This window comes from Orcinus orca, chromosome 21 (assembly GCF_937001465.1).
Source record: "Orcinus orca chromosome 21, mOrcOrc1.1, whole genome shotgun sequence".
NCBI lineage: Eukaryota > Metazoa > Chordata > Mammalia > Artiodactyla > Delphinidae > Orcinus > Orcinus orca.
This window is the reverse complement of record NC_064579.1, coordinates 2078344-2150145: the sequence shown is the minus strand read 5'-3', so window position 1 is coordinate 2150145 and position 71802 is coordinate 2078344. Positions and strand designations below refer to the sequence as shown.

The 71802-nt window shown below is 44.2% G+C and overlaps 2 protein-coding genes across 2 annotated transcripts; one reads left to right on the top strand and one right to left on the bottom strand.

The window, feature by feature from the left end:
- Positions 1-17621: 17621 nt before the first annotated feature.
- On the top strand, positions 17622-43271 carry CHRNB3 (cholinergic receptor nicotinic beta 3 subunit). The gene is made up of 6 exons (XM_004285071.2): positions 17622-17810; positions 27307-27458; positions 29547-29591; positions 38857-38966; positions 39518-40400; positions 42826-43271. Exons 1-6 carry the CDS (start codon positions 17702-17704, stop codon positions 42958-42960), a joined length of 1434 nt encoding a protein of 477 aa, XP_004285119.2. The 5' UTR covers positions 17622-17701; the 3' UTR covers positions 42961-43271.
- Positions 43272-54808: 11537 nt separating this feature from the next.
- Positions 54809-70842, bottom strand: CHRNA6 (cholinergic receptor nicotinic alpha 6 subunit). The gene is made up of 6 exons (XM_004285072.3): positions 70562-70842; positions 68763-68902; positions 60081-60125; positions 59250-59359; positions 58170-59148; positions 54809-55825 (listed from the first exon to the last, which is right to left on the bottom strand). Exons 1-6 carry the CDS (start codon positions 70638-70640, stop codon positions 55694-55696), a joined length of 1485 nt encoding a protein of 494 aa, XP_004285120.1. The 5' UTR covers positions 70641-70842; the 3' UTR covers positions 54809-55693.
- Positions 70843-71802: the final 960 nt, after the last annotated feature.

The following is a 71802-nucleotide window of genomic DNA, read 5'->3' as shown; positions in this document are numbered from 1 at the left end:
ATGCAGCTCAATATCAAAAAAAACCCAACCCAATCAAAAAAACGGGTGGAAGACCTAAATAGACATTTGTCCAAAGAAGACATACAGATGGCCAAGAGGCACATGTAAAGATCCTCAACATCAGTAATTATTAGAGAAATGCAAATGAAAACTACAATGAGGTATCACCTCACACTGGTCAGAATGGCCACTAGCAAAAAATCTACAAACAGTAAATGCTGGAGAGGGTGTGGAGAAAAGGGAACCCTCTTGCACTGTTGGTGGGAATGTAAATTGATACAGCCACTATGGAGATTCCTTAGAAAACTAAAAATATAACTACCATATGACACAGCAATCCCACTACTGGACATATACCCTGAGAAAACCATAATTCAAAAAGACACCCGTACCCCAGTATTCACTGCAGCACTACTTACAATAGCCAGGTCATGGAAGCAACCTAAATGCCCATTGACAGATGAATGGATAAAGAAGATGTGGTACATATACACAATGGAATACTACTCAGCCACAAAAAGGAATCAAGCTGGGTCACTTGTAGAGATGTGGATGGACCTAAAGTCTGTCATATAGAGTGAAGTAAGCCAGAAAGAGAAAAACAAATATTGTATATTAATGCATGTATGTGGAATCTAGAAAAATGGTACAGATGAACTTATTTCCAGGGCAGGAATAGAGTCACAGACGTAGAGAATGGATGTGTGGACACAGTGGGGGATGGGGAGGGTGGGATGAATTGGGAGATTAGGTTTGACATAAATACAGTACCATGTGTAAAATAGATAGCTAGTGGAATCCGATGACCTAGATGGGTGGGATGGGGGGGTGGGAGGGAGGTCCAAGAGGGAGGGGATATATGTATACATATAGCTGTTTCATTTTGTTGTACAGCAGAAACTAACACAACATTGTAAAGCAATTATACTCCAATTAAAAAAAAAAAAAAGGAAACAACCGTGCAGTGATAAAGCAGGGTCCTTGTTCCTCCTCAAGGGCTATAACAATATCTTTGAGTTCTTCTGCAGGAACTAAAGTCCCCACCCAGGTGGAGGATGGTAACTTCAGACTGAGCACAGGAGTCCTGGAGCACCGCCCTGTTACCTCACCACCAATCAATCAGAAGAAAGTTTGCACACAGTGCAAGATAACAAAGATTCTGACCCTCTCCTCAAATGTTACTGTGATTAAGTTTCCCTTTCTCCCTTTAAAAACTTTCGTGGTAGAGCACAGTCTTCGGAGTTGGTTCTTGGACATGAGTTCAACTTCTTCCTAGGGTGCTGGCCTCCTAAATAAAGCAAACTTTCCTTTCCAACCAACTCCTGTCTCTTGAGTATTGGCTTTTGAACAGCAAGCAGCTGAACCTGAGTTCGGTAACAGTTTGCTTCATCTCACAATTCATTGACAACAATCTCAAAATAATAATACCAACACCATTATCAATAATATGATTACTGGACTTCCCTGGTGGCACAGTGGTTAAGAATCTGCCTGCCAATGCAGGGGACATGAGTTTGATCCCCGGTCTGGGAAGATCCCACATGTCACGGAGCAACTAAGCCTGTGGGCCACAACTACTGAAGCCCACGTACCTAGAGCCCATGCACCGCAATGAAGAGTAGCTACCACTCAACCTGACTAGAGAAAGCCCGTGTGCAGCAACGAAGACCCAACACATCCAAAAATAAATAAATAAATTTATTAAAAAAAGAAATATGATTACTCAATTCAGGTTTTGGGTGTGGATTTTTTTGGGGGGGGGTACTTTGTCATCAGGATCTATCTGACTACAGATGTACAGTCAAATTACTGTGAATTAAAGTTCCTTGAAATATCTCACCTCTGTGCATTATGCCACCAACTCACTATACAGTCGGATTCATTTCTTTCCACTTTTAGAATATTTCTCTTTTCCTTTTTAAATTTAATTTTGTTTTATAATTATACAAAATACTTACTTGGTTTCAAAATCAAATCTACCAGACGAGGTATAGTCAGAGAAGTCTAGCTTCCACACCTGTTCTTTCAACCCCATTCTCTTTTCTCCCTATCAGTAACCTTTTTTTCCGTCTCTTTATGGTTTATCTTTCCATTTTTAAAAACACAAGTTTAGATATATTTATAGAAAGAATATGTGTGTGTATATTCACATCCCTCCCCTTTATCATATAAATGATATATTAATGTTTCTCCACTTATTGATATAATCCAGAAATAACTATGCAGTAGTAGTATATAGAAACATTTCTTTTTTCTTTTTTTCGTTTGAATACCTCTTCATTTTGTAAATGTAAGTAATTCAACCAGATCCCTGTTGACAGACATTTGCTTTGTTACCAAACTTTTGTTAATCTGTGCTGCATGAATAGCCCAGTGAATGCATCTTTTCATAGTCATGCTACACTGTCTTTGGGACAAATACCTAAAAGCAGGAAAGCCAGTTCAGTGAATAAAAGCATATGTAGGGCTTCCCTGGTGGCGCAGTGGTTGAGAGTCTGCTTGCCGATGCAGGGAACACGGGTTCGTGCCCCGGTCTGGAAGGATCCCACATGTCGTGGAGTGGCTGGGCCTGTGAGCCGTGGCCGCTGAGCCTGCACATCCGGAGCCAGTGCTCCGCAACGGGAGAGGCCGCAACAGTGAGAGGCCCGCGTACAGCAAAAAAAAAAAAAAAAAAAGCATATGTAATTTTCATAGATATTTCCAAGTTTCCCTCCATAGGAATTATACATTGCTGGTGGGAATTTTGCATTCCCACCAGCAATGTATCAGAATGCTTGTTTCCCCACAGCTTGGCCAACAGAATATGTGGTCAAACATTTTGCCTTTTGTCAACCTGCTAGGTGAGAAATAGTATCTCAATGAGTTTTCATTTGCATTTTTCTTATTGTAGGCAATGTTGAGAATCTTTTCATATGGGTAAGGCCCATTTCTGTGACTTCTCCATTTCTCTAGTCCATGTTTCTATAGATTTTTTGACCTTTTTCTTTTTTAATTTAGAAGCTATTTTTATATCAGGGATAATAACTTTGTCTATAGTATTTTTTCCTGGTTTGTTATAATTTGCTTATGGTATTTTTTGCCGTGCAAACTTTTTTTTATGTAATCAGATTTACTAATCTTTTCTTTCATTGTTTCTGGATTTTAAGCTTTAGGAAAGTTTTCTCATTTTTCAAGTTACAGAGGAATTCACCCATGTTTTCTTCAAGTAGCTGTAGGGCTTAGTTTTTCACATTTAAATCTCTGATTCATTTGGAACTTATGTCAGTATACCATGTGAAGAAGGGATCTAATTTCATCTTTTTCCACATGGCCATCCAGGTATCCTTAAACCACCTATTGACACTTCTATTTCTCCCCCATTGACTTGAAAGGCCTCCTTCATTAGAAACTGTCACAGACAAATGGATCTTTTTCTAGATGTTCTAGTCTGTTCCTTGGTCTGTGTGTCTATTTCTGTGCTGATACCACACTGATCCAGTTACAGGGTTTTATAATATTTTCCTGTTTCCCCCATTGTTCTTTTTCAGGGGCTTCCTGGCTATTTTTGCTTTTATGTTTTAGTGAATAAACAAACTATTCATTCTTTTTATAGTTTATATGGTCATAAACTTTATAATCAGTTTAACCTTCATGAGATTATCAAGAGTCCTGGCAATGCAGCCAGTTCCAACACCCTGTACCTACATGCCTCTCAGAGGAAAGGCAGCTGGGGGTGGGGAACTGAGCATTTGCCCCAGACAGCGAATCATCCAAAGACACTAAGACTCCACCTGGCAAGCTGGAAGTCCAGGTGTCCTTTCCAGAACTTTCCAGAAGGTGAGGTCTCACGATTGGTTATGGAGAAATAAAGAGGATACATTTTGTTTATGCTTCAGCACAGGAGGGCAAGTAAATGTTGGTGCTGCGCCTCTTCCTCTTGATTTTCTTGCTTCTCTTTTTTTTTGTCGTTTGTTTTTTTTGCGGTACGCGGGCGTCTCACTGCTGTGGCCTCTCCCGTTGCGGAGCACAGGCTCTGGACGCGCAGGTTCTGCGGCCATGACTCACGGGTCCAGCCGCTCCGCGGCACGTGGGATCCTCTTGGACCGGGGCATGAACCCGCGTCCCCTGCATTGGCAGGCGGACTCTCAACCACTGTGCCACCAGGGAAGCCCCCTAGTGTGTTTTATCTAGGAACATTTTTAGAATCTAAAAATACTCTCAGACTCTATTCTTATGTATGTGTCAAGAGTAGTGTGCACCAAAACCCATGTGCGTGCCTTGTTGGTCATAGTACCTCAAACTGCAAACAGCCTAAATGCCCATCAGTGAGAGGATGGATGAATAAATCAGAGTACGTTCCTTCAGTGGAATTCTGTGGGACAGTAAAGAGATCGGACTAGCGATAAACGCATCAATTTGGACAATGGCAGACATGGACATGGACCAAAGAAGCAGCCTCCCCCCTCCCCAGAAAAAAGAGTATGCATAGTTCCCTTTTTGTGAAGTTCAAGACAGGTAAAACCATGTATGATGATAAAATCAGAATAATCCTTGTGGGAGGGGGTGTAGTCTGGGAAGTGGCAGTAGGGAACCTCCGGTAGTTGGAGATGCTCTGCATCTTCCCCTGGGTTGTGGTCACCTGAGTGTGTAGCTGTGCAAAGATTCACTGAGTTGTGTATTTAGTATTTGTATACCTTCCTTGATGTATGTTACCCTTTCACTTATAAAATCTCAGAGAACCTTCCCTCCCGAATCCTCCAAGACAGCAAACTTCTCTAAAACTCCCTGATCCCCAAATACCTGGCGCAGGGAAAGCCGTGTTCTTACTCTGCCGTGAGCCCCCCACCTAGGTGTGTTCGGTATGATGGCGCCCCCTGGAGCACAAAACAGATCCAGTTGAAAGGGAATTTCTCAGCCTCTTATTTCCCATGTGAGTGAGGGAAATCTAGCTCGGTTTATGGATCATCAGTTGGAACGCGACAGAGTGAGATCAGAACTCCCATCAGGAAAACAGAAGTTCTCACGTCAAAGCACACAGCCGGCTTCACAGGCAGCTCTAAATTTCTTGAGGGTGGGAGTTACCATCTAATGCTTGTTTTATCCTTTGTGCCTTCAGCACTGGCTTCCCTGAACAGAGTAGAAAATCAGAATGAATGAATGCATGAATGACGCGTAGTGGACGGAGGGGTGGATGAAACCTTACATCCTCAGTAAAACAGCTTGATGATCCTTCCTAAATGTGTGTTTTCTTGGTGGTGGGTCCTCCTCGTGGTAGGTCCTTCTCGGGGCTTCACGATTAGAGCAAGCCTCTCTCATCCCCTCCCCTCCAATTTGTGTCTTTGATGAAATATAATTATATCTAAGTGGTATTTTTCTCAGTGTTCCTCCTTGTTGGAATTCGTCCTGTTCTCATGATTTGTGTCCCATGGTGAAATTTTCCAGTGATAAGGGCTGGCTTATAATCTCACATTTTCTTCTCATGGGAATTGGCAACATTGAGTCAAGTTAGTTTGAAATACACATACAAAAAAATATGGATACCTGGGTTTTCAGCAAAGGCTTAATATAAAAATCAAACTGTCAAGTTTTTCCACCTGAGAAGAGTGAAGTTCTCTTTGAGAGCCAGCCCGTGCCAGCCTGGGACCTGGGCAAGTCAAGGGCCCACCACCCAGGGGAGGCTGCGGGATGACTGGGAGTATCTTCCAGGCTGGTGAAAGCTCAGCCTGGGACAGTGGAAGGGAACTGTTTGGTGCAAGGCTGCTGCTGTGTCCCTAGAGTTTGTTAGAACAGGAGTTGTTGTTTTAAAATTGTATTTTATTGAAGAATAGCTGATTTACAATGTTGTGTGAATTTATGCTGTACAGCAAAGTGATTCAGTTATACATAAATATATATATATACATTTTTAATATTCTTTTCCATTATGGTTTATCACAGGATATTGAATATAGTTCTCTGTTTATCCATTCTATATATAATAGTTTGCATCTGCTAATCCCAAACTCCCAATCCATTCCTCCCCTACCTTCCTCCCCCTTGGCAACCACAAGTCAGAACAGGAGTGTTTTTGAAGATACGCTTGTCCACTTAAGTACTGCTGATGTCCTTAGGCCACAGGCTGAGGAAGGAAGACCCGTGGGTACCTACTCTTTGCCACTTCCTAGAACATCTAGAATGTTCTTTCACTTTATCTGACACCTATCCTTAACCCTCCAGAGAACTGGACTCCTACTGCATGTTGGATCAGAACCAGAACTTGCCCTCAGCACATTGACTGTTGGGGCAGGACCCCCATTGTTGTGGGGTTTTCCTGCACACTGTAGGGTGTTTTGTAGCATCCCTGGCTTCTACCCATTGGAGGTCCCAGTACGACAACCGAGATGGCCCCCAGTTGAGAAGCATTGGATTAAACTGACCAGATATGAGGGCCTATACTCAAAACCCAGGAACAGGCTCCCACTTGTCTCTGCCCCAAACTTCCAACACCTACTACTGCTAAGCCCCTGGGAAGGGGGCAGTAAAGCATGAACCCCATGACTCCATGATAGCCGTTGGGTGGGGTAGGGGTAGAGACTGTCAGATATGAGAAGGTAACAAAATGCAAATTTTATGACAATATTTGGTGTCCAGGAACTCTTCTGCCTGGAGCCAGGCCACAGAGGACTCACACAGGATTGCAGAGCTGGTGAGATCAAGGAGTGTATTTAACCAAACTTTCTGAATCAAATCTAAGAGCTATAGCATCTCCTTTGTGGTCACTCTAATGTAGAAGGAATCAAACATGAAATCTCCCTAATTAAATGCTTTCTGTGATTCAGTTCCTGGATTCAGAGATGACCCTGCATGTCTGCAATGCCTGGGTAGCCCGAGAGCCACAGTGGGTGTGGCAGCATGGGCTGGGAGATGGCCCTCACCTGTGCCGCTGCCCCTTCCACGGCCACGATGGCAGCTCTCACTGCTGCTCCGTGCCCCCATCTCATCTTGCCACAGTGACTGTGGGGACTTGACTCTGTCTGACCCCAAATCCTTTCTCCTTTTTAGAAAGGACCCTGCTAGTTCCTTAGCTACAGAGGGGGCAAAGGACCAGGCCGGATGCATCATAATACCTCACCCCTGGCCACAGTGACCCTCGGCCAAAATCCTTTTTTGACATCTTCAAAGTTGGGAGAGAAGCCTCCTCTCCCCTCTGGTCAGGGACTGTTGAAAGGCACACGTGAGGCTGAGTGTCCCATGTGCTATATTTTTCATCACGCGGAGAAACCCGTCTCCATCGGGAGGACCAAAGCATCACCTGGGGAGAGGACGTCCTGCTGACTTTGAGCCCTGGTCCTGGCTTCCACGCTGCCCAGTCCTGACCCCAGGCTTCCTGCATATGCAGAGCCTCATCTGAGTCCTTATTTTCCCCAGGGTCACTCCAGCAAGTGCCCCCCGCTTTTATTCTAAGCAGGTGTGAGCTGGAGTCTCATCCATTGTAACCAGGAAAGTGCTGGTGATTCTAGACTGGAAATGCCATCAAGGACAGGACCCTGTCTCACCATTTTTGTTATCACTCACAGTTTCTATCATGGATGGATCTCAGAACTGGTTTTCAAGGGACACTTGTTGATTAATTCTGAATGTTCTAGTCTGAACAGTGGCAATTTGTAAACAACAGTCTTCACGTGGTTGAATAAGCCAGACATTTACCTGCTTTACTATCCCCAAACCAACATGGCTTCGCCTTGCCTGAGAGGAACTGTGCTCGCAGTTAAGGACAGCCTGTCTGTGGCAGGTCACCCTGCTCATCTCCGAGGTGACTTGACTGACATCCTGGACATGGTGACCTTCCTCCCTTCATGAGGGTCATTCTGAGGCTGGTTAGTCTAAGAGGACAATCTTTAAAGCATGGAAGGACTGTTGTATCATGGGTATATCTGCCTATATTCCATGGATAATATTACTTTTTAACACCTATATTAGTATTTAATTAGCAGTTAATACGTACATTATATATACATATAATTCTGTCTAGTTAGATGGCACATGGAAATCGAGAACTCATTCCACGACCCTCAAGTTCCAATTATTTGAATGTTTCTCATATCACTCATGGGGCCCAAAAAGCTTGTGTTGGTGGGTGGTCTCTGTGGTCCAGCTTCTTCATCTGTTGAGACCATTTCTCCACTGTTGGGGTTTTTGCCGCCAGCCCTTTAGGGACAGAAGACTCGACATTTCCAGTCTCATCCTTCAGCGGTCGGTTGAGTCCTCTGACCACTCCAGAATCCACAACTCACAAAAAAGTAAAAAAAAAAAAAAAAAAAAAACAACCATGAAGAAGAAGGCCAATCTCTGTTTTCTTTTCTATGAGTTGCCATCTTTGTTTTTCCGATATTTATGTCTTAACTTCTTATTTAATGCAAGGGAGAAGCAATTCTAAGATCTGTGCCTCTGAACTGCAAGAAATTATAAATTGTTGTCAGAAGTTGCAAAGAAAAAAAGTACTACCTTAGACTCTCATATTATCATGCCTTATTCATCCTTTTATAAACCAAAGTACAGTTGCTTTGTCATTTTGGAAAAAGATGGGTGTGGTTTAAGAAGCTCCCAAGGACTCACCCAAACTTCAGGTTTAAAACCTGATTAATTGAGTTCGTTCTGGCTCTTGGGTCAAAAAAGATTTGAGTAGTTTTGAGAGGGACACGCTGCCTTGTGGGTAAGATGATTATCCTATAAGATGGAGGGTTGGATAGAAGCTGTTGAATACTAAGGAATGCACAGATATGGGAACAGAATAGAAGAAGAAAAGTAAGTAGGGAGAGTAAAGGCAAAGGGAGTAGATGAAAGAAGTCTCATCACAACATAGGTCAGAATGCTTCTATTTCAAAGTATATTTATACTTTCTCCTGCATTAAGTTCCCATTAAGGATTTTTTTAAATGGCAATTTCTCAAATTTCCTTAATCATTTAGCTTAAGCTCCACAGTCCAGCATGGCTACTATCAAAAAAAAAAAAACAAAACAAAACAGAAAATAACAAGGGTTGGTGAGGATGTGGAAAAAGAAATTGGAACGCTTGCGCACTGCAGATGGGAGTGTAAAATGGTGCAGCCACTGTGAAACACAGTATAAAGGGTTCTCAAAAAACTAAAAATAGAAATACCATATGATCCAGCAATTCCACCTCTGGGTATATACTCAAAAGAACTGAAAGCAGAGACTCAGAGAAATATTTGCACACCTATGTTCATAGCAGCATTTTTCACAAAAGGCAGAAACAACCCAAGTGTCCATCAATGGATGAATGGATAAGGAAAACATTGTCTATACAGTCGATGGAATATTATTCAGCCTTAGAAAGGAAAGAAATTCTGACACATGCTGCAACATGGATGGACCTCGAGAGCGCTGTGTTGAGTGAAATAAGCTAGTCACAAAAAGACAAATGCAAACGTGAGCTCTATCATTCTGCCTGCATGAGGGACCTAGAATAACCAGATTCAGAGACAGAAAGCAGAAGGGTGGTTGGCAAGGCTGGGATGGGGGGAATGCGAAGGTACAGTTTAATGGGTACAGAGTTCCAGTTTTGCAAGACGAAAAAAGTTCTCGAGATGGAGGTGGGTGGTGGTGATGATTGCACAGCACTGTGAATGTACTTAACACGACCAAACTGTACACTTAAGAATGGTTATGACAGTAAATGTTATGTTGTGTGTATCTCACCACAATTTTTTTTAAAGCCCACAGCTCACGTCCCCCTTCTGGAGTCCAGGGTCACAACTGCCAGATCTCCACGCATCACCCTGAAATGCAACAGGTAACACCTGGGACCTTGTTGGAAACGCAAATAATCGGTCCCACCCCAGACCTCCTGAATCAGGAACTCGAGCCCTGGCATTATAGTTGTAACAAGCTTGCAGGGTGACTCTGATGTCCCTCAAGTCTGGGAACCGCTGCCCAAGGGTGATAGATGTGGGGCAGTCAGAAGGGCTATGTGTGAGATTCAGAATATGTCTTGAAGGTGGAGAAAATACAACTGGGTGGTAGGTTGGACGCAGAGTAGAGAAGAGGGAACAACAGGCAGAGGTTGAATAGATTTGAGTGAATGAATGCCTTTTAAAACTGTTCTGCTGAGGGGGAAGGGTAAGCTGTGACAAAGTGAGAGAGAGACATGGACATATATACACTACCAAACATAAAATAGATAGCTAGTGGGAAGCAGCCGCATAGCACAGGGAGATCAGCTCGGTGCTCTGTGACCACCTAGAGGGGTGGGATAGGGAGGGTGGGAGGGAGACGCAAGAGGGAGGAGATATGGGAACATATGTATATGTATAGCTGATTCACTTTGTTATAAAGCAGAAACTAACACACCATTGTAAAGCAATTATACTCCAATAAAGATGTAAAAAAAAAAACCAACAACTGTTCTGCTCTTAATTTTTCTTCGTTTTACTAGAGTCAGAAAGAAAAAGTAAAAGCCTGCTTTCTCAAAGCATCAGGTTGGAGAACAGAAAACAAGCTAGGATGGCTGGTGTATAATCTTTAGAAATCCACGCGAGGTAGGCCTTATCCAAATGTGTACTTAACTGCACACACGGCAATTATGTAGCGGGTAAGTGGTCGAGTCATACGTTTGCTTATGATAGGCTTGGTGACGTCACACACAAAACCCACACTCACAACACACCCCCGAGAGCTCTGAGCATGCCTCTCTTCTTTCTTTTTATACTGATGTCAGAGGGGGAGTGATGTAGACCATGGCCCGAGACCGAGGGGTTTCTGGGACCAGGGACTTTCAGTTTGAAAACTGGGACAGTCCCGGGCAAATCGGGATGGTTGGTCACCCTACTTATAACCCAGACGCATAGAATTTCAAACCCAAAAGGAGAGTTCTTCTGGTCTGTGGTTCAACGCGCTGGCTAGAGATGAGAAACACCTGGAGAGCTTCAACAATATAGGATTCCTGGGCCTCACAGTAGACCAGTAAAAATCAGTATCCCTGGGCATAATACCAGGCAGCAGTATTTGTGAAAAGCTCCCCAAGGGAGCATTGAGAACAACTAATCTAATCCAGCATCTTGACCCAATAGAGGAGGAATCTGACGCCACAAAAAGTTATTTGTCCACCATCACACGATTAATTAGGGGCAAACTCAGGGTTCCTGACGGTAGGGCCAGTGTTCTGCACCCACACACAGCACTTCTGTAGATAATAACTGATGAGTTACCTGCAATTAGCCCCCGCCCAGGGCAATTAACTAGACAACTCATCCCCACACCCTCTGTCTGGGCCTCAGTAAAGCTGACCCCCTGAGCGGCCAGCTGTGTGCTCACGCCTGAGATCCAACACTCTCTTCTCTTGCTTCCTTCCAACTTTCCTCCCTCCCAGCTGCTCCTGAAGGATTCAGACCCAGCCCCTACTCCTGGCCCAGGGATGCCCTCTGCCCCTGGTTACAGATTTGGCCTCCGCAGTTCTGACCCCGGCATTCTCTCCCTTCAGCCTCCGGAGGCCCCTCAGCGCATTTGCTTTGGGCACCTGGGACCAGTCACCTGGGTCCAGGGACCACCTGGCGGCACCTCCACCGGCAGCGGCGAAGATGAAGCTCCTTCAACTACAGAGCTGACTTTGTAGAACAAGCAAAAGCCACAGCAGCCTGTTTCTCATGCCTGGGGGAGCCTGGCTGGCTGACCACTTGCTCCACAGCCTGAAACAAGCCCCACTGCTGAGGACGCAGAGCCTAGAAGGAAATAACATCTCTGACCGGTGAGGGCCCTAGCAAACCGGGCCAGGAAGGGCTCAGCTGTTACCCTGACCAGGAAAAGGCCGCGGAAAATGACAGCATTGAAGGAAGTTCATGTCACTCAAAGAGGATGACGTAAACCCTCAGAAAAGAAACAAGCAAACAAAAAAAAGAACAAGTAAAGGATGAAATTGGCAGTGTTGAAGGAGATTTCTAGGTCCAAGATGGGGCCTCTCCTGCCTGGCGTGCCATGGCACATATAACTTTCGTGTCCCTGTAAAGGCCCACGTGACCTGGATTTTCAGGGTAGATGCAGTCAGCTGTCCCCACCCACCACGCCAACTCTGGGCTTCTCATCCCAAACCAGGTTGACCCTGGGGCCCCCGACAACCCGATGTTTTCCATTTTTCTCTTCCTTGTTTTTTATTCTTTATCCTATAAAAGCTTCCTGCCTTCTGCCCAGATTTCCAAAAGGAGACCGTCCACTTCATGAAGTGTCAAGTGTTTGTATCACCTCAACTGTCTTCTAGAGTCATTTTCTTAGCAGAAGAACAATGAGAAGCCCACCCTCAGCCCGGGGGTTCCTCCCCCCTCCCCGTGTCACAGCCGGCTTCCTGAGGACACGGTGCTTCTAGGGCCGCCGGGGCTTTGGGCCCTCACTGCCCCGCCTCCTCGTTTGCGGTGGTTTAATGTGGTTTGTTCCCCTGTCATCAAGTGTTTTCTGCTGGTCCTTGTGGTGCCTTAACTTGGAAGAGGATGCCGGTCGGTGGTCTGTGGTCTGTAAACCACGCGGGCCCCATTCCAGACCCACCGAACCAGAACTGCCAGGGAAAGCATCCCGGAATTCATGTTTCTCAAAAGCTCCCGGAATGACTGGGATGCACAGGTATGTTTGGGAAACGCTGGCGTGATAGATACGTTGAGAGATGGTTTCTTTCTGTTTAACCCACCCCCCACCCCTTCCTGGACAAACGCCAGGGTTCCAACGGTGGGCGCTTCCCGCTCCAGGGCTTGGCTTACTCCACGGGCGCTCGGGGTACCAACTCATCCCCTGAGAGAGTTCTCCGGGCTGAGTCCGGAGCGCCCTTCTTTTGAGAGCTGTGCGTGGGTGGGTGGAGCTGTCGCGCCAACACCCCACTGCCTTCGAGTGCTTAGTTTTGGATTCAGGCAGCCTTTAAAATTTTTTATTTTATTTTTAAAGTTAAATTTTAAGGAACAACGTCTAAAGCGTACTTCCTTTAAAAAGGGGCCTGTCGGCCTTAGCTTGCAGTCTGATCGACGGTCCAACAGGGGGCGCCGAAGCCCCGCACCGCACCGTGCGCGCCGCTGGCTCACCGCTGGTCCTGGTCTCTGTGCTGCGCCACCTGGGGGACCGCAAAGCTTCCCAGGAGCCCTTGGCTCTCATCCTTCGATCTCAGGAAAAAAACTGACACGTAAAAACCATGATTTTCAAATCGCTACGGATAATGAGGAATGTTACTACTGGGAGTATGTCATACAGGTGCAGAGGAAGAAAAAGGGTTGAGGCTTTGCCCCTCCCAGGGTCTTGGATTTAGTAAGTTTTAAACCAAATTAAAGAATTAATTTATGTTAAGTTATTAAAGTTAACGTAAATTAGCTTCTTTATAAGTTTTAAGTCAAATTAGGAATTCTCTTTAGAGTGGAATTTTAGCTATCAAAGGAGAGGTTATTTTGGAGGGCATGAGATTTTCAAGTTCAGGCACTGAGATTTCAGCCCTTCTGACTCCGGAGTCAGTCACCCATCCCTCCCACACAACATCCCCACTGCTGGTGGGTGCACATTGGAAACTCGAGCGGAGCGGCACTGGCTAGACGTGGCAGACAGGCTGCAGGAATGACCGAGGGTGCAGGGAGGGCCCACAGAAGAGGGCTGGGACCTCTTTGATGGGTGACGGGGCAGGAATGGCACGGATGGGCCTTCAGAAGGCAGGTTGCGTGTCCTCTCCTCTCCCGTTTCTCCATGAGCTGGTACAGTCTGCCTGGGGGCATCATACATGATTCTGGCCTGATTCTGCCCGTGCGACCTGAGACAATGACTCCACCTCCCTGGGCCTCAGTTTTCTCGCCTGTAAAATGGTGTTGGTGCAGAGGGGTTAGCCATCGAGTGTAAATGTTTCATAGCAGAAAGCTTCCTAAGACATTTTTTTCTGATCTAAGCTCCTTGCCCTTTAATTTTTCTCATAAAACCTCCTTTCTGGACCCTGGGTCTCCCAGCTCCCCCTGGATGAACATATTTAACTGTCTTAAAACACATTGCCCTAAACAAAGACAGTGTCCCAGATGCCATTCTTACAGGGACTCTCAGACTCAGTGCTGTGTAATTGTATTCTTTGTGATAAAGGCAACTCATTAATTGAACACCTCAGTATAATTTAGTGTTTCTAACTCTGTAAGATTTTTTGGTAGAATAAAATCTTAAATAAGAAAGACATGTAACAGAGAAGAACAAACCTGAAATATACATGATGGCCCATTCTCAAGACTCTGACCTTCAAAGGGTCAGAGACCCTCTGAAGACTTTTTATTCACATAGAAGTAAGAAGTTGCAGGACAGAGAATAACATTTGTCTTGTTAGAGGTTTACAGGAACATCGTGACCTGACTTACAGGGACAGCAGCAAGAACAAAGGATTCCAGCACCAAGAAGTTCACAACAACTAACCACGCCCCCTCCCCTTTTAGTATAAAAGAAGCCTGAATTTTAGTTCGGGTAAGATGGTTCTTTGGGACACTAGTCCACCATCTCCTCTGTCTGCTGGCTTTCAGAGTAAAGTTGCTAGTCCTTGACCCAACATCTCATCTCTCAATTTACTGGCTTGTCATGTGGTGAGCAGTATGAGCTTGAACTCAGTAACAGACATATTTTGTCCCAATTTACAGAGATGTGGTCACTTTCAGCTATTCTACCTTGTCCGTATGGGCCCAACATCCCAGGCTTTATAGCTTTTTCTGGCTCTTGATTCTGTCCCTCACAGTGGATGACGAGCTGGTACAGTTTAGTATTGGAAGAGACCTTGGAAATCAAGCTGATCCCCTTATTTTTGTGTTATTTGCAAAACTGATAAGCATATCTTCCATGCCTTTAAGAAGATACTTGAGAGATTTAAATGTGTCAGAGCCATGCTGCCATAGGGGAGACCACTGCTGGAGACCTCCTTCCAGGCTGACATCAGTTATTAACCAACACTCTTGTTTGTGGTTGCTCAACTAGCCTTGAGTTTACTTATTTGTACTATGGAAGTGTCTACAATTCTTTTTGTCTACATAAAGATCAGGAAATACTTTCTCAAAGTTCTGTTCTCAAAGTCGATATCAGAACATTCTCCTTTTTAATGGTGTCAAATTTTATATTATAGTCAGTAACAGTTCAGCTGAAGGCTAAACTTGTATACAAACTAGAGAGCAACTATGCGATTGTGTGTGCATATGTGTGTGTGTGTGTGTGCGCACACGCATACCCACAGGGGCATGTGCACTGGAGGGAAAGAGACCAACACCTTGATGGTGGTTAAATTAGGAAGATGGATTATAAATCTTCTTAAAATTTACTGTTAAGATTATACGACTTTTACCATTTAAAGAATACTAATCATAGCTTTTTAAACCATCAAGTGAAAGTACATCTGTTTCCCGGCACCTTCAGTTTTGTTTTGTGGCTCTCATGATGTCTGTCCTGGAAGTGGTCTGGGCAGTGTTCCCGAGTCCTCAGAAGGAGCAAGCTCACTCCCCACGGGGAGCGTGTTTGGGCAGTGATGGCTGAGCAGCGGTTTTGCTTGGGCTCCCGGGATGCAAACGTGTCCCCTGTTGACGATGGAGACCTTCTGATGATTCTGCGTTGGTGGACCCACTCCGGCACCCCAGGCAGTCACCTAGCTGATGTTTATCATTGGTTATAGAGCAGGTGAGGGAAAGAGCACACACTGGCTCAGAACAGGATGATTTGGGGGATATGAATTTGTTTTGTTCTCTGGAATTTGCTTTCCCCTACATTTCCCAAGAAAGGAGCTAGGACTCCTTATGTTTGTAGAGACCAAAGGCAGAAGCCCCTTAAAGACAACCTCTCTTCCTATTTGTTTGACGTCCGCTTTCACCAAGAGTCTAAACTCACTGAAGAGATTATTTGAGGTTTCTAGAGCTGGATGGAGATGAGGTGAGTGTCTTTTCAGGGGGAAAGGGGGCTGTAAAGGGAGATAGGCCAGAAATTCCCAGAGACTGGCTGGTCCCTCCAGCAGCGGGGACCAGCCACTGGGGAATCCTGTCACCCAGACTTCCTGACCAGGAAAGGGTAGCAGAATGTGGCCGGCCACTGACCCTCTGCTCTGGTCAAGACAGACTGGAGGCTACAGGCCTGCTTGTGTTTGCGGGGGCCACAAAAGCCTTCCCAATTCTTTTGCTACCCTAGGCAAGGGACTGGAATTCCTGTAATGACAGAGTCAGAATTTCCTGCCAGCTCAGTGGAATGGCAAGCTCCATTTCATTTGATTTATTGAAAATAAAGAAAGGTGCTACTTCCTGCACCCTTGGGTTAGTGGCTAATTAATTCCTGAGACAGTTGTGAATTCACTGCGGGCCTGGAACGCAATTCAGATGGATAGGAAATCAATGTCTAATTGTTTCCTTCCTCTTCATTCTGAAGCATTCACAAGTGATAGGCGCTGGGGATGCCACGGAGAGAGGATAAGAGGACACAGCCCATCCTCAGGAGCCTGTGGTGTGGGGAGGGGACAGCCACATGGTGTGAGGGGGTCTCTGAGGGAGGAGCGGAGAAGGGGTCGGAGGAGGGGATGCAGTCCTGCCTCCCCCTCCCTGGCCAGGGCTGTTTTGATTCTGTGCTGGTACCTTGCTGAGCATCACCTTGGAAGTTGCTAATGCACACAGTGGGGACTTGAATGAGATACAGGGAAATTTTAAATTGGATTAAATCAGTGTAGCTCAGGTCGGTTGTCAGTGCCCGGAGTGTGTTGCTCCAGAACTGGGGCCCCATCAGGTGACTCTGCTCCCACCTGGCCCGCTTCTCTTTCCAGCCCTAACTTTCTCTTGCCAAATTTGCATTTCTTGAGGGCCTCTGTGTGTGGACAGCATTGAGCTAGGTGAGAATCGGACCAGCTGTGAACAAGATGAATCCAAGGGTGGTGAACAAGATGACACTCCGACTGTCCTTTCTCCTGTGGAGGGTCCGCTGGACCTGCCGCCTCCAGGAAACCACAGAGGGTGCTCTGACCTTAAAGCACATGAGAACTGCTAGATGAGGGCCCTAAAGGACATAGTCATTATTCCTTTCTAAAACTAGGTGCAATTGACATATGACATTATGTTGGTTTCAGGAGCACAATGTAAGGATTTGATATTTGTATACATTGTGAAATGACCACCACAGTAAGTCTAGTTAACATCCATCACCACACATGGTTACAAAATTTTTTTTCTGTGATGAGAACTTTTAAGATCTACTCTTTAAGCAGCTTTCAAATATGCAATACAGTATTGTTAACTCTCGTCACCATGCTGCACATTATATCCCCAGGGCTTGTTTTTATAACTGGGAGTCTGTACCTTTTGACCCCCTCGTGTTCACTATTCTGAAGCTCCAAGTCCAAAATGAAGGGTGATGGAGGAACACTGTTTAGGAGAAACTTTCACCAGCTTCCATGTTGCATGTTTTCATGTGTGGTTTTTCCCTTTCACACAGCTCTCCAACCATGAGAAAACTAGCTCAGAACATTCAGAAGTTGTCTGGGTTCATCTTCTCTCCATTGCCCTGCAACTCTTTGCGAGAGAGTGAATTAATAAGTCAGGAGTTAGGACCCAGAGATATTTCTCAGACTTAAACGATCTGACAGCCGACTAGAAATCAACGAGGTGTGCTTTCAGAGACGTCGCGCTGACGGGAGCTGGTTCGACCCCATTTTACCCTCTCCAGGTGTCCACTTTCCCCGGGTTCTGCTCTGAACTTTGAAGCACTGCATTTTCTTGTCCTTTCCGATGGAAATACCCTGTTGTTACAAAGGAAGGAATTATCGTTCTCAAGCTGACATCATGATGCTGGCAGACTTTATCCTGCTGCTCAGCGCCCTCCGTGTCACCAGCTCAGGTAAGCTCAAGCTAAAATAAGTGAAAACTTGATCACTGTTAGTGCTGATAATGTTAGAATTACAAAATGTAATGTGTAGGTATCTTTAGGATAACCTCTAGAATGTGGCTCCGATGAGTAAGTCTTTGAAATCCGTATATTGCTAAAGAAATCATATCTATGAATTCCATAATGTTTATGCTTTTGTCATTTATTGCGTTATTCCTTTTGAATCGTTATCAGCTTGGTACAGAGATATAAAAGCAGGGAAAATCTTACCAAATGCACTGAATGGTACTCAGAGAACTATTAAAATATTTAGCATAGGAATTGACTATATCAACATTTTAATATCCTATCTATTAACAATCACTATATCTGTGTGCAGATAATTATCCAAAATATCATGTAGACATAGAAATATTTTCATAAATTTGTGTATGTAGGTACATTTAGTATGTATGTACAACAGAATTAAATGAAATATATATCAAACGTCTATGAACCTGTGTGAGTCTTCTGTGACTATTATCCACCAGAAAATAGAGGGTTCTTAATAAAGAATGGGGGCAAATAAAAGGAGAGAGAGAGAGTGAAAAGGAAAGAGGGAGAAAATAACTGAAAAGTTTAGGGAAAAATTGTCATTGTCACCTGCCAGTTTTCTGGGTTTTGGAATCATTTCACTTTTCCTGTAACTTAAGAACAGAACGCTCTTCCATGACACCAGAAACCATATAGAGCCAGGAGCCAGATGGTGGGAAAACAGTGTTATTTCTTTAGCAATTTGTATTTATTTGTCACTAGTATTTTTGCCACATCTAATTATTGTAATTTTCAGATAGAGAACCAGAGGCACTGAGATAGATTTGCCCAAGTCCTGAAATAAATCCTGGAATTAAAAGTCATAAGGCTGTGAGGCATACACACCTGAATGTCATTATATCTTCAAAAATGTAGCCTTTGCTACGTACCTGGGGCTCAGAAACACACAGTCACTTCTAAGTGCAGAGAGTGGCAAACCCACTTTCAAATATCATTAAATTTGGTCTCTGCAAAGTCTTAAGTGCAACTTGCCAATCATAAAAATAATAATCAACTTCTGTGTGTTTTAACATCAATTAATCATGAAAATAATAATCAGTTTCTGTACAATTAATGTCTGGTGTTTTTCTGCCTTAATTACGAGAGCATCCTATTTCCTATGAAAGAATTGATTCCTACCATTCTGCCCACAGGGAAACCACCCCCTGGTTAGCAGGGGCAGTTAGCGCGAACCCTCTGGCTCACCTCTGACCCCTCCTCTGTGCGTTGTAAGTTACACAGAAAGTTGGAATCGGAGGAGGGCCTGGTCACACGTCTTCCCCGTGTGGGCTGCAAGGGTTTGGGAATGTAGACTGAGCTGTATACATCCATCACTGATCTATACAAATCCATGTAGTAACCGGCAGTAACTCTGGAATTTGTCAGTGGTTCTAGATCCACTGGAGCCGATTGCTAGTTTTACATCTGCACCACCTTTCCTTAAGTTCTTTAACTTGACTACTCATTGTAAAGAAAACAGTTTCTTTTTGTTACACAAGACTACCTTTTTCAAATTACAAGGGACAAGCCCTCATCTCTGCATTTCTGGTTTTGGTGGCAGGATCATTGTCATGGCCATGCTTTGTGTCTGCTCCCAGAAATAGGGACTGTGTCTTCTTCATCTTCCCATCACTCTTACCACCTGAGGACGTGTGTTATTCATTCAAAAAATATTTATTGAAGATCTACCATATTGTAGTAATCGTTCCAGTATGTGGGATGCAAGGAGGAATAAAACAAGGTTGTTTTAAGAGATCTCATGCTAGCAGGAAGCCATGAAATATTTATTATTTGAGTCCACCCTGAGGGCTAGCTCTGCATGTCGGCAGAAGAGGCTATTTGTGGTATGATTTTTTTTGGACGAGGTGATGATAATGAAAGGCAAACCCCAAATATACCAAAAAGTGTCAAACAAAAAATACGCCTCTCCCAACCATACTTGCTGAGGTTTGAAATTCTTCAATTACTTCTTTACTCTCCTAGCTGAGGATAAACAATGGTATTGTTTTCAATAAAGTCGTAAATAATCATGGGAAGTTTCATCCATTAAGTTTTTTTAATTGAAGTAGTGTTGTTTCATAATATTATGTAACTTTTAGATGTACAATATAGTGATTCACAATTTTTAAAGGTTATAATCCATTTATAGCTACTATAAAATGTTGGCTATATTCCCCGTGTTGTACAATATATCCTTGTAGCTTATTTTATACCTAATAGTTTATTCATCTTAATCCCCTACCCCATGATACCCCTCCCCTGTCCCCACTGGTGACCACTAGTTTGTTCTCTATATCTGTGAGTCTGCTTCTTTTTTGTTATATTCACTAGTTTATTGTATTTTTATCATCTATTAAGTTTTATCAATTATTTATACTTTGGTATAAGAGAGTTTGTCAAAATTTTGCTGAAAGCAGTTGTTGATATGGGGGTGAGGAGAGAGCAGAGGGTCTGAGCATCTGAAGAAAGGTAAGGACACAGGAGCACGAAGAATAAAGAACCGGAAACTCAAGTCGTGGGTTCAAAGAAAAAATTTGTCTCAAGCTGTTTCTCGGCGCCCCATCCAAATCTGTCGTGATTCCACTCACTGGGGTCGAGAGAGCCCTAAGCTCCTCCCACGGAGTGTCTAGTCCCGGGGTAGCTTTGGTCACCGTTACCTGGACGCCTTCTCTGCTGCAGCCAGGTGTGAAGGGCTGTTCTCGAATCAAGGGCGCATCTCAATCTTGAGCTCTCTGTGTATCTTTGGAACAGCAGATATGGCATTAAGAGGTCACGTTTGTGGCTGTCTCATGGACGTAAAGAACCTAGAAGCACTGGGCGTGTGAGTGGCTGGACCTTCCCCATCACCGCTCCCTATTTTCACTGGGAGAGGTTAAAGGTCTTACTTGAGATCACACAGCCTGGAATCAGGACCAGACCTCTCGTCTCTGGGTCTGAGTCCAGGGCCTCTCAACGTTGAATAAATATTCATTGGACCCTCGTTCTAACGAGTGATGAGTTTGGCAGGAGACTCGGGGTCCTGAGCCAAGAGCAGCGCAACCTCCTGCAGCTCTGCCCCAGCCAGTTCCACGTGGAGGAAATCACTAGAATCAGGCAGGGCACTGCATCTCTGTCTGTCTGTCCGTCTGTACACATTTGCTGTCTGTCTCTCCCTCTTCTTGCCCTCTGCCTGCGGGGCCGCTTGTCTGGTCCCAAGCGAAAGATTTTTTTTTTTTTTTTTTTTTTTTTTTTGCGGTACGCGGGCCTCTCACTGTTGTGGCCTCTCCCGTTGCGGAGCACAGGCTCCGGATGCGCAGGCCCAGCGGCCATGGCTCACGGGCCCAGCTGCTCCGTGGCATGTGGGATCCTCCCGGACCGGGGCACGAACCCGTGTCCCCTGCATCGGCAGGCGGACTCTCAACCACTGCGCCACCAGGGAAGCCCCTCCAAGCGAAAGATTTTGACAAAGAAAAATGAGACAAAGATTAAGTAGGGATGGGACTGCCCTGGTGGTCCAGTGGTTAGGACTCTGTGCTCTCACTGCGGAGGGCACTGGTTCAATCCCTCTTTGGAGATCTAAGATCTTCCAAGCAGCACAGCACAGAAGCAAAAAAAGATTTAAAAATTAAGTAGGGAGACGAGAAGAAAGGGGGAGAAAGATGTTTCAGGAAGAAACAAAAATTCCTTTTTTACCAAAAGAGATGGTGAAAAGCATCTCTAACAGGCAGCACACATCCTCTGAAGATGTGCGTTAGACCTAGTGTGTGTTGTGTGTGTGTGTTTTGCGGAGGGGCTGCAGGGAAATGCGGGGAGACCCTTGTCTGGTCTGAAGCAGGGTGGCTCTGCTCTGTGACTGTAAAGCACTGGACGTCCCCCTCCCCAGAGAGTGACCCCAGAGCAGTGCCTGTTCAAGAGTCCCCCCAACAAACCCCGCAGCAAAGCAGCCTGCCAGGTGCCACCTGCAGCAGAGGGAGATTCCGGGGAGGCGGGGTGGGTGATTACAGAACACCCTCAGCAGGGTCGAGTGTCTCCCCTTGACCAAAGAAATACTACCCGGGACCTGGTTTTAGAGCACCATTCTTCCCCGTGATAGACAGCTTGAAGCAACAGTTTGGAGAATACAGTGCTAACAACACAGCAGCAGAAAGAGCAGTAACAACCAATATGTGTTCATAGAAGTGAATTGTTGGAACAGTTTTTATGTGGCAGTAAGACCATGGTGGAGGGAACAGTGTTTTTCCTCCTCAATCCTCAGTGAACTTCATGGGACGGTGGAAAGATGGATGCTTGGGATTCAGAAGACCAGCCCGCACCCCCATTCGCTGGGTGACCCCTCGCAGGTCCCCTGGGTCTGCACCCATAAAATGAGGGGCTCACATCACCATAAAAGTCCCTTCTGGCTCTGTCGTCTTCACGTCTTTATCATTTCTCTTTTCTTCCTCTTTAATTAATGCTGAAATTATTTACGAGTACAAATGTCCTCCCGTCCCTCCCCTAGGAAGCTGACTTTGGGGACTGCAAAGCCCCATGGCAGAGGGGGGTGGGAGACTCACTCATCTTCCAAGAGCAGTTTCCTGACTCGTCAGTGAATCATTGAGATGTATCTTAGAATAGTGGTCTTGTCTAATTAAGTTGAAATAGAAGTCCATTAGCAAAATTTTGGTTTACACACAACTTTTCAGGAATCCACTTTTTTCTTTTCTTAATGTATTTTTTAAATTTTACTGAAGTATAGTTGGTTTACAATGTTGTGTTAATTTCTGCTGCACAGCAAAGTGATTCAGTTATATATGTATATATTCTTTTTCATGTTCTTTTCCACTATGGTTTATCCCAGGATATTGAATATAGTTCCCTGTGCTCTACAGTAGGACCTTGTTGTTTATCCATCCTATATATCATAGTTTGCATCTGCTAACCCCAAACTCCCACTCCACCCCTCCCCTACCCACCCACCTTGGCAACCACAAGTCTGTTCTCTATGTCTGTGAGTCTGTTTCTGTTTTGTAGATATGTTCATTTGTGTCATATTTTAGAAGGAATCCATTTATTTCTTAAGAGACCACTTGTTCTGGAAATCCTGAGAACATCTGTGGTTCCACATCCTCTGGAGCCGTGAGCCGGTCTCCTGTGCACAGAAAGTGCCGTTATAGCCTTTTGTGCATTTATTCATTCATTCACCCATTCACTTAAAGTCATCTAATGTTTACTGAGGCCTTAGCCTCAAAGAATCAACATGGAAGCCCTTGCCCTTCCTCATAACATTCTATTTTACAAGAAAAACAAACCAGAAGCAGTTCTGGGCCTGTCTCTACATCTGCTCCAATAACATCAGTGACTTCAGCTTCTATTTTGGGGAAGATATTAGGCAGAAAACATTCAACCTTTGGCCTTTTTCTTTTCTTTTTTGGTAAGGTCTGTTTTAGGCAATGCAGATTTGTACTAGCCAGCTCAGACTACCACAACAAAATACCACAGACTGGGTGACTTAACAGAAATTTATTTTCTCACAGTTCTGGAGGCTAGAAGCCCATGATCAAGGTGCCAGCAAACTCGGTTTCTGGTGAGGGCTCTCCTCCTGGCTTGTAAACTGCTGCCTCCTGGCTGTGTCCTCACATGGCCTTTCCTCTGAGCTTGCTTGGGGAGAGATCTCTGGTTTCTCTTCCTCCTCTTATGAGGACCGCAATCCTATTGGACTAGGGCCCCACCCTGATGACCTGATTGAACCTTAATTGCCTCTTTTGAGGCCCTGTCTCCAAATGCAGTCACGCTGGGGGTTAGGGCTTCAACATATGGATTTGAAGGGACACACATCCAGTCCGTAAGAGCCAGCACAGAGCTAGGCCTTTTCCTCCTTGACTCAGATGGCAGCTCACCCTCTGACATGGGCAACAGGGTCAAAACAAACACACGGGTCTCTGAGAGCAGATCTGCTTGCTTCCCTCTGGACGCTGGTGAGGGGGTGGCAGGGGCTGGGGAGGTCAGGTCATAGTCTTAGGAGATCCTTCACAACATGCAACTCCCACTGCCTCCAAACTGACAGTAAAGTTATCCTGCCAGGAAGGAAGGTCCAAGGTGCAGTCTCAGGATCCTTCTCACATGTCCAAAATGATGATAATGCAGGGCTGTCCCAGATAATAAGCCCACGGTGTGTGTGTGTGTGTGTGTGTGTGTGTGTGTGTGTGTGTGTGTGTTATGTGTATGGGGTGTGTGTGTGGTGTGTAGTGTGTGGTGTGTGTGTGGTGTGTAGTATGTGGTGTGTTGTATGTGGTGTGTGTATTATGTGTATGGTGTGTGTGTGTGGTGTGTAGTGTGTGGTGTGTGTGTGTGTTATGTGTACGGGGTGTGTGTGTGGTGTGTAGTGTGTGGTGTGTGTGTGGTGTGTGGTGTGTAGTGTGTGGTGTGTGTGTGTGGTGTGTGTGGTGTGTTGTATGTGGTGTGTGTGGTGTGTGTTGTATGTGGTGTGTGTGTTATGTGTATGGTGTGTGTGTGTGTGGTGTGTTGTATGTGGTGTATGTGGTGTGTGTGTGTGTGTTATGTGTATGGGGGTGTGTGTGTGTGGTGTGTAGTGTGTGGTGTGTGTGTGGTGTGTAGTGTGTGGTGTGTAGTGTGTGTTGTGTGTGTTGTGTGTGGGGTGTGTGTTGTATGTGGTGTGTGTGTGTGTTATGTGTATGGGGTGTGTGTGGTGTGTTGTATGTGTTGTATGTGGTGTGTGTGTTATGTGTATGGTGTGTGTGTGTGGTGTGTGTGTAGTGTGTTGTATGTGGTGTGTGTTATGTGTATGGGGGTGTGTGTGTGTGGTGTGTAGTGTGTTGTATGTGGTGTGTGTGTTATATGTGGTGTATGTGGTGTGTGTGGTGTGTGTGTGTGTTTAGACATCGTGCCGTTGTCCTCAGCCTTCCTGGTGTACCTCCACCATTATGAGATGTTGTCCTCAGTGACTTGTTCTCATGGACTGAGCTGGGACACAGGGATTTAGGAAGGTCACAGCGTCCTGGCTGTAGGGGAGCCACGAGGGGAGGGTTTAAGCTGGCACCGTTTAGCATCTGTACAGGGAAGAAGGTCGAGTAGCTGGTAGGCAGGTACTTGCAGGCCCAGCGCAGAGCCCAGCACACAGCGTTTTCCTCCTTAGGGGAGGGGCTGCCTGCGCAGGGACGCGGACGGCGGGCGTGGGGGACGGCCGCGGGCCCCCTGCTTCTCCTTCTCCTGGGGGTCCGGCTCCGGCCCAAACTCTCCAAGGCTACTCGGCAAACACATGGCAACTAACTGCGCTGCTATCAGCTCGGCAGCCACAGTGCCGGCACTGTCCTGAGCGCCGGCGTGCTGTAGGGGAGCCGGACGATAAACAGAAGCACACACCGCACCATCAAGAGCTCCGATGCGGGATAAGGCACCCACATTTAAAGGTACAGTACATGAAGTACATACGCAGTGTGCGCAAGGATCCGTAGATGGTGTAACCTCAGTGACCTCTTCAGGAGGAGACGTCAGCAAGGCAGGGCTCCCTAGGGCAGGAGCTTCCCGGGCAAGTTCTGAAAAGTGCAGACGGGCTCAGGCCTGGGGACGAGGGGCAAGGCCAGAGTGGGAGAGGGTGGGCACCCTCTAGGGCCTGGGAGGCCGTGGTAAGAACTGGGGGTGTTTTTCTAAGTTTGAGGGGAAACCATGGGGGTGGTTTGAGCAGGAAACTGACATAATCCTCTTCTGCTTTTAAGCAATGGTCTAGCTGCTGGAAAATGGACTATAAAAGGGGCAAGAGTGAAGCAATTAGGAGGCAGCGCACGAAGCCAAGAGGGAGATGATGGAGTCTGAGATCAGGGTGGTACCCCTGGAGGAGCTGGAAGCCGTCAGAGCTGCCGTGCTGCTTAGGAAGCTAAGCCCAGGTGTGGGTAGGGAATTCGGGAAGTTCAGCCTATTCCCTCAAAGGCTTCGGGGAATTTCAGTTCCCTATCCTCCCACTGCCCACATTTCCAGGAAGGTTTTGGGGCCTGTACAGAGGGCTGTCCTGGCTGCCACCCGCTGACCTGCTTCCTGATGCCTCTCTGCTGGCTAAGAGTAGTTGAAGTATCGAAGTCTGAGAACCGTTAGGCTTTTGAGTAAATAAGCACAGACGTAAAGTTACATCTCTACCACTCCTCAGCATCTTCATCTTCACCAGCTTTCTAGAGCGGAAGAGAAAGGGTGGAGGCAGCCACGGCACGCAGCGCCCTGCTCACCCCAGGAGGAGCATTCTGAATTACATTTTGAATCATGGCTCCCCAGTAAAGTGAAGGTCTCATGCACACGTGGAGCATGTGTGCGATTTTGCTTTTCTTCCCACTAAGACTCTCTGGGTTTTCACTGGGTAAACGTGGGGGTGTGTCTTGCATGTGACCTTGCCAGCCACGTGCGTCTCTCAGTGGGAAGAAGAGGTTTTCTGTGGGAAAGCGGATGGTGCAGAATGAGTCATTGTAGGATTTCAGAGGGTGCTGGACAGAGGAAAAAAGGGGCCATATCTAAAACAACAAAGAGCTTCCTGGTTTGAAATTGGATAGCATAGCACTGAAAAGAAACAAAACTTACCTCTAGACCACGTTCCTAAACCATTTCTTCAACTTGAGTGTTAAAGCTTGAAATTAGGGTGTTTCTTAGGCTTTTGTACACTTGGGGAGGAAAAGAGTTGTTGTTAGAACCTGGTTCTTGGCCAGGGAGGCTCTTCGTAAGGGAGGACTTCCCCAGGAGGAAGGGAGGGAACCGGCGGGGCATGTGGTAGGTGTTCTGTGAACGTCTGCTGAACGTATGGAAAATGTCCTGGCTCTCCCTTCTTTGGTTCATTCATTAAGTAGACATCAAATGAGCTACTGCTGTGCCCGGACACCGTGCTAGGTGCTGGCTGAACATCACCAAATAGCACAGATACTGTGCCTGCCATCGTGGCACCCAAGGGGAGGACACACAGGGACAAATGCATGACAAATTGTGATCAGGGATGTGAAGGGGCCAGACCAGGTGCAGTGATGGACAGTGCAAGCAAGCAGAGACCACCTCCATCAGGAGGTGTTGACCTCTTGATGAGAAAGCCCTGTAAGAAGGCAAAGCTCTGGGTATAGACTCTACTTTTATTTTTTTCTTCCAGTTTTATTGGGATGTAATTGACATACAGCCCTGTGGAAATTTAGGAGGCACAGCATAATGATCTGACTTACATGCATCATGAAAGGATTTCACCACAATAAGTTTAGTGACCATCCGTCACCTCATACAGATACAACATTAAAGAAGTAGAATGAGAGTCTACCTTGAGCGGTGCGTTTGGGGAGGGAGCTGGGGTGGGTAAGGAGAGTGTTTAGAGAGAACCCTTGTAGTCTCAACCCTGCCTCTGCTGAATCAGGCTGTTTAGAAATACACGATGTCCCACTGGAGAATGTGGGCCCAGCCGTCCCGCCTCCCCGGTTAATTCGGGTCCCCTCATGTCTTACAGCTGCTGCAGGATTCAGGCCCATAGCCGAAGAAGAAGATGCGCTGCTCAGACATTTATTCCAAGGTTACCAGAAATGGGTTCGCCCTGTATTACAATCTAATGACACCATAAAAGTATATTTTGGGTTGAAAATATCTCAGCTGGTAGATGTGGTGAGTAATCTTCGGCCCTCAGCTGCAGAGAACATGCATTCCTTCGCCCATTCTCGAGGCTAAAATTTGATTTTGTTTTCTTTCCACATGTCTGCCATTTCAGTTTTAAAAATAAAACCTGCCCCAAGAAGCCAGTGAAATGACCCACGGAAAGAATGAGAACGTCATTTTCATTGCAACACTGTTGGTGGGGTGTGGGTGGCGTGGAGGAGGGACGTTTTCCTCTGGGGGGGTGGGATGTGCCTGCTAGGAGGGCATCACCCTTGGCAGTTCTGCTGGAGCCCCCAGGGTGAGCATCAGGGTGAGGGGCTGGGCTGCAGAGGGGGGGCTGAGCCAGGGCTGGCAGGGCTGCTTGCGGGGAGGGACAGCAGATGGTGACAGCACCAGAGTGAGTGCCTGGGTGACCCCATCCCCTCCCGGATCCCCTCAGGACCCCATACCTTTCCCTGACACACCACACCTTAACATTCTCTACTAATTTTCCTGTCGGGCTCACATTACTGCCATGATGTCCCTGGGGAAATCCATGAACTTCAACAACCCCGATTCTGCAGAATCATTCTGCCGTGGTCCCCAAAGTCACAGAATAATCCTCCGCCATTGCCCAAATCTCCACCCCACTACAAGTGCACACACGCATCCCCCCCCAGCTGACTCATCGCCCAGGATTCCTTCTAGAAAATCATGCAAAGCCCATCTCCCATTTAGCTAATACTTCATTCTACTTCACACCCTTACAAAGCCTTCGGTTATGCAATTTTATATAAATATCACCACAGTGAACTACTACTTGCTCTAATTATTGTTTTTCATTTTAAGTAAAATATGCATAATGCTTTAGGGTCTCAATGCCATTTAACTGCTCTTCAGTTGAGAATCCTTTTCACTTTGGACCCCTCAAAGGTAAGACTCAGGAAGTCTCGGACAAAAAGAAAAATCCAACACACAGTTTCACTTAATTTTTTTAGTTTCTGCTTTATAACAAAGTGAATCAGTTATACATATACATACATATATCCCCATATCTCTTCCCTCTTGCGTCTCCCTCCCACCCTCCCTATCCCATCCCTCCAGGTGGTCACAAAGCACCGAGCTGATCTCCCTGTGCTATGCGGCTGCTTCCCACTAGCTATCTACCTTACGCTTGGTAGTGTATATATGTCCATGCCACTCTCTCACTTTGTCACAGCTTACCCTTCCCCCTCCCCATATCCTCAAGTCCATTCTCTAGTAGGTCTGTGTCTTTATTCCTGTCTTACTCCTAGGTTCTTCATGACATTTTTTTTTCTTAAATTCCATATATATGTGTTAGCATACGGTATTTGCCTTTCTCTTTCTGACTTACTTCACTCTGTATGACAGACTCTAGGTCTATCCACCTCATTACAAATAGCTCAATTTCGTTTCTTTTTATGGCTGAGTAATATTCCATTGTATATATGTGCCACATCTTCTTTATCCATTCATCCGATGATGGGCTCTTAGGTTGTTTCCATCTCTGTGCTATTGTAAATAGAGCTGCAATGAATATTTTGCTACATGACTCTTTTTGAATTATGGTTTTCTCAGGGTATATGCCCAGTAGTGGGATTGCTGGGTCATATGGTAGTTCTATATGTAGTTTTTTAAGGAACCTCCATACTGTTCTCCATAGTGGCTGTACCAATTCACATTCCCACCAGCAGTGCAAGAGGGTTCCCTTTTCTCCACACCCTCTCCAGCATTTATTGTTTCTAGATTTTTTGATGATGGCCATTCAGACTGGTGTGAGATGATATCTCATTGTAGTTTTGATCTGCATTTCTCTAATGATTAATGATGTTGAGCATTCTTTCATGTGTTTGTTGGCAGTCTGCATATCTTCTTTGGAGAAATGTCTATTTAGGTCTTCTGCCCATTTTTGGATTGGGGTGTTTATTTTTTTGTTATTGAGCTGCATGAGCTGCTTATAAATTTTGGAGACTAATCCTTTGTCAGTTGCTTCATTTGCAAATATTTTCTCTCATTCTGAGGGTTGTCTTTTGGTCTTGTTTATGGTTTCCTTTGCTGTAGTTTCACTTAATTTGAATTTAATTTTCATTCTCTTAGGATGAAAAGAATCAGCTGATGACAACAAACGTGTGGCTCAAACAGGTAACTGTCAGTCCAAGGACTGTAGCTCCCCCCACAATTGTTTCCATTCTTTTCTACTGAGAAAGGCTCCCGTTGAAAAATAATTATTTTAAAGAGCATATTGAGTTCTTCAGAGAGATATTTGGGAGTGTTTGGGGAAGGGTTTATTCTTTGTATTCTCTTCTGCACGAGTCAGAGGTCAGTCTGGAAGCTCGTAGGCACACCTTGCTCTGTCTTCTTGCTTCTGGAGTGGGCAGGTAGGAGGGTGACTCTGACACTGAGTCCAGGGCACTGGTCCCTGGGCTACTTGCAGAAAGGGGGGAAAGGTGTCAGGGTGCAACTTACCCTCATTTAAGCTACCACAACTGGATAAGAAAATCAGGGATGTTAAATTCTCCCTCTTCCCCCCTGGCCGTCCCTGGGATGACCCTTCCCCTAATGTTGTTCCCTAGAAAGAGAAAACAGGGAATGACAGAGGCCACTCACCACCAACTTCAGAACAAGGTGAAGCCCAAGTCAAAATGATGAACCTCCGTCTTCCTGATATGACTAGAAAAGCATGTGAATTGTTTTCAGCTCCTAGCTTGGCCATAGCCTGTTTCCTGCTCTTTCTGGAGTTGCCAGGAAATAATTACCATTCAAGTTTGCATATGTCGTGTAAAGGAGAAAATATTGGCACTTCCTTGATAGGAGGTGAGAAGGTTGATTTAATTGCTTATTTATTTTTGTTAGCAATTATTGGGTTTTTTACGGGATGTTGCCTCATCTCCCAGAGATTTAAATCTTCCCAGTGGGGATATGTTAATTATCTCACTTAATTTTAATGTACAAACATAATAGTTTTCACTTGTTTATGTTGAAATGAATTAGTTATCTATTCAGGTTTAGTAGACTTGATCAGGTCTTTCTGCTAATGGTTTGTTTATAAGGAACAATGGATAAAAGAGACTGTAAGGACATTCCCTAGACTTCATCTGGTGTCATCAAATTTCTCCTACCCAAAAACTTTGATCAGAGTTGGATAATCATTATAAATTTTACTAGTTTCTAGTTCTCTGAGTCTTTTCTTGGTAGGTATGTTAGCATGTTATGAAATGGATCTGCATAGTTTTTTACTTGCAAATAAAAATGCCCAGGAGAAAATAATAAGCTAGGAATGTAGATATAAAAATACAATTTAAATAAATGTATTTTTCGATATACCTATCTCATTCCTCAGAACTTATCCTACTTTTGCACTTTCTAAAGTGGAATTTGGAGGTATTTTGAGTTCATAAAAATCAGTAAGAAGTCCTGTATTTGAGCTTTCAGGGAAGAGAAGAAAAACTTTTCTGTTAAAGTGTAAATAGGCTTGGGAATTTGGCAAAAATAAAACAAACGAACAGACGCTCACTGATTCACACACACCTCCTCCAGCTGCCCCTTGAGGCTAAGCTCTTACACTTAAAACAGTGGCCCAGGACCCTTGGCCTTTGAGATAGTAAGGATTTCTCACTTTTCTTGAGATTTTGGAAATAGGGAGTCATTTCAGCCAAAGAGAACAATGTCAGACACGAAGGGAAGAAACCACTGCTCCTTGGTTTCTAGCTGTACTTTGGAAATGACCTCTCGCAAACCTATGCCCCAGAATCACGGTGGCCTGGTGGGAGCCTCCAGGGCAAGACAGAACCAACACCTGAAAACCCCCAACACCCAAAACAGAGCAAGAGAAATCTCCAGGGGGAGGTGGGGGCTTGCTAGCTGACACTTAGAAAAGCCAGCTGGGGACTTTGGTTCCCATGTCATAGAAGTAACGAGAGTAACATGGTTTCATTGCATTAATTTGCAATGGGTTGTCATGGCTCTTATCCACTTACATTTCTCAACCTCTCTGAATTAGCAGAGCAGGTATCATTACCCCCGTTACCAGAGACTGAAGAGTCTGCCTCACCTGGCTGGAACCAGCTTTCCCCAGTTAGGGCCTTGTCTGCACATCCAGCTTCGCACAAAACATCAAGACCTGTTTCTAAATTAGAGGAGGATCCAAAATGGGAGAAACCACCGAGAGTATTAGGAAACTATTGCACTCACACAGGTTGGATTTGGAGCGGGAACGTCACAATAGGTATTAATCAATAAGGGCTATGTTGTGGCGCAAACAATATGGCAACAAAAAAGAAAGGAGAATCTATGGCCTGGGTGGCAGGCAGGGAAGGCTGCATGGAAGAGGAGGCTTTGGAGCTCCACCGTAATGTTACTTTTATACTTTTTTTTAAAGCTTTTTAAAACTAAAAAAGGTAAAAGAAAGGACAGAAGGGATGATAAAAAGAAGATAAAATTGATGTTTAAAAAAAACTACTGGGCTTCCCTGGTGACGCAGTGGTTGAGAGTCCGCCTGCCGATGCAGGTGACACGGGGTCGTGCCCCAGTCCGGGAAGATCCCACATGCCGCGGAACGGCTGGGCCCGTGAGCCATGGCTGCTGGGCCTGCGCATCCGGAGCCTGTGCTCTGCAACGGGAGAGGCCACAGCAGTGAGAGGCCTGCATACCGCAAAAAACAAAACAAAACAAAACAAAACTACCATTTTAGTGTTTTACACAGATGTCAGTTTCAGAGTAGCCAACAACAATACTGATTTATTGAGCGCCTGCCAAGTGCCCAGTCACTCTGCCGCTTGTGTCACAGGAATGAATGAATTCAATTCTCACAGCCACCTCCTGAGACAGGCCTGTTATTATTCCCACCTTGCAGATGAGAAGACTGAGGATTGGAGGACTGGAGTGACTTGCCTCGGGTTACACACTATCAGGTGCAGCCTGGCTTGTATAAAGAAACCATATTCTTCTTCAAACTGGAGGGAGCTGACGGGAGACGTCTGGCGCTCCTCTCAGGGCTGTCCCTGTAGAGTCCGGTTCCTAATCCTGGCCTTCTAAGGCTTCGATTCCTCAACCTCTGGGATGTCTCATGGAGTTGGTCTAGAAAGACATGTGGGACAGAATGAGGCTAGGGTTCGCTCCACCTTCCATTCATTCCACAGGGTTTACTGAGAGGCTGCTAAGGGCCAGGTACTCTGCTAGATCCTGGATGTACAGAGCACAAAACAGCCCTGCTTCAAGGAGAGGATCTGGTGTTAGTTGTGTAAAAAATAACTACTGTAATATAAACACCATAAGGAAAGTATATACATAAGGAACTGGGTCATTACAATAATGACAATGAAACAGGGAGTAAATCAGGGAAGGCTTCCAAGGGGAGGAGACATTTAAACTGGCTCTTGCAGGATCAGTAGAAGTTCTACAAGCCATAAAAGTGGAGAAATTGTGACCCACCTGAATAGGCTTCTCAATAACACGACTTCCCAAAGCTCTCACACCAGAGCAAACTTATAGGAAACTCTTTCCAATCATCCCTGTCTACCTCAGTCAAAATAAAGACAAAAATGACCAAACCTTCCTCTTTTGTGATTGCCCTCTCAGACACTGAAAAATGCTCCCTAGTTCATTTCCACAGAGAGAATAAAATTCTACCTACTTGGACCAAAAGCATGTCTCCTGATAGCATATGCAACTGAGATGCTTGGTTCTTTTTGTTTGTTTACCCAATTCCTCTGCTGTGTCTTCTATTTCCTTCATTCTCATCTGATATATCTAGACATTTCTCTTCTATCCTCTCAACCACAGACCTTTACAAGCACAAATTTAGTGACATCCTGAAAAAGTCCTCTACGTGAAGCTATTTTTATGTTACTGATTTTATTTTGCAAACTCATTTGTCTTCCTCCTTTGTACTTCCAGAGAGTATTCAAGACCATATAAATCATAAATAGATTATTAACTCACTAAAACTCCGTGAGAAATACTCACTTCCCTAGCCGCTCAGATTCTGCTTCGTCGTTGTCAAGGTTAGGAAAACTGCACCGTAGGTACCCAAAAAGGAATGAAAGATGAAAATATCCCTTCTTTAATGACAGGAGGGTTGGCCCTTTGCCTAGATGTTATCGTGTGAATAATCACTCTGACGACAGATGTCAAGTATATTCACTCAACTAGCACTTCCTGAGCACCTACTACGTGCCAGGGATGGTGGAGGGCACTGGGCTTGCACCGCTGGAGGCATACTCCAATGAACCAGTAAGATTCACTGTCGCTGAGAGCCGGCTGCTATCCTAGCCCCATGATGGCCCCAGGGGAAACAAAGCTTCCTTAATCTCTGCCCAGGCCAACGCCTTAGACTGGTGTTGTTTCTCCAACAGCTGATTCCTGTTTTAGATCAACAAAAAGTTCAGAAACATGATGAAGGCCTCATTGGATAAATCCCTGCAGCTGGCTTGCAGGAGAAAACCAAGAAGCTGGTTTATTTCATAACAAACCCAAGGAAAGGACGGCCTTGCCGTAAGGTCCGGGCCACGTTCCCAAAGCCTTCCACAACCTGTAATGGCACTTGTACATCTAGGAATTTACCTCAGACCTCCCTCACCATCTTATTTTCCTTCCTTTTCTACAGCCTCACTCTGACCTTAGCAGAGGAGACCCGTGTGGTCTTCTGATTCACGTGGATTTAAGCAGAGTGAGTCAGGAATCCAAAATCTCGCTGTATAAACTTGAGCAGGTCACTTCCCCTCTCTGACCCTCAGTCTCTTCATCTAGCAAATAGAGACAATGCCTAGCTCACAGTGTCGCTGGGAGGTTAAACGGGATTGTGTGCATGAATGTGACTCCTACATGGTCTGGCACGTAGTGGGGACTCAATACATGTCATTTCCTGGTGCCACCTTTGGAGGCTTTCTCATCCTTAATGACAAAGCCCATTTCTTGGCCTCGACAACTCATAGATATCATGGGAATATGAGACATATAAGATGTCATGTTGCTGTCTTTAAAGTGAATCTACATTAATTCAGTTTTAGGAATTTCACACCTGACTTTGAGATAACTGAAGATCCCAAGGGTGTCCCAGAGGTTGCCAATCACCAGCAAGGAATATTTGTTCCTTACTATCTTTTGGTCTTGGGATTAAGAATTACTAATTATTATAATAATATTTTTTCTAATTATTAAGAATAATTAGAAGAATTTATTTATTATAAAGAAGTCATGACATAGTTTAAAAAAGTCTTATGATTTAGGTTTAAATGAAATTTGGTAATATCTCGACACTTATGGGTGATGTTTCAGGTAATATATGTAAGAAAAGACAGTTTTAAGGGAATATATGTGATATGGATTTGAAGTTGCACTTTTCAGAATTAAGAGAGCTAGACTGGGAGTATGTTTCCATTTTTTTTCTCAGTCAGAGATTAACTTTGGTATTTGGCCCTGACCTACCCTGCGCTCCCCTGTTTCCTATAATAACAAGCTCTCAAGCCCGGGACTGCTGCAGAGTGGAGCTGATGTTTGTACAGGGCTTTGGGAATCTTGGCCAGGACATGCTCCATGAACACTGGGTATTGTTTCTAATCTACTGCTTTAAGAAGGTGGAGACAGGAGATCAATCTTCAAATGCCTCCACGGTTTCAGAGAGAGCAGGGAAGTGACCAGAAAGCCTCACAGCTCCTTAGAGAGCAGGACCGGGGATTTGGGCTCTGAATCCTCACCTTGACCCAGCTGACCCTAAGACGAGCAGTGGCCCTGGGTTGTGGGGCTCAGCCAGCATCATGGTGGACCACAACCTGCTGGGAATTCTGTGAGCCGCTCTGATGGGCACATCCCGGGGGAGAGCATCTCCGATTCCCCAGGTCTAGCATCAGAAGGACCCCAAGATGGTGAGGAATGGCTCCCTTAACCCCGCAGAGGAGCACAGCTAGTAAAGAACAGTGCAGGGGGCTCCCCGGGGCTCCCCTGGTGGCTCAGTGGTTGGGAGTCCGCCCCCCGATGCTGGGGACACGGGTTCGTGCCCCGGTCTGGGAAGATCCCACATGCCGCAGAGCGGCTGGGCCCATGAGCCGTGGCCGCTGAGCCTGCGCGTCCGGAGCCTGTGCTCCGCAACGGGAGAGAGGCCACAGCAGGGAGAGGCCCGCGTACTGCAAAAAAAAAAAAAAAAAAAAAAAAGAGTGCAGGGGTGGAACTCTAATTCAGTGCTGCCTCCCTCTTTCTCTCTCTCTCTCAGGTACCCCCAAGTAAGCGGCAATGACCGCGAGTCCCACCTGCCCCTTTTCCTTTACTGGTCAAGAGCACACCCTGAATCCACTGGAGCTGTCTTTATATCCTCCTCGAGGATTGAGACGTGTCCCTCATTCATCCATCCACTCACGTCTGCTGTTCATCCTGCAACAGCGTCCAAAGCAGACCTGCCCTCCACAGCACCCACTGCCCCTTCCTACCCTCTGCTTCAGCTGCGATGTCGTCAAATCCGAACCTCCTTCCCTGTCCACTCACTGTCCTGCATCTTCACACCCAAAGCACGCCCTTCATGGCAATAACCACAGGGTGTGGTGATGGTTTGCCAGTTAGTTTACTCGTCCTTGTCTGAGACAGCCCCAGGCCAGGAGGGCAAGGCGGCCCTGCTCAGTGCTGGTATAAGCCTCGCATATTTGTGGAATGAATTAATTCCCCCCAAATTGTGAGCGTCCTAAAGCACTGTCTCTGTGCTGTCTCTGGCCACAGCTGTTCATCTTGCTGTCCGGTGAGCGAGACAAATCTTTCTGACTGAACAGTCTCTCCCTCTGGGGCTTGGCCCACTTCCCTGAGCACAGTCTGTGTGGCCGGTGTGCGTTTGCTGGGATGTGCCCCCAGAATGTGAGCTCCCCCGCTTCCTCCTTGGCTGTACAGCAGGGCTTAGGTAAACACGGGCAGTGCCTGCAGAAGACAGAAGACTGAATTCCAGAAGCAGGCAATTTGAGTTCCAGATCTTTAGGTTCCAAGCGGAGGAATTGTGGGTTTGGACTCCTAACTGTGCTCACTTAACACTGATTTTTAAAGACGGAGCCAGAGTGTAAGAGCCCAGCTCCAGCCAGTCTGCCCGAGTGCACGTCTGTCCCCGGGGCTCATCGCCTGTGGGCCTGCAGCTCGCTCCCTGCTCGGGATCTATTTTTATATATAGAAATATACTTTCCATATATATAAAGAACTAAAAACTCAGCAATAAGAAAACAGACAACCCATTTAAAAAATGTGCAAAAGATTTAGCAACCACTTCACCAAATAAAATGTATGGACGGCAAGTAAGCACATGAAGAAATGCTCAACATCATTTAGTCATTAGGAAAATGCATAGTAAAAACCATAATGAGATACTACTTTACAACTATTATAATATAGTTAAACATTTAAATGTGACAAAACCCAGTACTAGAGATGATGCCAAACAGCTGGAATGCTCATGCATTGCTAGAGGGAATGCAAAATGATTCAGTCTCTCCGGCGTGTATCATATTAAGTTAAACGTACACTTACTCTATGACCCAGCCATCCCACGCCTAGGTATTTACCCAAGAGAAAAAAAAGAACGGTTTTCACCCAAAAAGTTACAAAATGTTTATAGTGGCTTTATTTATAATCATTAAAAACTGAAAAGAATCCAGATATTTTACCTGGTAAATGGATAAAAAGAATTGTGGTATATTCATACAGTGGAATACCTCTCACTAATATAAAAATGAACAAACTACTAACACAACCTAGAAGAATCCAAAATGTATTCTGATAAGTAAAAGAGGTCAGGATGGAATGGCTACCTATAGTATGATTCCATTATATGACATTCTAGAAAAGGCAAAATTATAGGATCAGAAAATAGAGCAGTGGTTGCCAGGGACTGGGGATATGGGAGTGGTTGATTACAAAGGGGCAGCCCGAGGAAAATTTGGGGGCAGCAGAGCTATTCTGGTATCTTTATGGCGTTAGTGATTATCCAACTGTTTGCCTGTAGAACTGTAGAGTGACTTTTATTGTAAGGAAAATTTTAAAATGTAAAAGTGAAAACAAACCATAAATGTTGCTCTGAGTTCCCTTCAGCATTTCTGGGATTCAGGCTTGCTGCCAGTAGTAGAAATCTCCTTAGCAGGAGACAAATAATTCATAGGAAGGAAATTATATTTGCTTTTCAAAATGGGCAGAGGAAGAGGAAGGAAGAGAGAAGCTTGTGAGTACCAAGCAAGCATGATAAATGCTTTATTAGTTTGGGTTCTTAAACTGTCAGTCTTCATATGCATGGTTTTCCATAAGTGGTCATGCAATTTTTTTTTAATCCTTTAGGGCGTAGACTTTTAAAGACCCATATCTTTTAAAATTTGTTTTTCAAGGATTAAGCCTCACAAATATTGCCTAAGAGAGACGATGTCTCATCTGGTGTGTATAGTTCCGTCCTTTTCCAGGCATCATGCATATTTCAATATTTTACCATCTAGTGAATCATCTATCTGCTGACTCCTGATTTTTAATGACAGTTGGCACTACTGGGCTCCAGGAAGCCTCACACTGGGCATACCCTCCCAACTTCCTGAAATGTCATTTAATATTCTCCTATATCATTCCTCAACTGTCCACATGACAGACAGTGGGATAATTAATTTTCAGGTCAGATTTCATAAGATTCTAGATCCTAAATCTTTTTAAGTCCACTTCTGCTGTAACTGGGTCATCCATACATCATCCTTCATAATTCAATCAATTAACGGTCAGTTTTGTTAATCTGGATCCACCAACCCCTGTAAAACATGCTAAATGATCACATTCTATTACAGGGAAAAATACGCAAGCATCTGGAGGCTAACAACATTAGGAATACAATTTAAAACTGGATTTGGTACTCGCAAAATAAATTCAGATTAGAGCTTAAAAGGAGATTCTTGGGAAATATTTTTTCATTGGCTAAAAGTTATAATGTCCTCAAGAGTAGTCAGCAGATACTGGAAGTTTCATATTAGCATGTTGCATGCATCTTTGTCCAAGACTCTTGATTGATATTCAAAATCATTTCTCTCAATACAATTATCATGAGATTACAATATCACTGGACCAACTCTCCTAGAATAAACTGAGTTAGAGCTATCTTTGCTTTTCTTTTGTTCCTTAGGAGAAAATAGGTCATGAATCAGTGGTGTTTGCTGCTGAGCCTCTAGATTGTGAGGTAGATACGGCAATTTTGGAAATCCCAGACTGGACAGGTGTGAGAGTCTGGGCACCATCAAAGACCAGGCTGGCTCAAACTGTATCTTGACCTGCCCTGAGTCACGGAGAGGGTCATAAGGTCTAAAGTGGATGAATTTCCCTTTTAAAATAAAACACTGGATTAGTAAATTAACATAAACTTGAAGATTCCAAACTCTAATACCTTAAATTTTCAGAACAGTATATTAATTTCACACAGGAATGGACAGACCACAAATTACGCTGGAATCCAGATGAATACGGTGGAATTCATTCAATTAAAGTTCCGTCAGAATCTCTCTGGCTTCCTGACATAGTTCTCTTTGAAAAGTAAGTATCACAGTAGAAAAGTGCAGTGGTCGGATTAGGAGTAGAAATAGAAAAGCCTGGGCTTCCCTGGTGGCGCAGTGGTTGAGAATCTGCCTGCTAATGCAGGGGATACGGGTTCGAGCCCTGGTCTGGGAGGATCCCACATGCCGCGAAGCAACTGGGCCCGTGAGCCACAACTACTGAGCCTGCGCGTCTGGAGCCTGCGCTCCGCGACAAGAGAGACTGCAATAGTGAGAGGCCCGCACACAGCGATGAAGAGTGGCCCCCGCTTGCCACAACTAGAGAAAGCCCTCACACAGAAACAAAGACCCAACACAGCAAAAATAAATAAATTAACTAATTAAAAAGAAAAAAAAAAGAAATAGAAAAACCTGATTGTGCCAAAATAATTAAGAGAAAGGTACAACTTTAACGAGAAAATTATTCCTTTTGGAAATATTGTTTGACCCTGTGGTAGGAAAGTCATAAAATACAAATAGTACGACGGTGGGAAAAACAAAAAAAAGTTAATATGTGTTCAACTAACCATCAGGTGAACCGTTTTTCGACAGCGCTGACGGACGGTTCGAAGGCTCTCTCATGACCAAGGCCATCGTGAAATCCGACGGGACCGTGGTGTGGACGCCTCCCGCCAGTTACAAAAGCTCCTGCACCATGGACGTCACCTTCTTCCCATTCGACAGGCAGAACTGCTCCATGAAGTTCGGATCCTGGACTTACGACGGGACCATGGTTGACCTCGTCCTGATAGACGAGAACGTGGACAGAAAAGACTTCTTCGACAACGGAGAGTGGGAGATCCTCAACGCCAAGGGCACGGCGGGGAGCCGGAGAGACGGCACGTACCGGTACCCGTTCATCACCTACTCCTTCGTGCTGCGCCGCCTGCCCCTGTTCTACACCCTCTTCCTCATCATCCCCTGCCTGGGGCTGTCCTTTCTGACAGTGCTTGTCTTCTACTTGCCTTCTGACGAGGGGGAGAAGCTCTCCTTATCCACGTCCGTCTTGGTTTCCCTGACAGTGTTTCTCCTGGTGATTGAAGAAATCATCCCGTCCTCCTCCAAGGTCATCCCGCTCATTGGCGAGTACCTCCTGTTCATCATGGTCTTTGTCACCCTGTCCATCATCGTCACCGTGTTTGTCATCAACGTCCACCACAGATCTCCCTCCACTTACCACCCCATGGCCCCCTGGGTTAAGCGGCTATTTCTGCAAAAACTTCCTAAATTACTTTGCATGAAGGACCACGTGGATGGCTACTCTTTCCCGGATAAAGAGGAGAGTAAACCAGCAGTGGGAGGTAAAGTCCTCGAAAAAAGGAAACAAAAGCAGATTAGCGATGGAGAAAAAGCTCTGGTCGCTTTCCTGGAAAAGGCTGCGGATTCCATCAGATACATTTCCAGCCACGTGAAGAAAGAGCATTTCATCAGTCAGGTGAGGGGACCGCCGCAAGCCAGGACTGAGATTTTAACGTCTGTTTACAGCAAATGCGTCCTTGTTTAACATGTGACCTTATTAGCTCTCTGCTTGACACACGTAAAACTTAAAACAAGCCCTGACACAAAATAGAGACTTCAGTGTGGATTTTCAGGGAGAAGTTCACAAAAACAGAATGAGCAAAAGAGGAGCAACTATAGATTAAGCACTATTTCTTATAAGTAGACTTAATTCTATCTAAAATAATTCAATTCTACATTTTAAGTTGGTTGTCCTGGTCTCTGGTCATTTATCTCTCACTTTTAGTGGGATGATGGATATCTCTATTCAGCATATTTGGAAAAAAGAAAACAGAAAGAATCAATTTCTAAATTTATACAAAAACATGGTGTAACAACAAGTATTTAGTTCACAGATTTAAACAGATTTATTTTTTGAAATGTGACGAGGGTGTGGATTTCAGACTCAAAACGATCCTGCATGCAGATGCTACCCATGTTCATTATGACTTGAGAAAAGCTACTTAACCTGAACTTCAGTTTTCTGAAACCTCCCTTGAAGGGTTATTGTGAGGAATTAGTGACATCAAGTATAAAACATGCACTGTGTGCCCAGCGCACGTGGTCTCATGATTATGTAAGCAGTCAATAAATGTGAATCCTCGGGCTTCCCTGGTGGCGCAGTGGTTGAGAGTCCGCCTGCCAATGCAGGGGACACAAGTTCGTGCCCCGGTCCGGGAAGATCCCACATGCCGTGGAGCGGCTGGGCCCGTGAGCCATGGCCACTGAGCCTGCGCGTCCGGAGCCTGTGCTCCACAACGGGAGGGGCCACAACAGTGAGAGGCAAAAAAAAAAAAAAAAAAAAAACAGGCAAACAAACAAAAAAATAAATGTTAATCCTCATCTTTCTTCTCCCCGTCTTCCCTCCCTCCTCTACATGGTCCTTCCCCCGTGGAAGGAAAATATTATTTGACATATAAATACTCAGCACAAAAACAGGTCTGTTGCTTAAAATGAGTTAATACTTACACCAGTTTATAGGGTTCAATTATTTTACTCTAAAATCAGTAAAAATTAGTGCCAAGATCCTGATCTCATAAACAAACTTATGAAAGAATAGGGTTTTTAGAAATACCCTCTACTTTTCATGTAGACACTGCCTAGTATCTCTCCTCTCTTAACAATTTGTCATTTTTTTCATCCACTGAAAAAATTTTTAAACAGCACTAGAAAAAATGCTGCTATAGAAAAAACATTACAGCTATGCTTAAGGGTTTTTTGTTTGTTTCTTTCTTTACATCTTTTAGAAATTCTTTTTTTAATTTTATTTTGATTGAAGTATAGTTGATTCACAATGTTGTGTTAATTTCTGCTGTACAGCAAAGTGACTCAGTTATACATACATATACATTCTTTTTCATATTCTTTTCCATTATGGTTTATCACAGTATGTTGAATATAGTTCCTGGTGCCTTTTAGAAATTCTAATACAAAAATTTAAATAGCTTTTTTAAAAATTATAAAAGTAACACATCATCAGTATAGGGAATTTGGAAAATACAAAACATTTAAGATGATTCACATTGTTAATAATCCCCCACTTAAGTTTGAAACTTTTAACATTTTCATCTGTCTTCTTCGTGGTTTTCCCCAAGGTTTTATTTCTAAACCTCTATGTGCACAAAATACATTCAAGTTCTGCATCAGCTTCTATGTTCCTTCTAGAACGGCAGGCGTCCTGCTTGGTTCCATCTTTACCAAATCCCCACGTACTGGAAATGGGACACTTACTTTCCCTTGAAAGATTGCTGGCCCCGTCTCTGAGGCTCCCCCCGACCCCCGCCGACCCTGCAGCTTGTCCTGCTCTGAACTTTCCCTCACTGGCCACTGCCCAGTCTCCCCAGCCTCCCTTCCTCCAGAGGGACTTGGTCTCCTCTCTCCCTCACCAGTTCCTGTCATCTCCTCCAGGAGTGTCCATTGTAGACCCACCCACCTGGGGAGTGGAGGAAAAGAGGTCCTGAGTCAAGTGACCACAAAAATTCTTAATTTATAAATTTGTAATTTATTTCCTATGTCATATCAGGAAGCATCACAGTAAGAGATGCTGGCTTTTTATTTGGGTAAAAATCAGGCTTTTCCCATTTCAATCAGTAACGTTTACAAACGCATCAATGATTCTGTTCTTTCAATTTTACATCCTCAACGGTGATGAAAGTGTTTTCCCATGAACTTGAATTATGGGCTGTTTTCTTGGGCACGGTCAGTGAGGTCCCAGGAAGCCTATATTGCAGGGGATGTGTCAGGTGCGTTTGGAAAACTGCAGGGCTGTAAATCTGAATAGGACTCTTCCCGAAGTCCCTTGAAATGAATTCAGAGCAGCTGCCCCGCATCCTGAATGGGAGGCGTCTTTTTCTCTTTTGCAGGTGGTGCAAGACTGGAAGTTCGCAGCTCAAGTTCTCGACCGGATCTTCCTCTGGCTCTTTCTGATCGCGTCTGTCACCGGCTCAGTGCTGATTTTCACCCCTGCTTTGAAGATGTGGCTACACAGTTACCATTAGGAAGACGTCGCCAGAGCAATCTAAACCGCACACATAAAGACAGAATTATACCCTAGAACTGACATCCAGCCCCCATGTGTATACAGCATCCAGGCGCACGTGCTTATCAGGAGGCCCCGAGTGTAGACGGCGTCTTGTGTCATCCTCAGGGAGGTTGAACCTTGGTTGCCGTGACAGTAAGTTGGGTTTACATCAGGCAGACCCCCCTCAGACCCCTGCCTTGTCTTCTGCAGACATTCAGGGAGGAATCGTGTGTCCAGCTCTGAGGTCACCAGCCAAGACACACTAAGACTGTTTCAGTGGCCAAGACACACTAGGACTGTGGCAGTGGCCCACGAAGAGTTCCAGGAGGAGGTGTGGGCAGACCCAGGTCTTTTCCTAGAAAACTGAAATTCTGAACATGCTCTGATAATGGTTTTTTATGTCCCTTCATCTAATCTAATCCATTTCAGCTGCACTCTCCAGGCTTTCCATTCTGTTTCTTTTCTTTTCCTCCTTCTCCTTCTCCTTATTCGTATTCTTCTCTTCTTCTTTTTCTGAGAACATTTAAGTTCACTCTCTTAGCAAATTTCAATGTACAAAGCAGTGTTATCAACTGTAGTCACGTTTTACATGAGATCCTCTGACCTTATTCGTGTTATAACCCAAAATGTATACCCTTTTACCAACCTCTCCCTATTTCCCCGCCCCCTATAGCTCCTGGCAACCACTTCTCTACTCTCTGTTTCTATGAGCTCAACTTCTTTTTCTTTTCTTTTTTTTTAGATTCCACTTATAAGTGAGATCATGCAGTATTTGTCTTTCTGTATCTGGCTTACTTCACTAAGCATCATGTCCTCTGGGTTCATCTGTGTTGTCGCAAATGACAGGACATTTGCTGTCCTGTCAGCAAATGGTTGAATTATATTCAGCTGAATTCATTATGGCTGAATTATATTCCATTGCATATATATCACATTTTCTTTATCCATTTATCTATCGACAGACGCTTAAGTTGTTTCCATGTCTTGGGTATTATAAATAATGCTGCAGTGAACATAGGGATACAGATATCTCGTCAAGAGAATTATTTCGTTTCCAGAAGTGGCATTGCTGGATCGTATGGTAGTTCTAGTTTTCATTTCTTGAGGACTCTCCATACTGATTTCCATAGTAGCTGCACCAATTTCCATTCCCACCAGCAGTGCACAAGGGGTCCCTTCCTCCACACCTTCATCAGCACTTGTTATCACTTGTCTTTTCTATGACAACCATCCTAATAAGCGTGAGGTGCTACCTCATTGTGGTTTTGATTTGCATCCCCTGGTGTTGGGCACCTTTTCATCTACCTGCTGGCCACCTGATTGTCTTCCTTGGAAACATATCTATTCAGATCCTTTGCCCATTTTTAATTGAGTTACTTGGTTTTTTGCTACTGAGTTGTCTGAGTTCCTTGCATATTTTGAAGAGAAACCTCTTAGCGAATATATGGTTTGCAGATATTTTCTCCCATTCTATAGGTTACCTTTTCATGCTGATGTGTTCCTTTGCTGTGCAGTCGTTTCTTAGTTTGATGTAGCCCCACTTGTTTATTGTGCTTTTACTGCCTTTGCTTTTGGTGTCAGATCCAAAGAAACCATCACCAAGACTCTTCCCATTCTGTCTGCATGTGTCTCCCTGCCCTCTGGGAGCACCTCATTCCCCCACCCAGCCCGACTCCCTCTCTGAGACTCATGGGGAGAGGCTGACAGTCTTCTCTCTCAATGATGCCAAATCCTGGATTTTAGCTTGAAATAATTGTTCTCCTTTCCCTGTTCTAAATCCAAGCCTTCTCTGGATTATTTTGTGCGAGACATGTTTCGTATAAACTCTTTGCAGCTGGGACTTTTAAAAACCCAATTTAAGTATTTAACCTTTTCACATAAATTGTTTCCACCAATATGTTTAGCCTTATTTATGCCATTTTGTTTGTGTTTTCTGTGTAATGTTTTCTTGTTCTTTCTGCTCCTTTTCAGCCTTGACTGAATTTGTCTGTTTCTTCTTCTCTACTGATTTGAAAGGTATGCACCCTTTTCTACTAATTTATTAATAAACACATACAAACTTCTTTTACCAGTGTTGAGAATTAACACCTGTCCCCTATCCTCTAAACAAAACAGGATGCTAAATCACCTTCACTTCCCCTCTTTCTTTATCACCTTTTATATTTTCTCTAAATCATCCAGAATTTAGCTCCAGATTATTAATTTTTATATTATGTGTCTCTTTCTTCTGAATAATGTCTTGACAATACATTTTGTCCACAACCATATTCTAAACAATTAATCGTTTTATTCATTTCTTGGTTTACCGGGTTTTTTTTTTTTTTGCGGTACGTGGGCCTCTCACTGTTGTGGCCTCTCCCGTTGCGGGGCACAGGCTCCGGACGCGCAGGCTCAGCGGCCATGGCTCACGGGCCCAGCCGCTCCGCGGCATGTGGGATCTTCCCAGACCGGGGCACGAAGCCGTGTCCCCTGCATTGGCAGGCGGACTCTCAGCCACTGCGTCGCCAGGGAAGCCCTACCAGTTTTTTTTATTCCTAAATTTTCCAATTTTTTTTATCCTGTTTTTCTCTTTTGCTGATGCATTTCATTATTTCAGAGGAATCCATCTCTAAGCCATTCTTTTAGAAAGTTTTGAGTGTGGTAAACTTTCTGAATCGCTGCATTTCTGCAATTGTAGTTCATTCTGCCCTCACAGAATACGTTGGCTGGGCCTGGAATTCTGAGTTCAAAATCATTTTCCCTCAGAACTTTGAAGACATTATTCTACAATCGCCCCCATTATAGAAGAGAACTATGGTGAGGGATGATTCTTATTCTCATTGCTACAGATTCCTGTTTTTTCCTTAAACTTCTTAAGCTTAAGCTTCTCTCTTCATCTTTGGACTTTAGAAATGTCACCTGTATGCTGTATGTGTCTAAGTGTAAGACTTTCTCTCTCCTTGTCTTGGCACGAGGTGACTGTCTTTCTTCAACTCATGCAAATTTTCTTGTCCTCTTTCATTATTTCCTGTCTTCCATTCTTCCTCCCCTTTCTTTCTTTTTTTTTTTTTTTTTTTTTTTTTTGCGGTACATGGGCCTCTCACTGTTGTGGCCTCTCCCGTTGCGGAGCACAGGCTCCGGACGCGCAGGCTCAGCGGCCATGGTTCACGGGCCCAGCCGCTCCACGGCATGTGGGATCTTCCCGGACCGGGGCACGAACCTGCGTCCCCTGCATCGTCAGGCAGACTCTCAACCACTGCGCCACCAGGGAAGTCCCTCCCCTTTCTTTTTGAAATTCCTAACAGAAGGGTTTTAATATTCCTAGATGTCTTCCATATTTATTAACTTATTAACTTTTCTCTCATACTTCGTAGTTCTTTAACTCTTTCCATTGTCAGTTTGATGTTACAGCGGACTAATTTGCTTTTCAGTTATTGTTTAGTCTTCTATTCAGCCCACCTACCCAGGTGGGGGATTGGTTTGTCTGTGGATAAATCGTGTATTTGATTTCCAACAACTCTAATTCTTCTTTTTGGATGTCATACCCTCTGGAATATATATTAGGGGAATAGTTACTTTAAAGTCTTCTTCTAAGGACTTCCCTGGTGGCACAGTGGCTAAGAGTCCACCTGCCAATGCAGCTGACACAGGTTCAAGCCCTGGTCCAGGAAGATCCCACATGCCGCAGAGCAACTAAGCCCATGCGCCACAACTACTGAGCCCATGAGCCACAACTACTGAGCCCGAGTGCTGCAACTACTGAAGCCCGTGCACCTAAAGCCCATGCTCTGCAACAAGAGAAGCCAGCGCAATGAGGAGACCGCACACTGCAACGAAGAGTAGCCCCTATCACCGCAACTAGAGAAAGCCTGCATGCAGCAATGAAGACCCAACACAGCCAAAAAAAAAAAAGTCTTAAAAAAAAAAAGACTTCTTCTACTATCTGCAATAACAATTTTTCTGTAGTGGTTAATTCTTCTGCTGATTTTTGATGCTTTTTGTGGTCATTTTATTCAAATGTTTGGTGAGTTTTGATATTGTTTACTCTCCTGACAGTGAAAAACATTTCTAATTACAGGAAACCTAGCTTCAGTCACTTTCCTTTACTGTCTAGTGTCCAAGCAAGCATTTCTCTAGGGTGTGCATGTAGTTCATCTTCTACATTTGGGACACCCCTTCCTTCACGGTAGCTGTAAGTGATCTCGGGCACTGCCCTAATTCTCTGATCTGGTGCCCACTTAGTTCTCCATGTGTCAGAATGACCACATCAGTGGGGACAGACTGCAGAAGCCACTGTGAGGGTGGAGAACCACAGCAGCTTGTCCTCCGCCCTTCACTCGTCTCCCCATATAGAATCTTAGGGTTATAGTGGGGTTTGCTAGAAAAAAATAATTTCTTTGGTGGTCCCAACTCTCCTGCATGGGACCACAAATTCCACTGCTCTGTTAGGTTTTTCCATAAATCTGATCTCATCTGTCCTACATATTTCAGCCATCCCCACCGATCCAGTCTATGAAGATACCTCAGCCAACTTTCCAGTACTCCTACGGATTCATTTTCGTTTCACATTTCTTCTGAAATATCAGTAGGATTTGGAGGACAAAAAAATAATAAGAAGAAGGAAACACATCAGCCAGTCACTTATACTAAACCTTTTTTCTAAATCCCAACCCCTATAGACATGTTCAATTGTCGATGGCAAATGGACACTGAAAAATCACCCAGTGTGGGATCACACCATGAGAAGAGTGAGGTCTATTTTAAGGACTGAATGATCTTGACTTTGCAGCCTGGTAGGTGCTGGACATGGGTGGGGACTAGAAAGATGATTCTGCTGGGAATAGAATTGCAAATTTATTGGCCAAAAAAAAGCGAGGCGTGTCTTGAAAGTAATGATCCACGTGTGTTGTCAGACATGGCAGGAGGACCACATCCACTCTCGTGGGGCTCTTCACGCCTGGCTGTTTCAGTCTCCTGGACCTTTGCTGAAGTCTCCAAACTGCCCTTCCTGCTTCCAGGCAGATCGCCATCCTGTTCGCACCAACCAGCCCTTCTCCTTCATACCTGTCTCTCCTTCCCTGTGCCCTTGACTCCTCCTCCTGGAAATGCTTCCTTTAATTACCCTCCTGTCTTGTGCAGCTTCCTTTCCTACAAAGTACCCAGATCTGCTCTATTCTTAGAACAAAGCACAGAACCATAGTGAACAGAAATGATAGAATTTTTTCAAATAGCCTGGACTGTTTTTAAAATTTATCCCATTCAAATCACCCTCAAAAGAAATTCTAAATTCAAAAAAAAAAAGAAAAGAAAGGAAATCATATTCATATATTATAGGTGTTTAAATCATATTTAATGTGGTCAATGCATTTGTTTTCAATAGATACCAAATTTTGTTCTATAGAATTGTATTTTTATGTGCTCACATTATGGAACAATGGGGCTCCTCGTATGGTCCACATAGTCATTACTTTTCTGCATATTTTGATGAATTTTTAAAGGGAGGCAACATGGCAAAGCAGAAGCCAGGGCACTAGGACTCTTGGGTTCTAGACCAGCCATTACCTAGCTGTGTGAACTGTGGGGTCTTCGGTGAGTCACTGGTCCTCTCTGGGCTTTAGTTTCCTTGTCAATAGCAAGAGGTTATGACTCCAGAGGTTATACTTTTGAAGACCTCTCCTGCCCCCAAATTCTATACTTTAGAGATTAAATACTGGAACTTTCACAATTTTAAACCACACAACTTGTAACTGTAACTTTGTTCCTTTGGGAAAACATAATCTGCTTTATTGCTGCTTTAGGACAGGATTTGCTGGACTACACTGTGATGAAAATCAAGGATTCCCTGCCTTAAATCCCTGACGGGATTATGGACTCAAAGGGCAAATCAGTGTTCTTCCTTTTATTGAGAACACTGTTGACTTAACTCATTACTTAACTTTGTTTAGCTCATTAGTTTGCTGGGTAAATGGCAGTACTAATCTTGGAAAGATGTATTTCGAGTTGAATTCATTGTTAAATTATGAAAAATGCCACGTGAAACACTTTCCACGTCAAGCCTCTTTCTGACCAGACACAAATACAGCAAAGGTCAAGCATTTCTATGTGTGCACAAAGCTTAAGCCTCGTCCCAGCTAGACTGGGAGGGATAACGGTCTCAAGTGTGGGGAAGGATAAACGTTTATATAGCAGGATCACCCCAAGGAGTAACTGCAAAACCTAACTTTAAAGCAAAGCAATTTTACATTCAAGTGTTTAGCAAGACAAATCTGTGGGCAAAATGTTCCAGCTAACTCCAACCAGTGGATGTTGGAAGATGCATACAACTTTGCATCCCACGTGTGAGCGCACAGGACGCACATGCGGGCACACACACAGGTGTGGAACACACACATGTGGGCACACACAGCTGAGGGCACACAGAGAGCTGCCCTCAATTGTTCTCACCCTTCAGCTCCCTGCTCACACCCCCTCCTCATGAAGTCCTCACGGAACACACAGCCCCCTCAGAGCCCCCATCTCTGAGAGCCTGTGGTGTTTTCAGTCTTTGATATATATGTAGTTTAGAACATAATTGTTCTCTATTGCTTTGTTCTGTGAATTTTATTTCCTCAGCTGTACTGTAGCATATCCACCATTACATCCCCAACAGCATCTAAGAGAGTTGAGTACGTGGTCAAGGCTTAAATCCTATTTGTTCGTTGATTAAACCAGTATCACAAAGTTTGGATTGGGTTATTTGTCTAAAATGAGGACAAATTTGTATTCTTGCTCAGTTCCACCCAATATTTCCAGCTCTGTGTGTGTGCATGTGTAATTTTCAGTATGCCCCTTAAAGAACCATTTTCTTACATTAAAAGAATTCTAAAATACTATGATCACACTTAGAAGAATCAATAACTCCATATTCAAGTTTCCCCAACTATCTCAAGAATAGCCTAAATTAAGAGATAGCTTGTCTAAAGTAGGATTCAATCCATAGTGCTATGCCTCTTAAATCTATTTTAATTTCTTTCTTGTCACTAACTTGTTGAAAGGAGGAGATCAGTTTTCTCCAAGAATGTCTCATTTTCAGGTTGTCTTGTTACTTGCTTCTGGTGTCATTTAGCTTGTCCCCCTGTGTCCTGTATTTCCTGTAAATTGGAAGTTACAACTATAATCTAGTTCAATATTGTTGGCAGAATACATCGTAGATGGTGATGTGTAGTTTCTATTTACCATACAAGGGGACATGCTATGGGGCTATCTCACCATTAGTGTTAAGACTAATCCCTGGATTAAGGTGATCTGTCCACCTTAATCCACTGGTAATTTTAGAAGTGTAGCCTGTGGCCATAACACACAGCAAAGTTACAGAGACTCTTACCTGTGACCTTGGTCCTTTTAAAAATGGTCTCTAACTAGCTACATTGGAACACTGTAGTTTCCAAAGAGTAATATCTTTATGCTGGGTTGGATTTTTTTGGTTGTGTCATAATTCTTTCTTGGAAGCACCTACTCTTATGTATTAATGTGAATTTGTTTACTTAATAGCCATGGTGACTACCATTTATGTTTAACCTGACATACACTCCTTCTTTGTATTAAGACTTTCTGTTCAGTATGTCAATAAAATAGTAGTGAAAATAAAAGTAACGTTATTTCTTTGGTTCATAGACAATCTTAGTTTTAGGCAAACTAGCCGAGAGCAGCAGTGTTTCCACTGGTGTGCGTTGCCACACCCCTCCGGGCAGGCAGAATAGCGGTGGTAGGGCATAGCAGCCTGGCCTGCTGCAGGATCAGACGTGCCCCTGAACACTCAGGGGGGATCTCCGCCAGGCCAGAAGAGTGCAGTATCCACAGGGAGGTCGAAAGGAAGAGTACACGTTGTGAAGGTTGACTCAGGCAATCTTCCAAACAGCCCTGTGTGGAAAGCACTATCAACATCCATGTTTATAGATGGAGTCCCCTCCACCTGCAAAACTCTATCCTCAGGGGAACATACAGTGGGGAAGGAGCCTTCCTGTTTCTCCAGGAGGATGGGTGCTTCTGCACCAAGGACCCAGTGAGGGTGCAATGTGTGAGGTGTGTGGTGGGTGTGATACATGTGGCGTGGGTGGTGGGCTTGGCGTGTGTGTAATGTGTGTGGTGTATGGTGTGTGTAGAGGGTGTGGAGTGCGTGGTGAGTGTGGTGTGTGCTGGGTGTGGTGTGTGCTGGGTGTGGTGCGTGGCTGCCCTCAACAGGCCCACAGAGTGTGGGTCTTCACAGGCCTGTGCTCCAAACTGACCACCCCTGAGAGGGTCAGACTTTCCTTTGGGAGTTATGGGTATCTTGTTTGGGACAATTCTACACTGACCTGCCCCTCACACTGCAGGAGGCTTACATCCCTAGCCCCAGACCCTAAGTGACAGTAGCGCCCCAGTCATTGTGACAACCCAAAATACCCTTTTGACGTTTCCAAACACCAGCTGGAAATTGTCTCTGTGTGTGTGTGTGTGTGTGTGTGTGTGTGTGTGTGTGTGCACGCACATGTGTGTGTGTGCGTGTGTAAGGGGTACAATAGCAGCTCTGGCTGAAAACTGATGCTGCTGCTGAAGAGTTCAGATGAGAGTTCCCAGGTCAAAAGTGGGGGTGGGCGAGGGGAGATGCCCCTGTTCTTATCTCGCTGTGCCCTCACTACACCCAAGAGGCACACCCTAGGCCTCGGGGCAGGTTGGGGCCAGTGGGACAGCCCATGTAGACCTCTCTAGGCCCTCAGATGGAGCTCCGTGGTCCCGGGGTCCACCTCCCCCCACCCCGACCCCAGCACTTCCCTGCCCCTGACTCTGCCCCTCCTGCCTGACCTTGCCGGACGGAAGGGATCAAGCCCTGGTTTGTTTAGCCAAAGGCTGCCACCTCACGGCCCTGCAGGCAGGAGGTTTTGTTTAGCTGACACCAAGACTTTATTTTCGCTTCTTAATTTAGTTGCCACGTTTCAAAACTTGGAGATTCTACATAAAAAGCTGGATTTTCAGTGTATCTTGAAAAATCAGAAGATCAAGCACCCAAGCCCACATTCAGCATGATGGCAAGGGCCCGGGGCCCAGTGGGGGGCAAATCAGCCTCTCTGCAGCGAGCAGATCTTGCATGATGGGCCCCTCTTTGGTCAGTCTCCTTATGCTTCAGCATCTGCTAACGTCGGCTTTTCTCCTCTGCCCCCGCTCTGCTACCTCAGCCAAGGGAAGCAGGAACAGATGGGGCAGTGAGGGAGAAAAACGCTTCCACCTGACCTGGGACTTACATTCCCAGGAATGTCTGCAGTTCAACTCAGCAATGACTGATCTCGCTCTGAAGACTCACATATAGCCCACAAAAGTTATTTGTATCCCTTACACCGGCTAAAATAAACTTTGGCACTAATATTCCTGACCTTCCTAAACTAAGAGAGCATTTGCTGCTTCATCTCTCTAACCTGTTTACATTTAGAAACTTTTTTCCTTCCGATTACTGACAGTGAAAGGTGCTTTCCCTGGCCTTTGGGAGGACATGCGGATGGGAAGGGAGGAGATGGGCCAAATCAGTTGATTTTCTGTCGTTTTCGATTCCCATCTCATGAGAGGGACTAAATCATCCAGGGGCAGAGAAATGGTTTAAGAATCAGGAGACGTGGGCTTCAGAGTTGAATTTGTTAGCTACGTGATCATAGGCAAGCCACTCTACCTCTTGAGATTAAAAAAAGAGTTGCGCCACATAATCTATGAGTTCCGTTCCATCTCTCAAAGTCATTGATTCTACAGACCTGATACACAAAGACATCTCCATGCTGCGATGCCCCTTTTATTCAAATGCTTATTTCTTTAAAATATATGTTGTTAGTTTGTCACTGACCCTGAGGATCGCCAAGCAACTTCTGGAAAGCTGGGTTGGGAAGGCTGATGTCCGTTCACGCACAAAAGAATATGCTAAGAAGTCAGGATCCTGGCTTCCTGCCCCTGGCTGGGAGCACTTTCCTCTCATCTTCCTGTTCTGCAGTTCTTAAAAGTCTTATTTTTATATCTGATAAGGGGTTAATATCCAGTATATATAGAACACCTACAATTCAACAACAAGAAAACAAATAACCCAATCTTAAAAAGGGCAAAGGACTTGAATACACATTTCTCCAAAGAAGATATACAAGTGGCCAATAAGTACATGAAAAGATGCTCACCGTCACTCATCGTTAGGGAAAAGCAAATCAAAACCACAAGATATTATCTTACACCCATTAGGATGGCTACCATCAAAAAACTAACACGTGTTGATGAGGGTGTGGGGAAGAGGAAGCCCCTGCTCACTGTTAGCGAAAAGTAAAATGGTGCAGCTGCGGTGGGAAACAGTGTGACAGTTCCTCAAAAAAATTAAAAAGTTATTGCTTAATGGGTTCAGAGTTTCAGTTTTGCAAGATGCAAAGAGTTCCGGGGACGGATGGTGCTGATGATTGTGAACAATGCGAATATACTTAATACCACTGAACCGTACACTTACAAAGGGTTACGATGGTACATTTTGTTATGTGTATTTACCACCATGAAAACTTTTAAACAATGACTGGAAATAGTGATCTGGCTTAATAGAAAAAAAAGTATCAAGAAACAAGCAACCCTCTGTAAAGACAGATAAAATAGAGGTGCTACAATCACATGACATGAAGAGAGTAAAAATACTTTAAAACAGAGTAACTTGTGCCTGGGGTACTACAACCGGCCTTAAGCTCCAGGATGAGGTAGATAAGGAAGAATTAGCACATGGTAATGAGACAGGTTGGGATCTGGGACCTGGGACCCTTTGTTGCAGGGTTTTCACCTGGACAAACGTCTCCTTGAGCAAAAAAATACAAAGAAACTATAAGGGAGTAAAAATAACTGCGTATATGTGCAGTTGGGGCAAATTATGGACAACAAGATACAAAGAGACAGAAAAAAAACCCAACTGCCACTTCCGATGAGTTGGGAGCAAAAGCAGGGTGTCGCAAGCAAAAGCAGGGTACTGTGCACGCCTCCTGCTCTCAACACCACCTAAGGGGTGGGCAGACAACCTACGCCCCCCTTCCTGCCCAACCCCTGGACACACCCCTACCCTTGACCCATATAAGGAACTAGCTCGCCCCCCTTGGTGAGTGAGCAAGGGAAGCTGTTACTTGTTTTCGTTCCTTTTGCTCCTGCCGCCTCGGGAGCCCCAATAAAGCCTTGCCTGAGTTTCTTGTCTGGCCTCTTATCAATTTCTATTGATTAAGGGAAGGTCAAGAACCCTGGTTGGTATCAGTAATAGAAGTTGTAGGGTATCAACACAATGGAGGTTATGCAACCACAAAAATTATACTTCAAGACTGTGTAACATCTCGGAGAAATGCTGCTGACATGATATTGAGAAAAGAGCAAAATACAGAACCGAAAGGTAAAACTGAGGTGTCAAATTATGTGTGCATTTAGACAAGGACTAGAATGGAAAAGGCAAAGTGAAATTAGTTCCTGTGTTAGGGTAGATTTTTTTTCTACTTTAAAATGCATCTTTAAAACTGTTACAATAAGTGTATACAAAAAATAAGAAGATAATAAACGAGGGTTGAATAAAACAGAATACCCAAGGTTCTCCCTCTCAGAAAAGGAATTGCTCTAAAAGGTACAAGATCACCATTTCCTACAGAAGAAACACTTTTATTTTCAGTCTCAGTTACAAAGAGCAAATGGAAACTGCTGATGAGAAGAGACACCTTTTGGACCCACGGCAAAGGTTGCTTCAGGTCTGTCCAGCCAGACCACGTCATGCTTTATTTTCGTTGCTCTGATTACATTTCCCACCTGATACCTGGTCCTGGAGATCTCTGTGTTTATGACTTTTCCTACAAAGCTCCAAGTGCATGGACAGAACCTATTTCTGTGACTGTGGTAATGTCACCACTCAAGTCTCTTGCCAGATGAATGATAATTAAATATGGGGGGTGGGGGAGGGAAAGACTGGGAGTTTGGGGTTAGCAGATGCAAACTAGTATATATAGGATGGATAAACAACAAGGTCCTACTGTGTGGCACAGGGAACTATATTCAGTATCCTGTGATAAACCAAAATGGAAAGAATATGAAGAAGAATGTATATATATGCATAACTGAGTCACTTGTCTGTACAGCAGAAATTAACACAACATTGTAAATCAACTCTACTTCAATAAGATTTTTTAGAAGGGGAGTAAATACAGCCTGTTGGTTAGACTGACTACCTGCTGTTACTTTTTTACTAAATAATGTATCAAATAATGCTGCAGTGTGTGCTCTACATCACAGAGATGTGCAGGAGAAAGCAAGCATACACGAGTTCACAGGTGCTGCAGAGGTCAGCATGTCCAAGGTCCAGAGTTTCACGTCTGGCAGGTGTCATTATACTGAGAAGCCCATAAACTGGAGAAGCAAAAGAAGCTCTTAGCATGGCTTGACTTTGATTCCCCGGTTTGCTGTTCTGTGGGTCGGTCACGTCCCCGGAAGCCAAACGTGTACAGACAAGAGAAGCCTGAGGTGCTGCCAGCTCTGGGCTCCAGTGTCAGATTCCAGGCACTGGGATCATAAAGTACTCCTCTGTGCCCCAAGGGAGGGCATCCAGGCTCCTGGTTGGCAATAAAGTCCTCTTTTTCCATCTAGATGGGGACTTGGTGCGAAGCTTTCTATCCCTTTCCTTGTGGTGGGGGGAACATGGAACAAACACAGTGTCTTGTAAGTTTCTGAAGATAAAGGGAAAATCCATCTTACGAATGTCCTGTGTTCCCCAGGAGTGGCTGGAGAAACAGCCCTGCAGTTCCAAACACGCAGATGATTATAAACACCCACAGGAACACCCTGTCCACTACCATGGCCACGTATTTCCAGTCGTCCTCTACCTGAAAGACAAAAGTCAAGCAGCTGTAAAAAAAAATCAAAACCATGGGAGATAAGCTTTGTCTCATAAATAAGCTGCTTCCTTTTCACAGAAGATTTCCTGGCAATTTTAAAGGAAATATCCCCGTGATCCTGGTTAACCCGTGTCTCCTCTGTAGCACACAGAGAACTTCCGTTTGTCTGCAGAGGGTGGGTGCGTGCGCTCCATCAGTCCTGGGACAGCGGGCTGCAGAGTGAGCAGGCTTATGTGGGCACACAGAACCTCTCCTGACTGCAGGCAGCACCCCAGAAAGAGCTGCTCGGAGAGCTCCACTTCTGCATTGACTGGAAAAAAAATGCATAACCTAACAGTTGAGAATTATGTTTTGTTCAGTGGATTTTCTGAGGAATTCAAGCCCGGGAGGTAGCCTCTCAGATCGCTCTGAGGGACTGCCCTGAAGAGGTAAGGGAAAAAAAGTCAGGGCATAGAGGAGGTTTTGCAACAAAGACCAGGTAGCTGGAACATCAAAAGATTAGTTGTAGAGCATTTTGTTGCATTTGACTGCAACAGTAATCCTTTGATGTTCTGACCACCTGGATTTTGTTGCAAAACCTCCTACATATCCTGGTTCCCCCCTATCCAATCTCTTGAGGTAAACCATAATGGAAAATAATACCCAAAAAATGTATGTATGTGTATAACTGAGTCACTTTGCTAGGCAGCAGAAATTAGTACAACATTGTAAATCAACTATACTTGAATTTTAAAAACGTTTAAAAAAAGATTACTGTTGGGCTTCCCCGGTGGCGCAGTGGTTGAGAGTCTGCCTGCTAATGCAGGGGACACAGGTTCGTGCCCTGGTCTGGGAAGAACCCACGTGCCGCGGAGCGGCTAGGCCCGTGAGCCACAACTACTGAGCCTGCGCGTCTGGAGCCTGTGCTCCGCAACGGGAGAGGCCGTGATAGTGAGAGGCCCACGCACCGCGATGAAGAGTGGCTCCCACTTGCCACAACTAGAGAAAGCCCTCTCACAGAAATGAAGACCCAACACAGCCAAAAATAAAAAATAATTAAAAAAAAAAAGATTACTGTTAATTAAAGAAAACCAGACATCTCAAGTTAAGGAATTTAGCGCTTTTCTATGTATGGGAAGAGGCAAGAGTCTGGGTTCACGGAAATCATTCCTTTGATATGCAACTTAGCTCTCTAGGGCCAGCATCCTTCTTTCCTCCACCCTGAATCCCCTCAGGGTGCACAGTTGGGGGTGACTGCAGTGGTTGATGGCTTGACGGGTGCAACGTCCTTCATTTATTAATAGGACAGGTGACATTTCTCATCCACTCTTGTCATGGACACCACGGGACAGTCTGACTCCTTGGCAAGTCTGGGAAATGGGTTTGAGGTGGGGGGTGTAGGATGTGCGATGTGATGGGCCCCCCCCATCAGGAATAGGTGACCATCTAGAACTCGGGATCACGCTGGTCAGGGAGAGCTCGTTACATCTCTCATGTCCTTCCTGTTCCCAACCTCCAAGAGCCCTACCTGGTGGTGATCAAGTCAGCAGCAACTGTCCCCTAGTTTGACAAAGATGTCACCACAGAGGGGAGTCCTAGGCTCACCTGGCCCTGATGTACCCCCTCCCCGACCTGTGTGACATGCAGCCCATGTCCGCCTCAGCACCAATGGGTGGACTTCAGGCCTGCAATGTCCTTTCATTAGGAGATAAGGATGATGGCTACTGCCATCAGGTCAGACCCAGACCCCTGGTGGCAGGAGTTTTCAGAGGCCCCCAGCTAGTCATCCTGATGGTATGGAAAATTGGCGTAAAGTTCTTGAGCTCTCTCTCTCTGGAGGATGAGGAGGTCCGAGCTGCTATGGTTAGACTCTGGGCCGCAGAAGCAGACTGTGTTGATGCTAAAAATAACCCTGAGGTTCATTCAATCAGCACCTGGATCCCCGTCAAGTGGAGTAAGTGGGATTGGAGGCTCACGCCACCTTCCTCCCAGGCTCCCAGACTGTGACCAGCCCTGCAGGCTTTCCTCCTGCCCCTCAGCCGGCTTTTCCCTCTCCCACCCTTCCTTACGCAGGGGCTCTCAGTTTAATAAACCAAGGTTGCCCTGAGTGTTTATTTTAACCAGATTTTACTTGAGTTGACATTTCTGGAGGCAGAGATTTGCTCTGAGGCTACACCTTACCCCACCCCCTCCGCAGGGCGGTTCACCCATAACTGCATCATCACAGGGCTGGCTTTTAGGGCACCACTCCCTGACCGTCTTGCAAACAGAACTCACATTGACGCTCTGACATGTCTATGCAGGGCCCCCAGGCCTGCTGCGGGTGAACAGGCTAGAAGACCCATACATTTACCTCCTTTGTTTCATTTTGGTTCTTCATGTTTTCTGCTATGAATTGAACACTATCAATTACATCTTCGACTTCAGGTGAGGGCTGCAAATTTTCAGTCATCCATTGTAAAGGCTGATGACTTAACCGTCTCTTGCTGGTGGCCATCTCCCTGGACTTACGACAGTGGCAGCATTCTTTAAGAAGTTTGGGCTCTCTGCGACGATCGAACTTGACTTTGGCTGGCCTACCAGAGAAGCCTTCGGGGTTTTTGTCATATCTTGTCCCCTTCCTCTTGTCCAGAGGCCTCCTCATCATCAGGATCTGGGGTAAGAGCCGGAGGAAGACTGCCTTCACCCACGTGGGCATGGTATGTGTGGTCGGGGTGCGATAGTGGGTGTTCAACACAAACACCGTCACCACGATGGACAAGGTGATGAAGATCATGGTGAACAGCAGGTACTTGCCCACCAAGGGGATCACGAGAGATGTAGATGGGATGGTTTCTGTGATCACCAGCAAAAACACTGTCAGGGAAAGCAGAACTGAAATGCAAAGCGTCACTTTTTCACCACAGTCAGAAGGAAGATAGAAAACCAACACAGTTAGAAATGAAACAAAGAGACAGGGGATGATCAGATTAATGGTGTAAAACATCGGCAATCTTCTAATGTAAAAAGAATAGGTTATGTCTGTGTATATCTCTTCACAACAGTTGTATTTTATGTCATGCTTGTAGCCAGAAGCATCGACAATTTCCCATTCACTGTTTTCCCAAAATTCATCCATGTCCACTTTAGAGCCAATGATTAGAAGATCAATTTCAGCTTTGTCATAGGTCCAGGAACCAAATTTCAGGGAACAATTTTGATGATCGAAAGGGAAAAAAGTGATATCCATAGGACAGGAGCTCTTAAAAATAGCTGGTGGAGTCCAGGTTATCATGCCATTATATTTAAGAAGAGCTTTTGTCTTGCCTTTGACTTGGAAGTTGCCGACAGCACTGCAAAGTAAACCAGACACCATTAGTAACACCCTCTGTGCTTTGGGTCAGCCTGTACCAAAGACAACTTTGGAAAGAGATTGGCTGTCAGATGCCCATACTTGTTGTAGAGAACAATGTCAGGCTTCCAGATCTTCTCCGCAGGAACACGAAGAGTCTCAATGCCATCGTATTCCACTGGGTCCCAGCGCAATTTATAATCATTCCACATCTAAAGGGAATAGAAGTCAGTTTTTAAAAATTCTTGACTTTCTTTCAATGTTAATTCTATGTTGGTTCAACAACTTTTTGAAAAATTTCTTATTTAAAGAGTTGGTTTCCTACCAAAAGTTGGAAGATTAAATCCATGGGGAACAAGGTAGCTGAGCTGATTTGGGGTAAATATAGATATTAGATAAGTATCTATTGATTATTAATTAGCTAGCCAAGTTTACAGGCTCAGCTTCCATATTCCATGGACTATGTTCCATCTCTAGTAGCAATCCATTTCTAGTACTAAAAAGATAATTCAAGTGTATGATGATGGGTTTGTTACAAAATCTGCATAAAAGATTGAGACAGGAAGGAAGAACAAGATGGTATGACTGATAAAACCAGACGGTGGGAATCTAACCCAGAGCAGGATCAAAGAGTGGTCAAGAATCTGGCTCTGGAGCTCGAGATTCAGACAAAAATAGGAGACTTGAGAGCAGAAACCACCGAAGCAGAGTCAGAGAGAACTCTGTCACTAAGTTCTGCAGCATGAAGCTTGCACCCAGCCAGCCGTTACCAGACTGAACTTTGGGCTTTGGAGCTAGTTAATATTTTATGCTCTATCATAAGCTGGAGATGCAAAGAGGGAATGCTAGTGGATTTTATCCATTTGACGTTGTTAAACTGACACACAAGTGTGACACAATTCCAAGAGAAGAACGTGTGACATAGACACGTACGTGACGTAGCCACAGATTGGTTTCCATGATCTGGTTTACTTCATCCTGGGAAGAAGAAACAATATTTTTTAGCCTCAAATGTACTTGCTAATAGAAGTGAATCTTAGAGCAAAAATTACAACTAAAAATAGCCAATCTGAGTTATTCATGCTAACGGAGGGAAAAAAAAGCAGACTGAAAAGGCAATTTATAAAAGGCCCAAAATACAATATTTCCACACTGGTCCCAACCCTGTTGACTTTGAAATGTGGCTTTATGACTGTCTTTCAAATCTGATTGAAGTCCCACTTCTGTGAAGCCTTTCTGACCACTGCAGCCCATAAACATTTCTGATCCCATAAAAGGAAAGAAGGGAGAGAAGAGAGAGTGGGAGGGAGGGAGGGGAAGTCCTGCAGATGGCGATGGGTATCATTGCTTTTGCTATCTTCTTCCTCAGCTGTGCCCCAGCACCCTCTAGGTCCTTAGTCCTGAGCCCCACTGCCCCTCAAGGTGTCAGCCTCAGCTCAACATGGAGTTCTCCAGCTGGAACCTGCCACTCCCCAGAGCACTGCTCCCACACACACCACTGCCAATTGCTTCAATCATTCATTAACGAGTATTTATTGAGTGCCTACTGTGCACTCTATAAATGCTGGGGCTACAGAAGTAATAAGGATGGAAAATATCCCTACCTACATGTGCCTAAGCTATTAGCTGGGAAGACAGAAAATCAATAATACATACATGGTATAATGTAAGATAGTGATAAGTCCCATGAAAAAAAATAAAGAGGGATTGAGTGGTGTGTGTGTCTGCACACACACGCACACACGTCTCTTTTAGACAGGATGATCCAGGAAGGTTTGTCTGAGGAGGTGGTTTAAGCAGGTACCTAAATGACCTGCAAAGAGTCCTGGGTCTCTTGGATAAAAGCGTTCCAGGATGACATGCCAAATATAATATGTTCCTAATCAGCTACCACCTCTCAGTGGAGCAGCTACTGAAGACACGTCCAGAACCTTCAGCAGTCTCAGAGCGCAACACTTGGAGGCTATTGATGGTCACACAGTGGCCGGCAGTGGGTTCCCAAAACTTACCAACCTTGTTTCCCCAGACACATGAGCACCTTCGAGAGTAAACACCTCACACTGGCTGAGGAAGCTGTGGCCAGGGCTGGACACCAGCCCACTCTGGTTTGCTGCTCTGCAGTTCTCCATGCCCCCCAGAAAACGCTACCTGGAGACCTCACCAGCTTCCTCCTTCAAAGGGATTTGTGTCAAGTCATGATAAGCTCCAGGGTTTTAAAGGTCAACAAATGGAGTTACATTCATGGTTTTCTATTGGTCAGGGCAAGCAAAGAAATGGACTATTACTTATCCATGACTTTACAATTACCCAAGTCTAAGGACAGTGTCTTCTGCTCATACCTTGTGACCAGCAGATTTAAGCAGGGGCCATGTCAATAAATCCATTGGCTGTCAGTCAGGAATGGACTAGCTCTAGCAGTCCAGAAATGTCTTGGAGGTAACAGTCATAAGCATCTTCCAACAACTGCTTCCTCTCTGTCCACTAATACACTGTTTAGAGAACTAGTGCACACTATGAACTAGAACGTTGTATTCTGAGAATTAAAATCATTTGGCAATATCATCCCGACAGTATTCCTGCCTCCCCATCTATACTTCCACAGCCTGGTGAACCTCCATGTGGTGTGGACCTGCTTCATGGTGGATGGACACCCTCAGAGGTGTCAGCCAAGTTTATGGGTCATGACCGGGTCTGGAAAGTCGCATTCTCCATCCAATGCCAGACTGCACCTATGGTCATGGGAACTGCTATCGGACAACCCAGCTGAAGGAGACCAGAGACCCACAGTACAACCCCACGTTCCTGGGACCATCACCCTGCGTCCCCTTCTTGGGAAAATAAAGTAGTTGACACCCGGTTCAATTAAAGGATTGGAGTTACAATCTCAAATGGACTAGATTCTGGAGAGCAGCAACAGACTCAGAGACTGAGATCAGAAAGGCCAGGTGGGCTACATTTTGAAAGCCTTCATGTTTGTCATGTCAGATATGCCAGGCCATCGAAAACACTGGGCCTTTGTCCTGGCCCCATGAGGGGGACAGTGGAAATACACTTACTCTGAAGATCATCCACTCATTAGACTTTGTGGCCAAGTTCATTCTATGCAGCAGCAAACACCCTTCCATGTAGAGCTCTCTGGTGCTCTAAGGCCAAGCCTGAGGCCCAAACAGCAGCAGACGGCCTACAGTCTTCTAGAAGGGAGTTGGTAATTGTGCATCTGGGCTGTACTGCATCACAGTCACTCCCAGACCTCACCATGGCTCAGTGACAACAATGAATATGGCCCATAGGGACTGCTGGTGCCCCACATGAGGACAAGTAGACTCTAATACACCAATAAGAATTGCTATATTAATACTGGACAAAGCAGATGCAGAGGAAAAAAATTACTAAAGACAAAGAGGGACATTACATAATGAAAGAAGGATCAATCCACCAGGAAGACACAATGATCCTGACCATATATGCACCAAACAGCAGAGTCTCAAATTATATGGAACAAAAACTGATAGAGCTGAAAGAAAAAACAGACAAACCCCCAATTACAGTCAGAGACTTCAATATCCCTCTCTCAGCGACCAATAGAGCTCAGTAAACTCAACAGAATCAGCAAAAATAGGGAAAATCTGAACAACATAATCAACCAGCAGAATTTAATTGACATATATAGATACTCCACTCAAACACACCAGAATACACATTTTTTCAAGCATGCATATAATATTAACCAACGCAGAGCATATCCTTATCATAGGCTATAAAACAAACCTCAACAAATTTAAAAGAATTGGAATCATAGTGTGTTTCTGACCATAATGGAATCAAACTAGAAATCAATAACCAAAAGACAACAGGAAAATCTCTAAACCCATGGAAACTGAACTTCTAAATAATCCATGGGTCAAAGAGAATGTCTCAAAGGAAATTCTTTAAAACGCATAGAGCTGAATGGGAACAAAAATACAATATATCAAATATGAGGGACATAGCTAATAAAAGTGCTAAGAAGAAAATTTATAGCTAAATGCTTACATTAGAAATGAGAAAAACTCTCAAGTCAATAACACAAGTTTCTACCTCAAGAAATTAGAAAAACAAGCACAAAATAAACCCAAAGCAAGTACAAGGAAGGAAAAATAAAGATAAAACAGAAATCAATAAAGTTGAAAAGAAAAACAATAAAGAATATCAATGAAACAAAGAGCTGATTCTTTGGGGGAAAAACAACAAAATTGATAAACCTTTAGCAAGACTGACAAAAATGAAAAGAGAGAAGACACAAACCACCAATATCAGGAATGAAACAGGAGCTAACATTATAGATCCTATAGCCATTAAAAAGTTAGATAATACCATGAGCAACTTTAATTTTATCATAAATTTGTCAATTTAAAAGAAATGGGCCCATTCCTCAAAAACCACAAACTAACTAACAAGGACCTACTGTATAGCACAGGGAAATATACTTAATATTTTGTAATAAACAATAAGGGAAAAGAATCTGAAAAGTGATATAAATAGTCTGAATACCCTATAGCCATTTAAGAATTGAGTTTATAATTAAAAAGCTCCTGGAAAAGAAATCTCCAGGCCCAGTAGGTTTCCCTGAAGAATTCTACCAAATATGTAAAGAAAAATCAATACCAACTTTCCACAATCTCTTCCAGAAAATAGAAGAGGAGGAAACAACTCCAAATCCTTTATGTGAAGCTAATATTATCCTGACACAAACCCAAACAAAGACATTACAAAAAAAGAAAATGACAGATCAATATCTTTCATGAACTTAGATGCAAAAATCATTAACAAAATATTAGCAAACTGAATCCAACAATGTATAAAAAGTTATACACCATGACTAAGTAGGTTACAAGGCTGGTTCAACATTCAAAACTTAATCAATGTAATTTACCGTATCAACAAACTAAAGAAGAAAAACCATGTGATCATATCAATTGATGGAGAAAAAGTTTTTATTTTTTTTTATTTTTTTTATTTGGCGGTACGCGGGCCTCTCACGGTTGTGGCCTCTCCCCTTGCGGAGCACACACTCCGGACGCGCAGGCCCAGCGGCCATGTCTCACGGGCCCAGCCGCTCCGCGGCATATGGGATCCTCCCGGACCAGGGCACGAACCTCTGTCCCCTGCATCGGCAGGTGGACTCTCAACCACTGCGCCACCAGGGAAGCCCGAGTAAAAGTTTTTGACAAAACTCAACATCAATTCATGATTAAAAACTCTGTGAAACTAGGAATAAAGGGAAATTTCCTCAACTTGATAAAAGCATCTACAAAACAGCTACACCTAACTTTATACCAAATGGTGAAAGACTGAATGCTTTTTCCTTAAGACTGGGAACAGGACAAGGATGTCTGTTGTCACCACTCTTATTCAGCATAGTACTGGAAGTTCTAGCCACTGAAATGAAGCAAAAAAAAGGGGGGAAAGGCATAGACTGGAAAGGAAGAAATAAAACTATCTCTATTTGCAGATTATAAGGTTGCCTACAAAGAAAATCCCATGGAATCTATAAAAATGCTGAAACTAAGTGAGTTCAGCAAGATCTTAGGATACAAGATCAATATACAAAAGTCTTAAAATTCTATATACTAACAATGAGCATGGAGAAACCAAAATTAAAAGCATAATAGGGCTTCCCTGGTGGCGCAGTGGTTGAGAATCTGCCTGCTAATGCAGGGGACACGGGTTCGAGCCCTGGTCTGAGAAGATCCCACATGCCGCAGAGCAACTAGGCCCGTGAGCCACAACTACTGAGCCTGCGCGTCTGGAGCCTGTGCTCCGCGACAAGAGAGGCCGCGATAGTGAGAGGCCTGTGCACCACGATGAAGAGTGGCCCCCGCTTGCCACAACTAGAGAAAGCCCTCGCACAGAAACGAAGACCCAACACAGCCAAAAATAAATAAATAAACAAATGTGGGGTTTAAAAAAAAAGCATAATACTATTTTCAGTCACTCCCAGATAAAACAAAATACTTACGTATACATGTAACAATACATGTATGGGATCTGTGTACTGAAAATTACAAAATCCTGAAGGAAGAAGAGCTAAATAAATGGAGAAACATCCCACATTCATGGACTGGAAGACTCAACATAGTAAAGATGTCACTTCTCCGCAAACTGATCTGCAGGTTTAATGCAGTTCCTATCAAAACCAGGGCAATGCTTTTTGTGGACATAGGCAGCTTATTCTAGGCATAGGCCACAGAATAGCTAAGACAATCTTGACAAAGAAGAACAAAGTGGCAGGAATCAGTCTAGCCAATATTAAGTCTTACTCTACAGCTACAGTCATCAAGAGAGTGCAGTGTTGGTGGAGGGATAGTCACACTGATCAATGAAACAGAAGAGAGGACCTAGAAATAGACCCACACAAATATGTTCAACTGATTTTTCACAAAGGTGCAAAACCAATTCAGTGGGGAAAGGATTGCCTTTTCAACAAATAGTGCTGGAGCAATTGGACACCCACAGGTCTAAAAAAAAAAATCTAGGTCTCATATCTTATATAAAAATTAACTCAAAATGGATCATAGTCTTAAACATAAGACATAAATAAAACTTTTAGAAAAACATAGGAGAAAACCTATAGGATCTGGGATAAGGCAAAGAATTACTAGGCTTGATGCCAAAAGCATGACATATAAAAGGAAAAATTGATAAATTGGACCGCATCAAAATTAAAAACTTCATGTGAAAGCCCATGTGAAGAGGAAGAAAAGATAAGCTACAAACTGGGCTAAAATATTTGCAAACCACAAAACTGGCAAAGCACTTGCATCTAGAATATAGCCAGAACTCTCAACACTAAATAGTAAAAACAAACAATCCAACTGGAAAATGGGCTTAAGGACATGAGCAAACATTTCACCTTAGAGGATATGCAGATTGCAGATAAGCACATGAAAGGAGGTTTTATATCATTAATCATTAGGGAAATGCAAATTAAAACCACAATGAGATATCATTTCATACCTAATATAACTCAAATAAAAAACAGTGACAATACCAAATACTGGCAAAGCTGTAGATAAACTGGATCCCTCACATATTGCTGGTGGGAATGTAAAAGGGTACAGCCATTCTGGAAAGCATTTTGGCAGTTCCTTTTAAAACTAACACACAACTACCACAAGACCCAGGAATTGCACCCCTGGGCATTTATCCCAGAGAAATAACGATTAATGTTCACCCAAAAACCTGTACACAAATGTTCATAGCAGCTTTATTTGTAAAAGACCAAAACTGGAATCAGCCCAAATGTTCTTCAACCAATGAAAGGTCAATCAAAGTGTGCTCCATCAATACCATGGAATACTACTCACAGTAAGAAGAAATGACTCACCAAACTTATTGTGGCAACCACTGCATGATGTATGTAAGTCAAACCACTATTCTGCACACCTTACTTATACAGTGTTGTATGTCAAATATATCTCAATAAAACTGGAAGAAAAAAGAAGAAATGAACTATTGATACAAGCAACAACTTGGATGAATGGCTAAAGAATTATGCTGAGTGGAAAAGCCAGTCCACAAGGTTACATACTGTGTGATTCCATTTATGTATAGCTTTCCTGAAACGACAAAATTTTAGAAATGAAAGATACAGTAGTTGTTGCCATTGGTCAAAGAAAGTATACAAGGGCTCTATTATTTCTTACTGCAAGTGAATCTATGATTATTTCAATAAATAAAATTTCAGTTAAAAAACTACATTTCTCAAGACTCTCTTGCAGCTAGGGGTGGTCAATGAGCTAGGAAGCAGAAGCTGTCAGTAGGACTTCTAATAAAACTCCTTAAGGAAGTCACAGATGTCTGGTATGTGCCCCTTTCTCTCTTGCTCCTGCTTCTTGCCAAGAATGTGAATATGATGAGTGAAAATCAGCAGTTATCCTGGACCACAAGGCAACACTGAGGGAACAAATCACATGCTAAGGATGGTGACATAGAAAGATAGAAGGAACCTTGGTCCCTGTCACAGTTTATGCTTTTAGCATCATAGCTCATGTGATTAACATCCTCAGGAGTTGTGCAGTGCACAACCTGGGCAACCAAACACCGTGATGCAACCACTACCACGAAGCCACCTGGTATTAACCTGGGCTGTTAACCTTTAGATTTCTATAACATAAGAAAGAAATAAACTTGTTTTATATAAGCTGAGAGAGCATGTGTGTGTTTTTCAATCTCTGATAGCAGCCAAATGCAAATACCAAAATCTGTATTTAGCAATCCTCCACCCACCATCTTCAGAACAATGTCCTGAAAGGGTGTATAGATCATGGATTTGAAGTGATGCTGTATCACAAACTTCAGGGGTCACTCAGTCCAGTTCTCCATTCATAACAGCCCGATTCATACCAAGTGTGGCTTCCAGCCTGGTAGGAGACCAGTAACCAGTGCTAAGCTATTTGAGGGGAGAGGGGAGGCGGGATTAGAATAGGTACTAAATAAATGTTTATTAAAGGAATTAGTGGGCCCATCTAAGTGAGATAAAACATCTGGCTTACTTTTTTTTAAACCAGTATTTATCAGCATATACACACTTCCAGCTTGGGCCAGAAGCTAGAGGATCAGGTCAGGGTCAGCCCAGTCCACTGGGAAGCACGGACCGGAGAAACATGGTGAGCCCGGACTTCATATCCATAACTGAGGTCTTCCCCCAGGTGCACCTGGAGCCACCACTGTTTCTCCAGGCAAAGCTGAGAGGAAGGAGGCACTCCCTGCCGCCGTCCAGGGTCTGGGCTGCTCCCTCGGTCTGTGCACCATTGTCTCAGAGATGCTCGGGACGTCCCTTACCCCTTACGTCCTGAGCCTGCCTATTCCTGGAATTTGGTCCGAGTCCAGTGCCTCAGGCCAGCCTGCGCCCTGCCATGCCTTGAAGCCCAGAACCCTGTCTTCTGTTAGGGTATCAGGTCCCACACCTCCTCTCTCAGCAACTAGGGTGTGAAGATTATTCAAAAGAAAGAACTCTAGTCCTCTTTGCCCCTTAAACAGGGTAGCAATAAATTAAACTAAGATCTCCAAATTCCCATCAGATTTTCAGGGCTGGATGGAACCCTATGTGAAACAAGGTGAATTTTCTCTTTCTTCTATAACAAAGGAGACTTAAAGCAATTCTTCTTATACGGAGTCAAAAGAGCATGAGCTTTGGGGTTGAACAGTGCTGATTGAACCCCAGTGCCACCATCTGTAACTGTATGACGTTGGGAAAGTTTCTTATCTGAGATTTCCTCTCCCCAGCTGTAAAATGCAGATGACAGCGACTAAGTGTGGACAGTGGTGCGTAATAGGTGCACAATGAAGTTAGCTCCCTTTGTATTCCCCCTTCAAATGCCCCTTCGCTTCTTTGTTTCATAAACTGGTTCTGAGAGCATTTCCAGAAAAACATCGCCTTAAGGAGAATAATGACAGCAACCCTGGGAAGAGTGGATCCCTCCCAACGGGCTGGCTTTGAAGGGCAGCACTCTGTAGATTTTTGTCTGTTTGTGTTCAAAAATCCCTTTATTTACCCAGTGCAGTGAGTGGGAATTGCTTGGGCCCTTCAGAGTTGGGGCCTCTGAGGCCTCGTGGTGCCCACCCTGCACTTACCACGTCGGCCAGCTGTGTGATGGCCACTTCAAAATGCACAGTGACTGGGTCAGAAACGTTTTCCACGGGCCTGATGAACGGGTTATAATGAGCAAACAGTTTGTGAAAGAGCCTCTCCTCGGACGCACAGCCTGCACATCCTGCGGCACCATACAGAGAGAGGGGTTAGAGAAGCAGAAAGGATGCTGGCTGGTGGGGAGGTTCCAGGGGCTTCCATCCGGGAAGGCGGATGCAGGACACCAGCTTCCCCCAGCACCACTGCACCTGCCCCTCCTGGCCATGCTACTCCCCTTCACCACCGAGATGAAAAGAGTAATACTGGCATCTCAGGACTAGTGCACTAGCAAACAAAATGATGTTGGTAAGAGCACTTTTAAAGTCTATGGCAGCACAGTGTAAAGGGATAGATAGACACAGGCTTGAGACGTTCAGTTATGTCACTGAACAGAACTCACCGTCTTACTGATCCAGTAATTAAAGAGAAGTCCTGCCCTTTCTTGTCAAAATACCGATCTGACTGGTCTCTGTTTCTACAACCAGCAGGGTGTGTAGCTGGGGAACCTTCTTCAATCAAACTTAAATAACTAGTAATTTCATTAAGGTCTTAAGCCCTCCTCCTTTTTAAAATCAACTTTGAATTTCAATTCTTGGAGATGTGTGAGAGTGCAAAGTTTTTAAGGAAAATTTACTTAAAATATTTTTTATAGAATCCCCAAAGTTCTTAAACAATAACACTTTCAGTCATTAAATTTAGACAATAATGTAACGCATGTCTCTCTGTATTTTCCCAAGAATGCACTAAATGTAGGTTACTTGCTTTCATTTGAATAATTCATCTCATTAAGGCCCCCTCTATAGTTTTCCTTATAGAATTCAAATTTGATACCTGAAATACTATTCTATAAATTTCCCAAAGGGATTTATACCCTGAAAGAAAAAAAATTTAAGGGGCTGAACAACTCATTAGGCAAAAACAAAGGAAAAGATAGCTGTTATATTACTAAATAAAAAGTGTTGTTTGACAGATGCATTTGGAAACACTGAGATTTCAGCAGGAAAGGGCAATTTTAGATGTAAAACATCATTGTCTGCCATCCTAATTAATAAAGATAGAAATATTTCTACATAAAACAGATAATTAAAAAATCCTCCTGTTACCCATTTTCCTCCTTTGAGGTTTTTCTTTTCCTTTGAGACATTTCAGATAAACCCTCCTTGAGTCTTGACAAGCAAGTCCCTGCAAAGCCGACAGCACGTGGAAATGTGGCTTTGTGGACATGGACAGAGCAGCAGCTGTCCGTTTCTAAGCCTTAACTTTGAAAATGAATGATCTTACTCTTAGGACACATTTCCCAAAATGAAGATGATTACCTACAAAATGGAAGGGTTCACAGACTGAGGAATAGTATCAGCTAATAAACCACAGTTTTGAAAAAATATTAAATACAGGTAAAGAAGTTGAATACATCCATAGTGGAGATGGAGAGAAAACTGTACCATTGTTATTTTTGCCTATTTTTCACTGGGAAAATAAAACAAAACATGGTTTACAATGTTTCCTTGTCCTCCCCATCCCATCCCCCCGAAATCTCATTTTACATGTTAAGCCAGCCAACTAAAAATGAATAGATTAATTAGCAGTTATAAGAGGAGTAATTCCTGTGCAGACACTCTACATATTTATCCATAGCATATCTCATCTCTGCTCAGTCAAGCACAGCTAGAAAAGGAGGAAAATAAAACTAGGAAATACATGTAGCTAAAAAGGGAATATGAGAACAAGCAGAAATAAAACCTACCTCTGAAGCAAAGTGTGAATACATACCACCAGAGACACAGCCCAAAGTGAAGGAATCCCTGTCCCTCGCGGGGCAGCATGTTTAAAACACACTCTGATTTCTTTTTCTAGTCAAAGGATTGTGGAAAACAAAGAGCTATCAGGCAGCCACTCACACCGGATCTTTAAATCACCAGAGTCGCCTGCAGTCCAAGTGTCTTCTGTGAAATGAAAACCTTCATAAACATAACATGGTCGTTCCCAATATCAGAGACTAAGGTCAACCAAAAGGGCAGATAAAAAGGACTCAATCTGATGTCAGATGAGTCAGCCCATTTCCTGACACCCTACATCTCTTCTCGTGCAGGAACGAGAGAAGCAGGATGGGGGTGTTGGGCAGACAGCACCGGGAAGGGACAGAAAACTGTGATGTGCTTAGTGTATCTTTGTAGTGCATCTTTTCCCAGCCCCGGTCCTGAGGGGAACAAACACACGTCTCCTGAGCTCCAGCTGTAGGTAAAGCACCTGCCAGGTCCCGACCAGTGTATTCTGATTCACTGAGATCTCTAGCTCATCAGGGCTTAACCTTGTTACCAGAAAACATTGTAGAATAGGAGTCCTGGTAAAGTGCGCCTCACAGAGAACAGGATTAATTTGGTTTTGTCTGACTGCTAATGCCTCGTCCTTCTGAGTTTAGGAATCACCCTCCAGGACTAGAGATTAGCTGTCTGAGAATGAGAAGAACAAATACTGAACACAGGATGCTGTCTAGACGGTTCTATGTTTATTTATACATCCTTGTCACCAACTGGTTTTCTTATCATTTGCTTCTTTCCTCTGTAAGTTTAGTGTCAGTAACATTCTGATGAGTTAGGCCTTCTGGTCAGATTTTGGTGTTGGTTAAAGGGGAGTTAGCAACAAAATGAAAAGGCAACCTACAGAATGGGGGGAAATATTTGCAAACCATGTATCTGGAAAGGGGTTTATATCCAAAATATGTAAGAAACTCATAAAACTCAATAGCAAATAAATACATCCCAGTTGAAAAATAGGACCTGCACAGACATTTTTCCAAAGACACAGACGGCCAATGGGTGTATGCAAAGGGGCTCAGCACCACTAATCATCAGGGAAATGCAGATCAAACCACAATGAGCTATCACCTCACGCCTATTAAGGTGGTATTATAAGAAGACAAGAGGTAATAAGTGTTGGTGAGGACGTGGGAAAAAGGGAACCCTTGTGCATTGTTTGGAATGTAAA

Excerpts from the sequence above, each read along its gene's own strand:
- CHRNB3 (XM_004285071.2), top strand. The coding sequence starts at position 17,702 with ATGGAAATACCCTGTTGTTACAAAGGAAGGAATTATCGTTCTCAAGCT. Across the intron at positions 17,811-27,306 it reads CCTCCGTGTCACCAGCTCAG|CTGCTGCAGGATTCAGGCCC; the intron begins GTAAGCTCAAGC and ends CATGTCTTACAG. Across the intron at positions 29,592-38,856 it reads CAAACGTGTGGCTCAAACAG|GAATGGACAGACCACAAATT; the intron begins GTAACTGTCAGT and ends AATTTCACACAG.
- CHRNA6 (XM_004285072.3), bottom strand. The coding sequence starts at position 70,640 with ATGCTGCCCCGCGAGGGACAGGGATTCCTTCACTTTGGGCTGTGTCTC. Across the intron at positions 68,903-70,561 it reads ATTCACACTTTGCTTCAGAG|GATGTGCAGGCTGTGCGTCC; the intron begins GTAGGTTTTATT and ends ATGGTGCCGCAG. Across the intron at positions 55,826-58,169 it reads ACCAAAATGAAACAAAGGAG|GTAGAGGACGACTGGAAATA; the intron begins GTAAATGTATGG and ends TTTGTCTTTCAG.